Here is a 72,089-nt window from a genome sequence, read left to right as displayed (position 1 = left end):
TTTAACTTGGACAGTTAGAACTGTGCATGATTCTGATAAGCACTGTTTTTCACCAGGGCATTAACACTCCCATCTCTACCAGAAATATCTGATCCCAACCATCTTTGAATCATAGTAATCCTTCTCACAAATATTATACATTTTTAGGCCATACTGATTCTGTGGACTAATTCAACTCAAGTGCTATGGTGACACCAACACTAATGCTCATAAAATCAATCTGGAAATTAGATTAAATCATCTAGACAGACTGGTTCCAAAACAGCGTTCCAGATGGAGGAGAGCATGAGTGAAAAACACAGGTACTACTCATACTTTGAAATGAGGAACAACATGTGGTCTCCTGTGAAGTGATACGAGCAAAGGCAAAGCAGGGATCTGAAGTTTCTATTCCCATTCAGGGCTGAAAACATACCAAGGAGGATTGGAGAGTGAGAGAAACTGCAGTCAAAGGCCTTCTCTCCTGTAAAGGGATGGAAACCACATGGTTCAAAGGGGCAATTTCAGAGGTCAAGACATGACAGACAGGTAGGCTTGAAACCTGGTTCCTTACTTTCCATTAAAATTCCCCTTACTGTGTGAAATATGGAATTCTATGCTTTTATGAAGTTCTCTCCCATTTTATGGCAACAGATTTCCAGCACCTTTAGTAGCTGAACCCATGCTGTGCTCTGAGCTGGCACCTCTGCTGATGTTTCAGTGCCTGTCAAGAATATGCTAAATCTCAGTTCCCTGCTTTAGGATGAGATTAGTGACAGCTCAACTACAACATAATCCTCATACAAAGGAAGCATCACATAAAAGTATTTGAAAATATACCACAGGGAAAAAAAAAACACTCCAGGGATAAAAAAGTGTTTGATTTTCTTTTTATTTGTGTATTTGTCCACACTGCATTTTAAAATTATATTAACAATAAATCTGTAGTTCCATCTTTAAGGGCTTTTATTTTAATTCTCTGATTTTAAGTGCTACGTAAGTATTTGCTTGCCATTGGATTTTGAGACCTTCTGTCAACAAATTCCTTAAAATTTTCTCAGTTGCCTTTGATAGTATAAATACCCGTTTATTTATGCAAGAACATATATTTTGTATTGTTTGCAATACTTCACAAGGGCTTCTAGCACACTATGAATAAAAATTTTATGTACTACTTCAGTGCTATGTTCCATGATAGCTCAGTATATCAGAGGAAGATATATTTAATGTTTGCAGTGTCTCACTATGACATGCTATGCTATTACTGACAAATTGATGCTCTATTTAGCATTAATCAAAATATTCAGCTGAATGACAAAATGTGGGTATTTACAGTGGTTTTTGGGTTTTTTCAATTTTTTCTACAAACATTTAATTTTTAACTGGACATACAGCTGAAAACTGCAGGAATACATGCCTCTTCCCTTGAATTATGTTCACAGATCAGATCAAATAAATGGTTACTCTAAATTCTGCATATTATGTTTAACCATTCCTCAGAAAAGATCAAAGGCAGTTTTGTCAAACACAATGTGGGAATTTGCTCATTTGAACACTTCAGTACATTTAGTCTTCTAATCCAAACAGAGAGAACTACCTTTCCAAACAAGGATATAAACTGAACTTAGTACTTCAAAGCTTAGAAAAATTAATTAACTCTATACATACATTAACAGAAAGAACTACTAAAAATAGTAAAAAACCTCCACAGTACTTATATGAATATAATTTTATGAGTACATGTCTGAACCACATTAATAAAGTGTATGAATGAGGCAGCTGCTGATGCATTTAGTATCTTACTTGTGAGATTTTCCACATACACGTGTTGTTTAATACACTGTATGTCCAGAAATATTTTGCTCAGGGAAGATTTTATTATTGATATGAATATTCATTGCAAAGAAAGAACCAAATGACTACCAAATTTCCCCTACCTACTGTTAGGTAGATAATCACATTAATTAATTCAAAGTGTGTTGTTTCCTAACTGAACCAATTATGCAGAAAAGGCTGCCTGAGGTTGAGCTAAGCACCCTCCCATTAGCACAGCCACAGTGCAAATGACAGGAAAAGAGAAAAGGGTGCAGTGAAAAGCAAAACATTATGCTATTTATAACTGTGCATTAAAAAGGGACTGTGAAAAACAAAAAAAGCCAAAGCTACACATGGCACAAAGAGCCAGGGTGAAAACCCTCCTTCTAATGAAAGTCCAATAGCCAGTTACCATTTAAAAAAAGCTTGTGCTTTATCCTGCCAGCTCTCTCTGATAAAGGAAGGGATCATTAGACACCTGTTCTTCCATCAGAATAATCCTCATGAATCACCACATCAAAATTGTTACTAATATTTTATATCAGCACAATAAAAAACAAATGAGATGAGAAGTAACCCTTTTGATTGCAAAAATCAAAGTAAACACATTAACAAGCAAAACATGACAGCTAAACCTTTCACATTTACAAACACACCCGTTTGGGAGGAAAAGATGTCCAGCAAGTTAAGAAGATAATATCATTACATATGTGGAAGGAAAGAATTTTTAAAAATTCTAACTTATACTCCATTTCATTCAGTTTACACACCATTTTCAGACATCCTATTACACAATTGTTTATTGATTTCCACCTGCATAATTTCTATTTTTTCATGAAAAGAGTGGTTACACTGCTATTTACTGTCTTTGTCGTAAATTCCCTGTATCAAAACCACTAACTGCATACAGTTCCCCTGTAAATATTAGATAAGATTCCACTATGAGGTGTGACACTGCTCTTTTTGAGGGAAAGCAAAATATACTGTGCATATCAGAATTCCTCCAATTCATTTTTTATGCCAAGCAAAAACTTTTGTGATAAACCACACCTCTTAGAAACTTTGTTCTTCTCTATTTTGCACTACTCTTTCTATGTATTTTCTATATCCTCTTAAAAACACCTTATGTAGTGGAAAAAACCCACATACTATATACCTGTCATATTATTACATGAATACTAGGATACAAACCTTCATAACTTACTTTGTCATACAGACAGCATTGATTCCTTTTGACAGGAGTAAGAACCTCATCATTTGCTTTTATTGTCTCTGATTAAGAGAGGGTAATTGATATTCCTAGAGTGAATCAATGCAATAATGTGCATGGCTTTCATAATAAATTATTTGCTTTGTGTCAATGGAATATAGCCATCAATCCTTACTATAATAATTATGTAAAAGTTTATTTAAACTTTTGTTATCATTATAGCTACAAAAGCCTTCACACTTATTTTATATACCCTCAACAATGACACAAAAACACTTCTGCTACTGTGATAGCTCTGGAATCAGTGAACTCAGAAGAACTGCAGATAAATAAATTGTATCAACTTCATTTTTCAGCATCATACCCATGCATAAAATAGAACCTAATAATAATAGAGCTCAGTTAACTGCAAGAGCTTTGTGCAAGTAGAGTAAAATGAATCAGTTACTCTATTTTTAAAACATGATTTAACTTAAAAGCTGTCTAAAGAAAATTGATTTCTACAGAAAAAAAAAATCTGAATTGCTACTTGAATAGCAATTAGGTATAGAAAATATTAATGCACCTGTTGCGCATGTGTACATATATCAAAATAAAAGGGTCCTTATAAAGTTTCTTTAATTGAGGACTCAAAACAGAACCTGCAATTTGGAAATATCAAACACTTATAACTGTTGGGTATTTATGATTCATCAGTTCCTTCTTTGCATGCTGGTGGAACATAACTATAGGCTTATTTAAAAAAAAACAAACCAAACAAAAACTAACTAGTAAACAACAACAACAAAAAAATAACCCAGCTCTATTTACAGATGACTATTTCCAAAAATCTGCGAACTGTGTCTTGAACTCAGGTCATCCACAGGCAAGTGAAGGTCCCAGCCATTATACATCAATCACTTTGGGATCGTAACTACAATGCCCAGCTTGGCCAGTCCAGTGATTCAGATTTCAGCTGGAAGGGATTCCCTATTGCCTGGTAGAGTATACATATAATTAAAGGACTTCAAATCCTTTAAGATTAGGTTGGAGGAATACAGCTGGAAGTCCCTAGTTCTTTTTCCTGATTCAGCTTGCCCCCCGCTGCCTAATAGCGGCCCCGTTCAGTGGCGACACTCCTGACCCCATACCCAACTCATGCTCTAAGGATTTCATTTCAGGTTTCGGCAGTGGCGGCTCCCGGCGGGGCTCACGCTGAAAGCCGGGCTCACGGCCCAGGCCCCACCGCGGGCAGCACCGGAGAGCTGCTCCCGTGCCCGCCCCGCCGGGATCCGGCTGCTGGAGCCAGTCCCGGCTGCGGAAATCGTTTTTTGTTCCTCTGTCCGTGGTCAGCTTTTCTTTTTAGTGGCCGGGCCGGCGCAGGGGCGGCTCGGTGCCGCGGGGGGGCGCTGCGGGCGGAGGCCGGCCCCGCTCCCTGCCCGCCCGGCCGGGGCTGACGTGTCGCGGCGCGATGGCGGCGGCCTGGGACGAGATCCGGCGGCTGGCGGCCGATTTCCAGCGGGCGCAGTTCGCCGAGGTGGCCCACAGGTGAGCAGGGCCCGTCTGCCGCGCCCCTTCCCCCGGGCCCCGGTCCGGGCACGGCCGCTCTGCCTTCCCCGTGTCAGTGCCGGAGCCCCGGGGCCCTGCCGGAGCCGCAGCGCGGGCGGGCCCAGGGAGCCACCGAGGGTGTAGTCACAGCCAAGCTCGCTTTGCTTAGAATCGTCACGGCTCCGCTGATCGGTTTCTCCCTTCTGTCTGCTTGGCCAGTTGAGGTCGTTTCCCCGCACTTTTTTTTTTTTTTTTTTTTTTTTTTTTTTTTTTTTTGTTAAAGCAAAATGAATCCTAAATGCGCAAAAATGAGGGGGAAAAAAAGCGCACAGAAGTATCATAGACACGAATTCTTTAATTACAGGCGTTCCTAAATTGGCCAGCTGTGCATTCCCACAGCTGACAGGGCTGGTAGCTGTTGAGGAGGAGAGTAAAAGTTTTGGAGAGATGACCCGCCTAAGTGAAGCCATATGGATGCTTTGGTGGGTGATAAGCAGGATATAGAAACTAATTTCTTTGTCTGAAAAAGTATATTTGCAAACAACTGCAAGCAATCTTCATTGTACTCCCTGTGTTTAATATGTTTGAAACGTCAGTTTAAAGGTAATTTTAGCAAGTACTTCCTTAGAGTAACTGCTAACTCCTTCTGCTTTTGCTAGATTGTCAGAACGGAACTGTATAGAAATTGTCACAAAGCTGATCGCTGAGAAGCAGCTGGAAGTAGTGCACACACTCGATGGCAAGGAATATGTCACTCCAGCACAGATTAGTAAGGAGATCCGCGATGAGCTTCAGGTTTGTGGTGGTAAGTGTGGCTTTTTCCTTTGGATTTGGAAGTTATTTTTGAAAGCTACAGAAAGAATTTGAAAGTTTTCAGTACCCTTAATCTTTGAGAAAAAGTCAGTTTGCTTCATCTACACATTAATTCACCTGCTGCTCTTTTATTTTCACTTCAGATCTGTGTCAAGCTTTTAGATAAGCGTATCAAGACATGTTATTTGGTTTGTTTTCACCCATGTGGAATTTCTCACATAGAAGTTGTATAAAAATCCTTTTAAAGGAAATTCGGCCAAGTTTAGTACCTGGCCAAGATGTTTGGCCTTGTCTTGGATTTTCAAAGTCCTTCTCTTTTCACACCATTAGTGATAATAATATTTGTAAATTGTCACTGACAGGTCTTTTATTTTGCCATTGTGAAAGGCCACCTGTATTGGAGGATGTGACTTATATATATAAGGAAGCAAGTACTATTCAGACAGCATTTTGTCATTGACTTTAATGAGCAGTGTATTGTACTTTGAGCTATACTTAAGGGTGAATTTCACAGTGTCACATGTTGAGAAAAATTAACTTCTCATTATGTCCATACAGATTAGCCATTTTGTCACTTTTACCACAGGTTTACCTCAGTTTGTGTTTTGACATTGTGTATCATACCAGTGAGACAGCTTGGGCTGAATTAAAATTTGCTGGGTTTTTTGTTAGTAGCATCAGGCAAAGGTAGAAAGTTTTAACTATCTCTATATACTTGTGGACTAGTTTAATTGGTCTACAGAAAAAAGTAATAAAATATTGTGTGCACAATGAGCTGTACTATGTTCTAAATATGTTCAAATATGTTTCATATACTAAAAATGTGTTTTAACTTTTCTTGAAGGTCGAGTTAACATTGTCGACTTACAACAGGTAACTTCAGTAATAAAATCTTCATACTTCTTAATATTCTTTGCCATGCATAGTCTAAATATGGAACTCATTAGTTTTATTCCGGCTAAGTTATTTTTTTAAAACAGAACAAATTTTATGAAGAGCTGGTAGCTCGTGTCAGGGCACTGCAGATTACTTAATCTGGCCATTTTTTCCTTTTTGAAGCTTCTCTGCTTAGTGATAATCTAGGACTTCTGAAATCACTACTAATATATACAGTTTTTGTTTATGAACTCTTCCTTTGTAAACTAAGGAGGGCAGACAGAAAAGAAATACGTTATCATTTAAATTTAAAGCTGCAGGAGCATGCATAATTAACTTTGCATGCCTCTGTGAATCTTCCCTCTTCCGTCATTTTTCTCTTGTCTCCACTAATCTTTGTTCTGGAGTAGTCATCCTCTGTGTCTAATTTTCCCTTCAGGCTTGAGCAAAATTACTTGGAAACAGAAAACCTTTCTGAAAGCCAGTTTCCTATTTCCTCTTACTGCTTTCTGGTATTTTTTATTATAAAGGTTTCTCTTAACCTTGTAACAGTTGCAAAGAGAGGTTTTGTTTTTTTTTTCCCTAAAGCATTGCTGCTTTATTCCAAAACTCAGATTATGTGTGTTTATATGCAATAGTATAACAAAATAAAAGCAGGTTTTTTTCAAGATATTGGAATGTATAACTAATATCTCAATGTTTAAGAATGATTTTCAATGTAAAGTTCTGATCAGAGGTGTTGTTTTTAGGTAATAAATGTGGACCTTCTGCACATTGAAAACAGAGCTAATGACATTGTTAAATCTGAAAAAGGTATTCAGCTTGTACTGGGACAGCTTATAAATGAGTGAGTACCTTGAGGAGCAATATGTATAATTTATACTGTATTTATTTTTTAATAAACACGGGCTAAAAATAATGTCTAACCTGTGTTGCTTCTGCTGAATGTCTGTGTTCAGTGTCCTGCATTTAAGAGGCTTCATTTCTTACCCAGTGCCTTTGTGTACAGCAGCCAGATCTCATTTGCTCTCTGCCTCAGCTATTGACAAACCTTCTACCTCTTTTACCTCACAAGCCTAAGATGTTTGAACTAGTTATTTCATTGCTTCCACTGAAGTAATACTCTTATGGGGTTGTCCTTTTTATTGATTGAGCTTCAGGATCTGTTCTTGTCAAAGAATCTGAAGTTCTTGGCTGTCTTGAAATAGTTAAGACCTGTCTTGCTAACTAAAGCTGTCTTCCAATTTTCATTGATATAATGTTTTCCTCTTTATCTTGCTTGAATTTTCCATACAAGTGTATAAACCCCCTCTTAATACTAGCTACCTTCTTAGCAGGCTTTTTAAAACACACATTTTCATTTACACTGTTCTCCTTTATTCATTTAAAATAACTTTCAGTTTATTTTTGCAAAGATGTAACAGAAAGAGGTATATTAAAAAAGGTCAGTTATTCAGTATGTGATCTTGAGGTTGACTTTGCATGTCACACTTAATGTGTTGTCTTTCATTCTTCTCGTTTTTACTAAAGGAGTTATCTGGATCAATTAGCAGAAGAAATAAATGATAAACTACAGGAAACTGGCCAGGTGACAATATCGGAACTCTGCAAGGTCTACGACCTTCCAGGAGACTTCCTGATACAGGTGATGAAAGCCACCAACCCGGCAAATGCAGAATTGGTTGTAGCCTTCTTTCTTTATCTTTGCAATATCCATGGTTTTAAGTCATCATTTTGTACAAAATTAATATTAAGGTTAAATCTTAGTTTTCATGATGCATCTGCAAACCGTAATTCTGTTTTCTGCAAAGTTTTCTGTCATTAAATACCCATATATCTAATGGAGGAAGGCTTAGAAAAGCTCAATTCTTCTATTTACAGGCATTATCCAGGCGTTTGGGCAGAATTATTCATGGACAACTAGACCAGGAAAACCGTGGGGTGATTTTTACAGAAGCCTTTGTGTCCCGCCATCGAGCACGCATTCGTGGGCTCTTCACTGCCATTACTAGGTACATTGCAATACCTGCAACCACATATTAAAATATTTTGCCATAGATCTTTATGGGGCAGATTCACTAGTGACTGAAAAAGAAAAGAAAAAAAAGACCTATGATTAGATTCCCCTAAGTGTAGTTCAGTTCCTGGGACCAATTCTCGGTTATGTTAGACTCACTTGTTAGAAATGGAGACTCTCCTTTGAAAAAAAAAAAAGGAAATATAACAATATACACTATACAACAAACTTCAGTGTTTTGGCTGAAGAAAATGTTAATCTATAGTTCTTTTGTTATTTTGTATAATATCCTCTTGTCACTCCACCACTCTTTAGTTGGTTATGTATCGATGTGGTTGCTACAGGTGATTATAAATAAGTTTTTCTTATTAAATCAATAAATTTTTGTGTTACTTTCTGGGAAGAGGAAAACTTAACAAAGCAGAAGTTCCCTTAAAATAATTATTATTGCTTTTGTGTTATCACTTCACAGTAATTCAGAATTAAAACCCTGTAAGCTATTTTAAACATCAGTGTAGTACCCTGAGGCTAAGATATGACATAGTTCTGTTCATTTATAGTAACCTCTTTTATTTCTGGATTCTCCACATCAGTTTCATATAATCAATTTATATTGTTTTGTTTTTCTTTTTTTCCCAAGGCCTACACCTGTAAGTAACTTGATCACTCGGTATGGATTTCAAGAACATTTACTTTACTGTGAGTTTCTTTCAAAATACTTTGTGTGCTTGTTAGAAAATCCATTCTTCATTATTAAAAATGTGCTTTCAAAGAAGCTTTTTAGTATAGAGCCTTAGTTCTGAAATACAGAACAATGTGTTTCCCTTTAGTTTAGAAAGTATCAAATGCTTCCTGCTATCCATAACTAAAGGGATGTTCTCTGTATCCAAAGCAATGAAAACATTTATTGATGAGAGATGCCTCTGGGGGCAGAATGATGCAAGAAGTACAGTATTTATTTATTCATCTCTTTCATTGTTTGCCCTTAGCTACTCACAGTTTTATCAGTGAAGCTCACAAAAGGGGACAGACCTTATGTAGCCAAGTGGTATTAATTGCTCAGGATTTTATTTACTGACTTTTCTGTGATAATGGAGGCTAAGCTTTTGTTATACTCTTAGTTAAATGACTTTATATGCTGAGAGATAAAACAAATCCTTAAACCGTTTGCTTTTATTTTCTGCAGTTCCTTTTCTAAATAGAAGTGCATAAAGATTCCCTATTCAGCTGCTGAAATCTTCAGGCTCTGCTTGTTTGTCACTTTGTGTGCCCTCTGCTATCAAAGATGCTGCTTCAAGCATCATTAGTCTTCTATGCTGGCTGACCAAGTGCTGCTGGTCTTCTAAAATCCTTTAATGGTTTTCTGTCTCTTCTTCTATCCCTTGATGCTTCTCTTGATTGGGTCTTTTTGCCTTCAGGCAAAAAGCTTTAGCTCCACTGTAGCATCTCTCTGCTTATCCTGTTGTTCTCCACCACAAATTTATTCATTAAAAATTAAAATCCTTAAATAAAATCATGTAAACACTCTACTTTCACATCATCAGTTTAAAATTTCCACCTTTTTTTTTTCTTTATATGCCATCCACGTTTTCATAAATTAAAGGAAAAATCTGTGAAATTGCATTATAATAATGTGTCAATTCCCAGCAAATTTCAGTATTTGGTTACAGTCTATTTCAGATAAGTCCTTCAAGTACATCATCATGCTTTGATGATGTACAGTGTTAATGTGAATTGAAGTTCTGGTGTTTTCCTGACACCAGTGATCATCACAATACATACTTCTAGTACTTCCATGGGGTTTTTTTAGTGAATTTGTTCGTCTTTTTCTTTAGTTTTTCTTATTGTCTTTCATTACCTCTGCAGTTTATAAGTTTCAAAGAGCCTTTTATCTTTTTATTCACTGCCAGATTTTATTGTGCCAGATTTATTTGCTGAGATACCATTTCAATTTCACAAATGTTGGAAACTTGAAAAATAGTTTTTAGTGATGTTACTTTTTATGTCTGTAGCTGTTGGCGAAAGTGGTCTTTGTCAGTTTTCTGTGTCTTCCAGAAAAAAAATGGATGTTCAGTGTAATATTTGTATAGTTTACAAACAGCTAATTATTTAATAAATACTTGGGTTTAGACAGGATAAATATTATTTTTTGGTTCTTTCACATAGATATGCTGCTATTCAGCTTAAGCTCTCATGAAGTTACGATAAAAGGTAGTTTTAGAAATGAGAAACTCTTCAGGTTAAAACACAAATGACAAAGCATAAGGAAATCACAGATGTTATTAATTTCTGAGCATTATGTTACTAATGTAGGACTGACATAGAGGGGCACTTACCATCTTTGCTGGACTTTGACAGAGACCTAATAGGACACTACAAACTGCTTGGTCACCTTTAAAAATAAATGAGAATTTATGGTAGTTCTACAGGGATCCTGTTGTTTTGAATCAAAATACTGTCTAGATATAGTTGTAGCAATGGTCTGTAAAATCTCTGAGAGCACCTCCTCTGCCCTGGAGTTTTAGAACTGGCACTTGATAAAATAGAGAATTTAATTGATACCTTCTTTTCACTTCTTTTCTTCTGACATCTTCTTTCCATAAAAGACTCTGGCTCATTAATAGAATTTTCAGACAATTTTGTGGAGCTCTAGGAAAGTCTAATTCTTTTTTCTAAAAACTTTGAATGAAAAGAAGATGAAATTGCAAACAGAGAGCTAATCTGTATTTTCTGAGAATAGCTTAAGCGAAATAGGCACATTGACTCTATTTTCTAGGGCAACTAAAATATTAGGAAGTATGAAAAGCTAATTTTATTTCCAGAATTGGTCTTATAAGTTCCATCTTGTAAATTCCATTTTATTCAATGTAACTGAACCACGGCAGAACATGATTTCTGGCTCTTGTCTTAAATTACATAAAGCTATATCTTGTTTAAATCAGTTTCTCTTTCTGCTGCATTTTTTTTAGTGTAAGTATTGTTCAGCTTTGCTAGTGGCAGTTGTGTTCAATAGCTGCAAGCTTATAGAAGCTCATCTATACTATGGGCATATCTGACAAAAACTATCATGATTTACTGTGCACTGTTTCTTCTGGATCTGGGCTTTCAGGTAAACTTTCCTGCATAAGTGAGCTAAACCTCTGTGTGCTGTACTAAGCATGTTGTAGTGTTGACTGCTACTTCTGTTTAATGAGGAGGAAGCCTTGCCATGTGATACCATTTAATATTTTGTTCCAGAGCAAAACTTGTCTTTTAATGAAATAGAAATGAACATAAACGGAGTATAAAAAAAACCATCTGGCAAAGCTCTGGAAATTAGCAGAATTAGCAGTTATTGCCACTGATTTTTTTAAAATATATCTCTTGTATTACAGAAAGACAGAAGCAAAACATAGGAGACAAATCAGATACTCCTCTGCAACTTAAATAGATGGAAAAAAAATCTTATTTAGCATCAAGAATTGCTTAGTATTTTGGTACCACCAGTTACCAATATGTTCTGTATCAGCAGTATTTTTGTATTCTCCAGAGGTTATTATTGGTAACTGTTATGCAGTTTAGGTAATGACTTTTCATGTCATTTTCTGTATTCAGATTTTTTTTTTCCATTTTGGTTAACATGCAAGCAGGCGAATTCAAGGAGAAATTATTTATAAAACACTAGTATATTTTACTCTTCTGGCCTGAGAAGGATTCTTCTGTATCTGCATTTTTTAAATTAAAAGCTAGAACTGCCCACATATATGTTCAATAAAAAATCTTTTGATCCTGCCATCGTTGCTCACTCTTTGGAAACTTCGTCTGATTTCCAGAGCTTTTGTGAAGAAATTCTCATAAGTGTTAAAAATAATTGATAGAGCTTGGCAGTGTTTCACTAGAACAAGCACAAACTAATTGGTGGAAAAAAAAGAAGAAACAAACCAGGGAAAATAATTACTATCTTTTGATTAATGGATATACTAACTTAGGAAACATCTCTTCATTTATTTTCCTCTTGTAGCTTTGCTAGAAGAACTTGTTAATGCTGGTCGTCTAAAAGGCACCGTGGTTGGTGGGAGACAGGATAAGGCTGTGTTTGTTCCAGACATCTATTCCAGAACACAGAACAAATGGGTGGATTCCTTTTTCAAGCAGAATGGTTACTTAGGTAATTAATCTATATTCTTACAGATAAAATAGCATTCTAAAACTAGTGTAGGTAATTGGTCTTACCTTAATATAGCTAGTGCTTAGAGTGAAGCCTCACAAGTAGAGGTGGAAATCAATGCAGTGGCTGATACTCCTTTGCTAAAGGACAGTCTTGCTCATAATGATGTGTATTACTTCACCACAGTGAACTGTATTTCTGTGGGGGGGATCATACTGCTAAACAGCAACTATTTCTCACAAACAGTTAAAAATGCTGTTCCAGTGCTCTGGAAGATTTTTTTTTTCCAAAATGATATTTGTAGAACTGGAGAGTAGCACTAGTGTCCTGATTCAAATCCAGACAATTCTATCTAGCTTCAAGCTGAGTGGTGCTAGATGATGGTGTTTTGAAACACCATAAGATGTGGGAAAATGTGGATCTGAATAAAGAGAGGAATGTCCCCTTATGGTCCCAAAGAGTCAGGCCCTAAGTAGCAGTTGTTCTTGCAGATTGAAAAGGTTCACCATAACTTACAATGATAGTATTAAGTGTTTCTGTAATACTGCCTGACTGATGGAGTGTCTCTCAGTCTTTGAGTGTTTTCCCCACATCTTAAGTATAAACTGCTAAAGAGTTGAGAACAAAATACTTGAACACTGTATGTATTGTAAATACTGGGCTATATTAGAATCCTTTGGAAAGACATGACTGCAAATATAAACTTCATGGTATAAGAATCTGAAAAAAAAACTTTTCTAAACTCAGGTCAAAGTCACATCCACAATTTAATCTGCACACTTCTATTAACAACATTTAGATGTAGCTTGTCCTGAACTAAGTTTTAGGTCAGTATTAGCTTAAAGCTGCATTTACTTGTATAAAAAATATGTGTAACTCTTTCATTCCTGCTTTCAAAATAAAGTCATCCCATAAGATCTTGTATGTGTATGAGGGAACTAAATTTTAACAGACATCTAACTATTTTACAGAATTTGATGCATTGTATAGACTTGGCATCCCTGACCCAGCAGGCTACATTAAAAAAAGATACAAGTCCACACAGCTCTTGTTTCTGAGAGCAGCTTGTGTTGGTCAAGAAATCGTGGATCAAGTTGAAGCATCTGTGGAGGAAGCCATCAGCTCTGGAAACTGGATAGATGTAGCAGTAAGCAATCCTTTCAGTTGTTGTTGTTGTTTGATTTCTTTATTTTTTTCTTATTTTTGTGTCAAATGATACTTTATTGAAACCACACATATGTATAATAAAAATCTATGTTGTCAAAGAGGAAAATTCTCTTTAATTTAAATGACAAGTAAAAGGGCATTATTTGCCTTTGATCTGAACAAAAACAGGGGAAGGACATACTGGCAATCAGTTTATAGATATGTAAGACTAACTTTTATTTCAAAACTAGTGTGAAAGTACTCTGCTAGAGAGCAATATATTTCTGTTGAGCTTTTTTTTTTTTTTTTTTTTTTGAGAAAATGTCTAAACTAAATGCTTACAACACTTTTGGTGAACAGAGGGATCTTAGCCACTTTGTCCTGGCTAAGTAGCACTACCTTTGTTGCTCCTAAGTCCTGCTGTTGTTCTGTGTTTGGTGTTACTCTGTAGCTGTTGAGCTTCATTTTGAAGAAGTTGCCATGCATTTGCCCAGAGGTAGCACCTATTTATAGAGCAATGTGGATTTGTCATGTTAGAAGATTTAAAATAGTGTGTACTCTTAAATTACTAGCTTAATTTGAAAAGTGCAATGCTTTCTGAATAGTTAGCAGATGTCAAATGGCCTGTGTCTATTCTCTTTATCCACTTACAAGGCTATTGTATTTTAATTTTCTTTACCCTAGACTCTTCTGCCCAGCTCATTGTCCGAAGAAGATGTTGGGATTTTGCTCCAGCAAGTGATGAGATCTTTGAACAAAAGCTCTTCAGGTTTAGTCTTCAATGACACCATTGCAGTCAGTGAGAAATTTCTAAGCAGCTGTGCTGACCTTTTCTCTGATCTGATGCAACAGAAAGCAGAAAAGGTATGGTAGGTTCTTTATTGGTGAAGATGCAGTGCACGTTGAGTGTTGGAGTAAAGCTCATGGGACTTGCTAGTCACTGTTAAAATTTCTGTACATCTCATCTGGAATACAACTAGAGAAGAAGCAAAACTAATGAACAACAGGTTTCTGTATTTAATGGGTGTAATTTATATTCTGTCTCATGTTTTGCGTGAGAATCCAAGTCTCGTGTTGCACTTGGAAAACATGAAGTTTGATAAGTGTACTTGAAAATGGCCAAATGGCTTAAATATTTCTTCCATTGCTGTGTGTATCTTTTTGCTATGATGTGCATCTTCTTCATTTTAGGAAATTAAGAACAACCCTGTTAATTTAATCACTGAAGAAGATTTAAAACAGGCTTCTTGTTTAGAGAGCTCATATGCCAATAAAAAAGACAAAAAAGATGAAAGAAGAAAGAAAGCCACAGGTAAAACATCAATATTCAGCTTAAACAAAAAACCCCAAAACAAACTTGTTTTATCTTTGAAATACTCAAATATAAAGTTAGTGTATTTTGTTGTCCATTAAATGCTTCCAGTCCATTGCTAAGATATTTAAGAAATAATCCAACCGCTTACCATTATACTGTGGATGTGGATACATCTCAGCTATGCTCATGAGAACTAATTTCAGACTTAGAAATGCAGGGGAACTACTATAAAGGTCTCTCAAGTTAGTTAAATACAAGGTAACTGTTTTTAGAAACAAAGAATCCTGTTCATTTCTTATTTTATACAATATAATCTCATAAGACTGAATAAAACCAGTATTAGGTCAGGAACCTCTGTGCCATGTTTTATTACACAGTATAGATACAATTTTAGTCTCCATTTTTCAGAGATCCAGGAAAATTAATATGATTCTTATTATTTCTCTTGAGATATTAATTCCAAAATAACTTTTTCTGTTGTTTGCACATGTAACAGTTACTTGGAGATTAAAACAGTTTACTTTGAGTATGTTCTGGATTAAATTAATCCCAAACCTTACTCCATTTGTGTGGTGACTGTTTGGAATAGATTTCAGTTGAAGGAAGAATAAAAATACGGGTTTGACTCTTTAAAATCTTTTTGGTTTTCAAAACAGTATTCAGTCTGAAGAGTGTGAATCCCAAAAACTTCATGTAGCTCTTGTGCTGCTACAACACAGCTGAGCAATCTATGTTGAACTCACTTGTAGAGTGTTACTGTGCCACTGAAAGTAAGAGAATCAGAGCTCTGATGCATTTGGCTTGATTGAATATACTCATCTGAAAAACAGAACACTCTACTCTTAAAAGAAAAAGCTCAGTTGACATGGAAATTAAACTTTTTCTAGCCACAAGAGATGGCAGATTTTTCTAGGCCACATCTAAGGTAGAGAAGCTTGGAACCTTAATTGAATTGTCATAATAGAATGACGTTGGTTTCCGGCCCTCTGAGGAGTGAGACTCTACTGAGCCTGTCCTATGTGTCTGGACAAATTCATACCCACAGGTAACATGCTGCACCATCAGCAAGCACTACCCTCAAATGTTTTCTTATGGACTGTTATGTGCATTACCTAAAAACACCCCAACATTGCAGTTTTATGTAATTTAATTACTGTAATGCAGTCACATTTCAAATAAGCTTGTGAAAAGCGCTAATTTTGTTTGGCTGTTCCTTCAAAGTGGTGCTTAAAAATCCATCTATGGCGTGTAACAGATGCAGTTAGCTTTTTAAGTAATAGCATCTAGTCTTTGTGTTTCCTTTTCTTAAACAATGGTAGTTACATAATGTAGTTGCTTGAAAACTTGCACCATATTTAAACGGAAAAAGCACCTACTTTCTCAAGGCATAGTGTATATATGTATGGCATTATGGAGTTTAGATTTCTTCCAAATGAAAAATATTAGAAGAGGCTGTGAAAACAGGAACAAAGAACAGAAGAGCTTGCCTTGTGGAGAGGGGCTGTATAGCAAATTGAGATTCTGTCTGCCGTTGCATACATCGATTGCAGGACTTCGGAGCAAATTTGTTACTTGTATCAGAACTGGAGCATCCCATTGCTCTATAGTCATCTAGGAAAAGTCAAAAAAGATTGAGTACTCTAGTTAATTGAATGTGTGCTTCCAAGAATATTTTGGATAAATGCATAGGATTCTTTCTCTGAAAATTAACAAAGTTACATTAGCTAAAATATTTTTTACAAACTCAGTTATTTAGCATCATTGAATAAAAATGCTAAATGCTCACTAAGATGCTATTTCCAGCTGACAGAAGATCCCCTATTACGTTATGGACTCTAAAATCTCATCTATTTTTAGCTGAGGAAAGACACTACACTTTTTTTTTTTTCCTTAATATATGAATTTGATGTTAGAGTTTTTGTGTGTTGATGACATTAGCTTAAACAAAGCTTTGCCTCAGTTGCTTTTTTTTCTTAAGAATAAAACTTATGGCCCTAAGATTCTGAAATATGTGTTCTAGGTTGTGTTTAGAATCAAGTTGTGGTTTTCAATCCAGCATTAACAAGTAATACAGATAAATTACTGCGGTATTGTAAACTTTTTAAGTGCTACAACTTTCCTGTGTACTAAGCAAATGATTCCCCACCAGAGGGCAGTGGAAGCGTGAGAGGAGGAGGTGGTGGGAATGCCAGAGAGATAAAGATTAAGAAAACCAAGAAGAAAGGAAGAAAGGATGCTGACAGTGATGAAGAGTCACAAGGGACTGCCACAGGTTTGTCATTTTATTTTAGGCACTATCCATTCATATCTATTCAACACAGTTTTACTACTTGCTTTTTTTTCTACATCTGTTTTCCCCCCACTGTTTAGATAAGGTCAGCTAAAATGTCAAGATGAGAATATCTAGTTAAAATTGTATCAGTAGATCTGATGTTGCTATTTAAATGAAATGGACATTACATATTCAATGAATGGTATGAATTAGTCTTTAAAAAGGCAATTTAAGTCAAGGGAATAATACCATTTTATATTTATTCTTTTATGTAGGGAATGCTGTAGGTTTTGGGGTGAATGTTACACTCAATTTTGTAACCTGCTGCATAGTGTATGATAAACTAATGGCCTAAATTAACAAGTCATAGCAATCAAACAGGTTTTTTTTTTCTTCATAGGAATAAAATACACAGTCCAAACTAATGTTTTGATAGTTTTAATATCGCTCCTTATTGGTGCCTATTTCTCTTCCTTCACTATTACCAGAAGGAGCATCAATGCTTGCTATGTAAAGGCCAACATTGGTACGTTTATAGCAAACAGTGGTTGTAAATGAAGCAACTGTGTTCTACCTTTTGTTTGATGTAGAACCTGAAATATGTGCTTCCATTTTATATGTAGTGTCCAGACTTTTAATACTGACTGAAAAATACTTTTAAACATGATATTTGAAGTGTGAAATACAGTGCAGTGATTTTGTTTGATACTGCTCTCACCGAGTACTGTAGTTCATATATAAATGGAGTTGTTTTTCAGGACTACTCAGTTACTGAGTAAACAATGTTCAGTAGTCACTTTTGGGTTTCGGTGTAGGCTTTCTGTTTTGCCCTTATTGAAGCTTGTATTACTGTATTATAATAAATAGCTTGAACCATGATCTCAAGTTAAACTCAGATGAAACCATTCAAATGTAAAAAGATCCTTTATAAAACCTGATTTAACCTCCCTTTTCACTTGTTTATAAGCCTTGTATGTTCATTACTGCTGTGGCACAACAAGGGACATCACTGATCTCCAGACTTACATGCACAATAACCCTGTTTTAAGGTGCATCTGGATCATGCCCTTTTCTGGTTCTCTGTCATCATTCTGATCTCATTCTTATATGTAAAAATTCTACAGCACCCAGGAAAAGTTCATGTTTTGTGCAAAACCGAAATCCAGATGCACTAAATTGTATGCATATAAGTTGCTTTTATTACTGGAACACCGTGTCTGGTTTAATTTATCATGTCTCAGATTTTATACTGTAACCTCAAGATTAGGACACTGTGTTACATGATTGTGTACTTTACTAAATGGAGTTTTAAAAAGTAAAAAAAAAAAACAGGCTTGTGAAATCCTTCAAGTGGGAACACTCTCTTCAGTTTTGGCACTTTAAATTCTGTTTGGTCTTGGTGACATTATGGTTTCTAAACTAATGGGCCAAGGAGACTGAAGAAAATGTCACCAAAAATGCATATCCTCATACACCACTAAAGATGTCTATGAGAGAAACTTATAAGTGATCAAAAGAGAAATTTTGTCAGTTTTTCATACGTGTAAAATTGAACTGTCATGTATAATCATCCTTTTTTGTCCATTGTTGATAATGCATTTCTTCTGTGGTGTTTGGACTTCGAGGCTTTCCAGTGTCTCATGCCGCAGAGTGATTGCAGCAATGCTAAATGGAATGTTTTCTCAGTGAGTGTTGTTTATGGCCACTACAGGTAGGAATAAGAAGCTGGAATTCCCTTTCATGTCGCAAGAGGAAATTGAGGATGTTTTAAAGACCCGCATGCAGGATTGCCCTGAAGAGCTTATTACAGAAATTGCTGAACATCTAAAAAGGTAATTTCAATAATTCAGCTTGAATTAGAAAATACCTGATTCACTTCAGATAAATCTACACTTCAGTCTGTTTTCTTGCATAGAAAAGAGTGCTTTGGTGATGGATGTGAACCACAATATTCTTTTTCTGTACAGCTCCTTATTGCACATGTCTTATGTATTAGATAGCTGTGCTAACACAGTAACAGTAATGTGCTTCTGCTTAGCACTGCATGGTCCCATGAGCTCATTTTCAGCTTCATGTGTGTATTTTCTCCTCCTTACACTGATCCATGCTGGAGTTTCACCAGTCCCATGTTCTGGACAGCCTTTGGTATGTGTTCATGTTTCCTGGCATCTGTGTCTCCACTGGTACCTATGCAAACTGGGTAGTAAGTTATGTCAGCAAACTGAGCTATGCAAAGATGAATAACTTCTTTTAAAAGGTGTTCCATACCAGACAGGATCTGAATGTGTATGTTCAGAGCAAAAGAGACATAAGATAAGACTGTGATGGCCAAGCTTGAGTAAACTAGAGTGCTGCAGTAACTGCATCTTCAGAAATTTTTCCAGAGACCCCTGAAAGTTTGTGAATAGAATTGCTTCTGGAAATCCTTTTATCTTTCACCTTGTTCCCATTAATGAGTTGTTAAGAGTTAAAACCTTGGCATACACTTGGATAGCATAGTATAACATTAGAACACCTGCCTTTAAGTATATTTTAATTTCCTCATGGGGTATTTTTTTCTGATTTTCATCATTTGCTTTTTGTTTAACTCACCATTCTGTAACATTCACGTCCCTGTCATTCACTACATAATGAGGTAGTTTTCTCTATTGCTGATATTTGGGAAAACCTTGTAGACTTTCACACTTTGCTCAATGTCTTCCCCTTTCCTCTTTCCTGTTCTAAGACCTTTGACAAAAACATACCAGGAAGTTGTGCGTTCCGTTTTTACATCTTCAGCATCTTCCTCTGGAGCCAGCAGAAGACAGGCAATGAAGGACTTGCAGGAGGAATTCTCAAACTTGTACAACAACATTCGGTTATTTGAAAAGGGAGTAAAGCACTTCACAGGTACAAAATACATGCTTTGAAAAAGGAATATGCTCCTTCAAGGATGTTAAATTTGTTCCAGAATCTACATTAAAGGTCAGACAGGAGCAAAAGTTTAAAAAGGAAAATCTAAAAAGAAAAAGCTAGAGATGTGTTTAGTATGCCTAACACTGCCTTTATGCTGAAGTGCATTGCTTTGCACAGTAATTGAAATACAGTCTCTTTATTTCATATCCATATTCTGTTATATCTTATGTCAAGATAACTGTGTTCTTGTCTTTCCTTCCCAAGTGTTTGCATTCTTTCCAATTTTTCACTGTCTAGGTGAAAAAAGCAAAAAAAAAAAAAAAAAAAGGAAAAGATTCTTAAGCTCACTTTATTCTGTCAGCTGTGCCACTAATTTAAAAAATACCACCTGATTCTAATAAGCTGCTGTTTAAACCTCATAGGTTTGATACTGAAAGTAGCTGCTGCTTGAGGATAGTCTGTCAGATTCATTTTGCAGGGGGTTACTCTGTAAGGTGTGACAGAAAAGTTAGCATTAGAAAAATACTGTAGACATTTCCAAGATTCTCTGCTATATTCAGCTTTCTCCTACAATTTTCCCTGTGGAAATCTCCTAGCAGAAGGAAACACTAGCAAAACAACCCGATATTCCTGTGTTTTGGAATATTTGGAATTAATTCCCATTAGCTTTTGTTCTTGGACATGTATTCTGTAGCTTTTTTATTAATTTCAAATTCCAGTATTTCAGTCTTAAAGTCACGTGGCTGTCGTTCTGTTTAACTGCTTGTCCTACAGAATTTTTCTTTGCAGATTCTTGACTTGATCAGTAGCTGTGGTTCAGGAGGATTGTACAGAGACAAGTATACTGCTTATACAGTATACATCTTTGAAATACTAGCAATGCATTAAAGTGTTCTTGCAGACCTGAAAGCTCACATTTTTCACTGAACAATGTTCCATAAGAATGTCACAGCAAATGAGGGATGTTACCTTCATGTATCCAGATAACTTTCTCATACTAGTCACGGTTGATAGAGTTCACAGTTAGGAAGGCGCTGTCATAACATCATAGGAATCAGGTAACTATAGTAAGTTGCTTTAATCACTTATTTCTTTTAACAGATGATACTCAGACTAACCTTGCCAAACATCTGTTGAAGACTCTGTGTACAGACATCACAAATCTGGTTTTCAACTTCTTGGCATCTGAGTCAATGATGACAACAGAAAATTACTCTACAATCACAAGTGAGGTATGGAATGAAAAGGTCCTTTCTAACAGTCTCAAGTGATCAGTGATGTTTGTTCAGTAAGTAATTGCTTCACTTGAAATATGCCTACATCTAAAAGGATGATTAATATTACAGATTATTTCCATTCTTGTCCCATTCAGGGCAGAATCAAGATTTTAGGTAAACTGCCAGAAGATACCAAAGGTCCTTTAACTAAACTGCATACCTCTCTGAATGGCAAGGTAAAGTTAATCAAGTTCAGATTTTCTGTTTTGCTAATACAAAGCTCATAAATAGCTGACACACATAGAGTAGTACATAACCACTGCTGCTGTGAAGGTTGAAGGCAAAATAATCTTTTGTAATTGTGTAAGGCAGTGAGAGAAAGTGTGTTTTTGTATCTGTGAATTTTCAGAGATGAAAGATGATCTTACATTTTGATACTGATAGTCACCTTTGGCTCCTTGCTGCTGTCTGGAATCCAGTGTGCCTTTCATGGGCGGGTGACAAGAGTGAAAACTGAGCAAGAATCTCCAGTGTAAAGTGGTTAATGTTTCTTGTATTTTGTTAGCAGAGTTCTTGCTTGTTCTCCCGTGTATTTCTGAACTAATAAAATTACAGAAATTAAAAAAAGCCCTCAAACATTCAGATTACGGCAGTGTAGGCACAAAGAGAGTTATTTATTAATTCTTTTGTGCAAAAGGTGGTACTGAGGCATTTCCTAATAAAAAATGTATCTGTAAATAATTGTAGAACATGTATTCATTTTTAATTTTATTTCCAAGACTAATGAATTACAGTTTGGGTTAGTATTTAAGTATATGTTTAGTATTTAAGTATATATTTAACCATTGTAAGATGAACAAAGCCAACTTCTACTAAATACATGTTGCTTTCTCTTTTTTTTATAGTTTATATCAAGTGTATTCACAGTCATATTTTGTGTGATTAATTGTGAACAGTAGTTAAACTTTTTTATAATCTGCAAACACAGATTAAATATTTATATTATTTTTAATAGAGTATAGAAGATTTTCTTTCGTGCCTTGATTCTGCAGTGGATATATGTGGTATTATGGTGAAAAAAGGAGACAAAAAGAAGGAAAGGTACCTTAATTTTATTTATTCTATGAAATGTGGCTATATTGCTGCACAAATGCTGGATGGTTAGTATGGGAGCAGTCATACTTAATGTTTAAGAGGTAGTCCTTCTTTCCAAACTTCTTAACCAAAAAATAGAAAGTCAAGCAGTTCTAAATCCATGAAGAAGAGGAGAATTCACGTTTAGCTAATTTTGTTGGCTCACTAATTTTTGCAATATAGTATATAAATTCCCTAGGGGTCTTTCAAAATCTGAGCTGTGCCAGTGATAGCGGTTTTTTAATTAATGTTTTGGAATTCCACATAAATAAATGGTCAGAAGAGAAAATGGAAATTAATTGATGTTAAATAAGTTTTAGCATCTGTGATCAACTACTATATGATAGAATAATAGAATCATGTTTTTTGTTTCATATGTTCTTGTTCCTTAGGCAAGTCCTGTTTCAGCATAGACAAGCTCTGATTGAACAGCTCAAAGTCACAGAAGATCCAGCTCTCATTCTGCACCTGACATCAGTATTGTTATTTCAGTTTTCAACTCACTGCATGCTTCATGCACCAGGAAAATCGGTACCACAGATCATTAATTTCCTAAGTGGCAAGATCCCAGAGGTATTCTTTCCTAGCTTTTTAAGGGGAAATTACATTTTTTCTACTACAGAACATCAAAGTTGTGCTTTACACTACTTTTACTGCATAAACCTGACACCATTGGGTTTCATGTTTAAACATTATTTATGTACAGAATATACAATTCCTCTGATCTGTCAATTCCTCTGCCTTGCAAACCCATCTTTTCAGGGATCTGTCATCAAATTTTTTTTTTATAAAATTAAAAATCAATCTGTTACTAGTCCTTAGGCTATTAGACTTAACCATAGAGACATTTCTGTCTTGGGGGATTTTATATTTCTTACAACTGAACATTTTTACATCTTTCCTCTGAGCTAGAGCATAGTTGATTTTTAAACTTTTCTAACCCAGTTTTGGGGAAAGATGTACCTCTTCAAGAGCAAATACATTGAAATTCTGTATTTTATACAGCCAAAACTGGTGTGTGATGTTTACTAACTGCATTGCTTTCATGCTTCAGTGGTTAATTGTCCTGTTCTTGCAGCATGGATGCACTTCCAGTTTTCTGTCTCTTTGAATGTCTCTCAGAATTTAGGTTGTCAAATACTTCATTAGAAATACGTTTCTGTATCACTAATTCTTTGCCCAAGAATGGGACAATGCTTTCTAAAAAATTACATCTTTAATTATAGGTCCATCTACCTTCTCTGTAACATTGACATCCCGTGGGTTTGTTCTCATTTTTTGCCCTCAGGATCAGCATTCGTTGATAGTCAAATACCAAGGATTAGTGGTGAAACAATTGACCAGCCAGACTAAGAAAACTGAACATGAAGACAGTGACACAAAAGATAACATGGAAGAGGAGGAAGGAGCAGAAAGCATTCGAAAAGAGCTTCAGGAAATCACTACCTCTATCAAAGATCTTGTTCTCAGACCTAGGAAATCTTCTGTAACAGAGGAATAAAACTGTTGTTCAGCACATTCTTTTATGCTGAAAAAAGGGACAACACAAAATACCTGATAGACTTTAAATTTGGCCTCTAGTAGTTTGAAAATCACAACCAGGGAACACAGTTGCTGGATGATGGTGGCAGATGGAATTTTGTTACTTCTACAGGGTACTTTTAACACACATCAGTGTTAGATGTGGCAGAGCACAGTTGTGGACGCTTTGGATACAAAACCAGTGGGTTTTATTCGGCATTCTCATGTGAGACCTCAAGAAATTACTCTTCAAATAACAGTGTATTTTGTTCCATACACACACAGGCTCATAGTTTTACTTCTCTGATTTGGATTTGTAATGAGATAAAGATTGCATATAAGTGTCTATAAGCCTGTCTATCCTAATTTCAAATACTGGTTTTGAAAGATACTCTGAGCATGCCAACAAAGGCCAGCTTTACTCTGGTATCATTAGTGGATGTTTCCAGTTTCTGTTCACTGGACTGCAACAATAAAAACATTTTGAGTACAAGTGGATATTGATAAATTTAAGGGAAGTGCCCCACTACTACTGTGAGTTTCAAACTGTACTGAAAGTTCATGAATATCAGCACACTCATACTACTGATGTATTCTGCTAATGTCTAAAATAGCTGTTCATTTGAAACTTGTTTCCAGAGGAGGTGACACTCTTTTGCATTGGCATTTTGGGAGTAGATAATTCCTGTTACACTTGCCTTATTGTACAAACCAGATGTTCATTCAGCAGACTTGTTGAGTGCTTAGTCCAGTTCCCATAGTAGATAAAAGCATTTGTTTGCATTCTATCAGTTCTTGAGAGAACTTGTGGGGTTCTGTTTATTCTGAGTTTCTTGAAAATAATTCATGATATTGCTACATAAACTTCATACACAGAAATACTGCATCCCTCGAGTTTTTTGCCAGCCTTATTTTACATGAAGAGTAGTTTGTATTCATGAAAGTGCAAAAATGTGAAAAATTGAGTTCCATCACTATTAATACCATAATTCTTGTATGGCATATATGCTTCTAATTTCTTTCTAAGCAAAGATAATTTTCAAACGGGAAATATCTAAGTTCTATTACTTCAGTAATACCCATTGATTTTGTGTTTGTAATTTCAGGATGTTTGCATAACATCAAGGTTGAGTAATAAGAGATGAAAAACATTATTTTCACTAAAAATGTCATTCATCCATCCTTGCCAAAATTGATGCTCAAAGAGGGCAAATTTTGTGCAAATTCTACTCCATTCAAATTTTTCTGTTTTCCAACAATTCACATATTCTGTGAGCTTCATCATAAACATGTCCAAGCCTGAAATTGCAACAACTGAAAGTTGAAGAGGTCAGGTATGGAACCCCAGTAACAGAGTAGCAAATGTTAAGGTGATTTTGGTAATGTAAACAATAGAATTTTACACATATTTAAAAGGCAGTAATGTTTAACAATGTTCATGCCAATGCTGATCTTTTATCAGCCATAAGAAAAGTTTGGAATTGTAAGGCAGAAGCAGAGATAATTGTTTCTCTTTCCTTGGAGGGAGGTTGTAACAGGTGACAGTAAAAGACAGTGAGGAATTAAAGGTGGAAAATATTTGGGTTGTTGAACTTTTATTTAAAGATAGATTGTATACAGGGAATAGGTTTGATTTTGTGTTATTTAGTCAGAATAATTAATAAGTTCCTATAATGAATGTAAACAATTTTATATGATGTTGAGCTCTTTTGTAAATAATATGCCATATGAAATTCTGTATGCAAATAAGAAATTATTTTAATAACATTAAATGACAAAGTATTTAAAGAGCATTCTGTTGACTTCACCAGTGTTTGATCATTTTGTAACTTGCAGCTTTCAAACAGCAATAGGTAATATGTGCTTTTAGACTTAACAAACCATTCTGAGTGTCCCTGTATTTTTGTTTGATACAGTTTTATGCTGGTATAATAATGAATTTGCTACAGAACTTACTTCATCATGTGTTCAACTTGTTATATTCCAGCCTATTTTATAAGAAGGAATTAAAAAAAAAATAGATTCTTTGAAGTAGATACAATGGAAGCACCACAGTTCAGCGATGTCTTCTGACTACTAACAGAATTCAAGGAGACATAGTTGGAAAACTGTCCCAGGTATTTTTTCTTGATTTGGAAATTCAGTCTTTAGTTTATGATAAAGAAGTATATCTTCTGAAAGAGAAAGAATTTTGCTATTAGTGGGCTTTTTTCCTCTCCCTAGGAGAAATATGTGTGGGAGGAAGAGTAATCTTGTCTTCCAGCGCAGAGGTGCAGTTCACAAAACAAAAATGCCCTTTGGAATATCTAAGAAGATGAAAGGCATTAGAAAGTATACAAATTAACACTTTTGCTCTGGTTTCAGGCATAGGGTCAGTCTCTCACCTTCACTTAAGGTGTATAAACACCATAGTTATATTTTTAATCTCATAAACTGGCATTTATAAATGCATCTATGTGTCTATACAGAACCACTTGAAAGTGTTCTCAGCCTTGTTTGCTGCTACTCTCAGACTGGAGTGGATGCATTAGCCATAGGTAGAGTAATACTTGTCTCAGCAACAGCCTTGCCTTTTTAAGCGGCAAAAGATGACTTTTCTAGTTGGTTGCTTGCAGATCTTCTGTAAATAAGCAAATTGTTGCTCTGTTAGAAACTTTCAACTCTCACAGCTTCTTAAAAAAATTTGGCACATGTTTCTAAATAGTATCACTGGGTTTTGCTCTCTTCATGAATCTGAGGGTTTGTTCAGATAAAGCTACGGTAGTTCTGTTCTCTGTAGGCTCATGAGTAAGACTACTCAAGCAGTGGTTGTCCCTTGAATGTTTTTCCCAGTAAATAACAGTAGGCCAAGAAAATGTAAATTTCTACAAATCTGGGTAGATGGGGGTTTCTTGTTTAATAGGAAGTTTTGTACTTTTGCAGATGACAGAAGAGTGACTGTGGTGGGTCATACTGAAGGTCAGTGTAGCCCAGTGTTGTCTCCAGCAGAGGCCAAAAATGGGTGCTTAAAGAGGAGGGGAAGAACAAGACATGCAGTATTTCTCCTTTGAGTGCTTTCTGAGCCTCCAAATTCATCCTGCCCAAACTTTTTGAACAACAATTGTACTTTATTATAGATACTGTCTGCTAGCCCAAATAACAGAACATATTCAGTAAATGCCAAAGGTCTTTTGTCAGGATAACACCGTCTTACTTTAAGAATTGTTAAGAAATGCCATATCTTTGAGGTTTTGTTATTTAAAAAATGAATATTCTAAATTGGAATGAGTAACTTGAGTAGTTTAAGGAGAAACACCATTTGCTTGATGAATTTCCCAAACCCTCAACATGAAGAGGAAGGTAGGTCAAGACAGGTTGTGTTGAGAGACAAAATAAGCTGCTTTGTATTTCAGGAAGTTCAGGAGGTGTTGCAGGAGCTGGAAGAGGCACCATTGACCTGATAGTCTGAAGGAATAACAGGGTTTTGCTGACCTCCTCATTTGTACTTAATTTGTACCTGTTGGGAAAACCTCTGATTCTGTTTTAGATGTTTCTCTAGGCCTGTCTTTTATTAATGTATCTATCTACAGCTTAGACAATTTTGAGGGTAGTCTTTGAAACGTGACAAAAGTGATCTGCTCTAGGATGTGTCTGAACGTCTCATGCTTGATGGCAAGAACATATTGTGTTAGTATTTCTAAGTGTCATTAGCTCTCAACAGATCTGCTTGAGAAATACTTCTGTCTGTATCTGATTTATAAACTTGAAAAGGTACTTGGTTAAGAACTATACTATCAGGGTTTTTTTTCTTTCTGGAAGGAAAGACAAGAGAAAACTATTTATGATTCCCATTCTAGACTCAAAATCACACCTAAGTTGTCCCCTCCCTCTTCAATCTGCTAAAATCACAGGTTTGAAATTAAAAGTGCTTGGTATAAATAAAGATTATAGCACAAATTAAAATAGGAGGAAATAAATCAATCTTGTTTAAGTAATGACTGCATGTCTGGAGAGGTTTAACAAGACCACAAGCAGAGATCATCAGGTCTTGGCAATAATAGTCAGAGGATTAGTGTTAACTGTGAGACACTATCTGGACACAGATAACCTCCAGAACATGTCCAGATTTGGCAATTTTACCAAAGTACTCAGATAACGTAATACATATTTAAACCGTTCAGACATTTCCTTCTTTCTTCTGTCTGTGATGCTAAACAGCTCCCACCCACTTGACGTTATAGACCGAGTGATTCAGATCTATTGGCTCTTGGTTGTGGAAAAATCTGCCTCGAGGTCAGTTGTGGTTCATACCACAAGCAGCCATCCTTTCTTCACTCTTCCTAACTTCAGCCTGCTTTTTTAAATGGACACAATCCTTACTTTCAGCTGCATTTGATTGAGGGTCTGCATAGAGTCCTATGCAAAGTATGAGGACCTTTGAATGCTCTGTGCATGCAGGAACCTGTCTGTGACAGCAGGCCCCTGTTGGGTCCAAGCAGAAAGTAAAGGAGGTGGCTGATTCAAAAGCCAGAACTGGGAAATACTGAGAGAGCCCAGAGGAGCCCATTGCTGCCATGCTGATGGTAATCCTGTGTGAACACTTCCCCACCTGCTGGAAAGCATCAAATTGTTACAGCCCAGAAAATGCTTAAGACATGTCAGAACATCTGAGTTCTGCTGTGTCCCTGAACATCTTTCCTGAAACTGGAGGAGGTTTTTTCCTGCTCCCCCCCTCTCCCCCATATCCTGTACACAACAATCAGACTTTAGTAATTGAAACTTTTTCTTTTCTGATTTAAAAGCCCACATGAGGCCTTTTGAATTCATTATTCAGGAACTAGTGTGTATCTGGGGATGAATAATGTTCCATCTTTCTTTTTTCTCTTGCACTGAACAGTTTTGGTTTTTAACAGAAATGCCTTTTTCCTTTTGAGAATTCTCAGAAATATGTCTCTTTAAGAACCTCCTACATGGTATGTATTTGCAATTTGTAAACACAGCATGTCAAAGAATGATTTGATTCAGTGGTGAGGCAGCCAGATATTTGCATGTCATGAGGTCTAAGGGAAACAAACTGACCCTCAGCCTTCCCCCGTCCAGTCAAATTCTGATGGGACCCTCAAATAGCTCTGGCAAAGTGTTCTGTTTCTTTTGGACTTGATGAATGCTTGTTCCTGTGAAGACGTGTAATTATTTCTTCCTTTATTTTCTTGCTGGAGTTACCAAGAGAAGCAGCTTAAAACTAAATGTGAGTATTGAGGCTTTTTTCTGTTTTTCCTTTATCTGCTAATCTTTAAACATGTTAGAATAGAAGATAGTTAATTTAATGTTTTGCAGGAAGTTTTTCTTCACAAAACTGCGGAATAAATTAGATGCAGACTTCCACACCTATATTATGTTTTAAATTTTGTATACCTAAAGAGATGCCACAATTAATAATTAAAATTAATTTCTTAATAATTCTTTTCATTGCACTAATTGGCTCACCCACTAATTTGGGGAAATATTGATTGGGATTTCCTTTGTAAAGAGATGAGGATGAGTTTTGTTTACTCCAAAGAACCATCCAACAAAAAATGAGTATGCTGTTTCCCATAGCATTTGTATCTCCTAGCAAGCTTTCATAGATATTTGATTTTGCAAGAAAAACTTCTAGATATTATCTTTTCTATTAAGTCACTTGTTTCTGGCATAAGTAATTTAACACCTAATGTGGATTGTTCTTGATTTTGGAAGTAAAACAGTTTCCAAGCTGATTTTTATAATAAGTCAAAATATTGCTGTAAACAGCAAGTATCATCTCCAAATTCTCCCTCCATAAGACACTTTGTGTTACCTTTATTTTTCGGATCATAATTTTGTTTGGAATTACATTTAGAAATTCAGTTTTAGATGGCTTGTTTGTTTGTTTGTTTGTTAGTGTTAATATTTTCTTTCTCTTTATGTGACAAGTCGCTACTTGTACAGTAACAGAACAAACTGTAGTGGATTTGATATATTAACACTATAATTAATGTTAATTTCCAATGGTCATCCTGTGTAATTTTACTGCAGGATCAGGAAAGTCACTTTGACTCAAGTGTGTTTGCGTGGTAGAATTTTGAGATTATACTAACTAACTTTCAGGGTTAGAGAAAAATTAATTCAAAAGCTGCTTGAAAGAGAGTCTGATGTATGGTATCTCCAAATTATTTGCAGGCAGTCATGATTTATAAAGCATATATTTTTTGTTTGATATGGTAAGATACATGTTCCATCACCTCTGTACCAATAATCCCAGCTTTCTTCATTTATTTTCCCTACCAGAGTTTTATTTTCCGAAAGAGCAGTTAAGAACTTTTAGTATTGCCTAACCATGGACAGACAGAAAGAAATATTTTAACCAGCATGCTTCCAAACATCAAGCCCAAAATCAGACGACGAAATTTCAAACCTGTTGGAAGGAGCAGCCTTCCTGCCAACTTAATCTCTAGGTGCCGTCAAGGCTTTTAGATCGCCTGGAGAGTAAATCTGAGCTGAGGTTTCCTCCACATTTCCCTGGCAATTTAGGATAAATGATGTTCATAAATTAATCATTTCTAGTTCAACTGTTCTATTGAAATCTCAAGAGCCTTAGGTTTGGAAGCTGGCATGGTGAAATGCTGCTGATGCTCCGCTTGGACTGCTGGAGCTGAATTCATCCCTCTGGGAACGGGGTATGCAGCTCTTGTGAGAAAGGAAGCTGCAACCTCCTTGTTTCATACATTTTATGTTTTCCTGTAAAAAGTCAGAGGGATCAAGTAAGGACATTTTTGTGGAAATATGAAAACATGACTCCAAGAAAACAAGTTAATAAAACCCCATGACATAAATTCTGCAGCAGAGATAAAGGGAAGGGCAAGACTCACAAAGGGAAGAAGCTACACTGCCTTAGTTCCTTCATAATGATGGCTGAGTTTAATTTCTCCTAGAAATCACCCTGGAGAGGAATGAATCTGTCCTTTAGCTAAAAAAGTGCCTCACTCATTAACTGCAGCAGGTTTAAGCTAGTTTTTGAATATACCCATTCTGTGTTGCCATGTAGTACATCAGCTATCATCCCTACTTGTACCCCTTTCTTAGACTTAAGAGTTTTCTTTTATTCTACTCATTTCATGCTAGTATGCTACTTTTCTTCCCAGCTATGGTTGCCTTTGAATGTCTTCAAGGTCCATGTAAAAGGACTAGTTAATTCTTGCACATCTCAGCATAGTGTGTGTAATGGATCTGAACAGGCTGTCCTAGCTGGTCACTGGCCTCACACTCAAGAGACTTTATCAGTCAGAAAAATATTAATCCTCCTGTAATGTGTCTTCGTACATGGGTAGCAGAATTAATAGCAAGAATGGCCAGGTGCCAGAGGATGGTGTAGTTGTTGACAGAACATTTTGCATAAGAATATTCATCATAAGCTCAGAGTCATAAAGGACAATTTCAAAGTGCGCCACTGGAACATTTTATTACTTCCTCTAAATTTGGAAATGTTTTCTACCTCTAGCACTGAGAGCTGACCAGTTGGCAACCTTTATACACTAGTTTTAACTATCCCAGGCCAGTGCCATGGATACAGCCTGATGAGCAGACCCATCTAATGGCAAAGGTGCAGTGAATGGCTTCTTTTGTTCCCACTCCTGCAGGTTTGCCCTCTGACCTTGAGTAAGTCAATTACTTTCATTTGACAAGTATTATCCTTTTCTGTAGACAAGTAACTCACAAGTATGTTTTAGGATTACTTTATTACTGTTGTTAGAAAAGCATTCTGAAACCTTTGAAAAGAAGGCTGTAAAATACCTCAGAGGTTTAGGTTTTAATTTTATTAATCAGAAGCCCATAACATTATTAGGCGTAAACATGATTATCCAGCTGTCTTTCTCAAGTGAGCTCTTCAAGTTTCAAATTCAGCCACATCATGATTCATTTATGTACCAAAACATGCAAAACTGTGGCATAATTAGAGTTCAAAAATCTAACTTCCATTGGAAAAAATGTCTAGAGTAAAAACTATTTCATGCGGCTCTTCTAATTGGCAATCTTTGTTTAGTTTGGTGGTTGAAAATTGAAGAGCATGGATAAATATTTCAAATTAAAAGGACAAACAGTTTGAGTTTGTTGGGTTTTTTTAAAAACAGTAGCAGAATTCTTAATTTGTTTGATCACTTGCTTAGACTTTTTTACTGAAAACTTTTAATAAATTTTTCATAAATTAGCAAAAAGGCTTTGGATTGTATTTGTTCCTTGGTGCAGTTTCTGCCACTATGTTCCACTCTCCCTCTCCTCAGATCAACCTTTTTCACCACAGCTGATCAGAATTATGGTCTCTGAGCACCATCCTCTACCAAAACCAATCAAGTCCAATCTAGCTTTGCAAAGATGATTGTTGCTACATTCTTCACATCAGCACTAGAATAAGTCGACATCAACCAGACTCTACTAGTACCAGTGGGCTCACTGTTCCACAGTATCCCTGAGTTAAATTACACATTCTTAAAATGTTCCTTGATGTTAGGAAGGAAGGAATGCCCTTATTCTTACCAAATTTCCTACAACATTCTAATATTTAGTTGTGGATTTTATTTGTCTGATGCAAATGTTGACTGTCTTGGGTGTTCAGATAAACTTTAGCCTTAATTTTCCTTCAATCAGATAGGTCAATCCTACACTGGAACTGATTTTTAGATATTGTGTATTTATAATCATAAAAAGAAAATCACTCTGAAAGTCTTGGTGCCAAAAGCAAAGCAAAAACCACAAAAAAACTTTCTCATATATCATGACATTACAAAAATCCCAGCAGGGCAGTTACTGAAGGGTCGGTAACCTCACATCATAATAAAGAAAGACAGAATACCATGGTCTACTAATTTTAAATCATAGCCACTTTTAGACTACTTTAAATAGAAAGAAAATGTTTAATGTGTGGTGTAGAGATTTTAGGGCTTAAGGGAAATGTTAGGATACCCAGTCACATAATTGTTCTGCAGATTTTGTCTCCCAAGAAGGCAGAACAGGTAATGTAAGAGTCACAAAAGCTTCAAGTTGGCAAATGTCACTGGCAGGAACCCAGGGCTGAATCTCTGCAAGTACTGGTCGTTGTTGCTGCCACAGGATGTGAGGATTCAAGTTAAAACGAAGTCAATGCCATGTTGTCCCCTATCTTGTTTGACAGCACATTATCTACTCAAATGTTCAAGACTCCAGGGGTCTTTAATTAATATTTTTTTCCTGCTTAATCAATGATGCAGAAAGCCACATATTTTAAGAGAAAAAAAAAAAGAAAACCACCAATATTTTTTTTTCTATATTTGTCCTAGTGATGCTGTTCTTTTTCTTCCCTAGTAGAGGACAAACAAAAAGCCAAAGACCTCCACTCCCTGCTCTTTATCCTACCAGCCCTACTCCTAAAAGGGTTCTCCTAAAAGCTTCCAGTGTCTTCAAAATTCCTTTTGTGAGACCACTTCTAAAACTGTTTTTACATTGTGAGTCCCTTTGACTATTCTAGAATGAAATTTGTTGCATAACTATCAAGAGTGAATATAGGACATGAGGTAAAAAAGAACGTGAATATTTGATTTTTTTTTTTCCCCAGCCCAAAAGCCAGCAGCATGTCCTTGATATACCTATGCAGATAAACTAATAAGGTTTTCCTGTCCACACTGTATTTAAAGCACCCAGGGCAGGAAATAAAAGCAAGAAGCCACCCTGCTGTAATCCCTCATCATTGGTGATATGGACACACAGCTGAATTGCACTATTTTGTAACTGCAACCTTGGTGCAGATGCTGAGACTTCATAGCTGAATTGTGCATAGAACTACCCAATAGATAAGAGCATATCAACCCTAAACTGCAGAATTAAACCCTAATCGAGAAAATATTAAATCATCTAATTTGACACCCATGAATTGAGATAAATTATTCAGCTACATTAATTTGCAGTCAGTCACCAGTGTTCTAAGGGTTCCATTTTAAGAGAAGAAATAGCAGGTGGTCATGTAACACTTAGAGGGAAGCAGAAAGAAGGCAAATAAGTCTGTTGAAGAATACCCACATCATATTTTCATGTTGGTTGGTTGTTGTGAGCCTAGAAACCTTTCTCACCATCTGTCTCAGTTGTATCGCATAACCAGTTCATTACTGTAAAAATGGTAGAATACAAAGAGTGACACTTCTTTTAGATTTTCTTTACCAGATTTTTTTTTCTTTAGCAGATTACTTGTTCCATGGGCTGTCTGCCTAGCAGAGGCAATATGTGCATATGTATTTTAATATGCTTCTGCTGTTATTATTATCTCTGTATTCCAAAAACAGTGCAACTGCAGAGCATCATTAATGCTAAATATCATACCCATACCTACTGTGTTGTCATCAAAAATCCAGAGTCCATAGGTAGAGATCAGGCTGTTTCTATCTCTCTTCAATGTTTCTGCTTACTCTTCTCTCCTTGTTGCCCAGAGAAGTCGTGGATGTTTCATCCCAGACAGTGTTTAAGGCCAGGCTGGATGGGGCTCTGAGCAGCCTGGTCTACTGGGAGGAGTCCCTGTCCATGGCAGGGGGATTGCAAATAGGTGATCTTTAAGGTCCCTTCAAACCTGTACCATTCCATTATTACTTGATCTTGCCTCTTGAAATTGCCCCTCTTGAAGCCTGTTTTCCCTAGGGGGGGATTGGAGAGTGATACAGCAGTGGTCACCCCAAACATCTCGCATATAATGGGAAGACGTTTGCAGTGCTACATTTGCACTGGCCATAATTTCTTAGGCTGTAGAGCAGTGGCTTTATAAACAATGATTTCTGTTGGTGTTATAAGCAGCCTAGGGCTTGTCTGCAGAGCCACATCATCCCTGTTTTCAGAAATGAGCTTGATAAGGTGGTAGCCAAGCCTGATGGAACACTCCAAGCAGAAAAAATAGCCTATGGAATATTTGGCCTACAAGTCAAAACACCAAATCCCAATTATCATTGGGAACAATGGTAATTGAAGTAGTGATCTTACATACCAGTACTATTGACAGTAGCCTTTGCTTTTCCTAAGCTGTAATGCCGTCTAACTCATCACAATCTCTTAACAAGGCGGAGATTAGAAAATTTTAGATTTGGTTCATTTTGATAAGGTGTCATCCTTCTATTAAAAGAGTGCTGTGTCTTGGTTTGTATTTTTCCTCAGAAAATTAGGTCAGGTTGGCATAGCACAGCTGGAGATTAGAGGAAAAACCACTGCAGCAGATGCTTGATTATCACTTGGGGGATTTACATTTGGATTTGGGGGAAGCAAGTCTTTCTCTTTTTAAATAGAGTTATGAAAATCCTTTCTAATTTTAGCTTGTTGCTAACAATGCTGCTGCTTCTGATCATTATATTTTTGCTCATTTTATTTCTTAAAGCAGTTCTAAGTAGGTCACAGGCTTTTAAATAACCATTCTAGAAAAAGTTGTGCTGTGTAGTCAGTTGTAGTTATTTTTTATAAAAAAAGGATTGTAATTCATCTGATGCACCCCTTCTCACACAACAGTAATCTTCCACCTTGGTATTCCTGAAATAAAATGTAAGGGTAGGGAAACCTAGTCTCTACGGCTAAAACATCTGCAAAGACAAGAAATTACGTGTTTTTTTCTTTAAGACCTTAAAGATTACTATCAGAATCAGCATTCCCTATTGAAGTTCTGTTACTTCTTGTTAGTGGCAAGACTGTTTTGTTCGGTGACCTCTGGGCACTTCATTCATCCTCGTATCAGAGGTATCATTTCTTATTACTGCAGTTTTCCCCAGGAAATCTTTCAGTCCCAAAGGCAGGCTTGTGTCACTTCCAGGAAGGTGTGTCCCTGCCTGGTGGTGTCGGTATGGTAGAGATGCTGTTGTTTCCTTGGGGCACTTCTGCCCAACTGTGCGGGCATTTTGTGCAGATGTGTTCTAGCAAAGGTGGTTCCAAAGTTCTCCTCTGCTGCTGCTTTGTACCAGTATCCGAAGGGGGCCTAGTGGGAATCTGGAGAGGGACTCTTCATCAGGCAACTGTAGTGATAGGAAAAAGAGTAATGGGTACAAACTGAAAGGTGGGAAATTTATTACAGACATTAGGAAGAAATTCTTCATCATGAGGGTGATGAGGCACTAGAACAGGTTGCCCAGAGAAATTATGGATGCCCCAGCCCTGGAAGTTTTCACAGCCAGATTGGATGGGACATTGAGCAACATGGTCTAGTGGGAGGTGCCCCTGCCCATGGCACTGGAGTTGAAACCAGATGATCCTTAAGGTCCTTTCCAACCCTTAAAATTCTATGAGTCCATGATTTGCACAGTAGGGTTGAACTCACTCAGATCAGGACTTCAGTGCATGTCTTCATTTGTAACTTCCACTTTCTGTTTATTTAAACACTTTCGGAAGTATCATTCATGATTCCCTAATCGCGGATTGTAGGTGAGTGTCAAAGCAGGAAAGGGTACTTGAAATAAACAGGCATGTACAAGACCCCTGTTTTGTTGTTATGAGAATGCCCCCACTCCTGTTCTAACACCCACAGGAGAATATTGAGGGTTTGTGGAAATTTCTACCCTCCCTCTTTTGCCATTCAGCAGTGATAAATTTTCTGTGGTCCATCAGAGAATCAGCTTGCAACTGCCCCTGCTGAACCTCATGAGCCTCTTGTCACCCACTTCTCTGGTTATGGGGAGGTCCCTCTGGATTACAGCACATCCATGTGGTGTGTCAGCCTCTCCTCCCACTGTGGTGCCATCTGCCAGTTTGCTGTGGGTGCCACTCTGTCCCATCTAACTCACCAGTTAATTTGAGTATTCTTTATCAAATGACCCCTTTGTAATAGATGCAACCCTCAAACTTGTTTTATGGTTCAATGTGGGAAGTACAACTAAGAATACTGACAGGATTTTACATTAAAAATTACAACAGTGCACAGCTGAATTATTTCATCATTTTATTCCATACATTTGACATTAGTCAGAAAGTAATGAGTTCCATAATGGCCCAGGAGAAAACTCTTGCTCTACCAGACTATGTGAAAACCTGTAAAAAATGTTGGTTATATTTCAGAAAGAAAAAAAAAAAAAAAAAAAGGAAGAATTTAGATGACGACACCATTTGAGTTTGTATGGTGTAAACAAAGCATACAGCAATACCAATTAAGGAAAAAAATACAAAATTCCTGAGATGCTTGGTCCCCTAGTTAAGCCACAGCTCTTGCTCTTTTTGCCTGTAGTTATGGGGTGTGTAAAGACAGTACAATTCAGTACGGATTACCAGACCAACCTCTAAAATACCTGCTTTGCCTTGACACTCCACCAAAACAGTGTCATTTGTGGACCATGATGCAGGATATTTGGATTGTTACAGCTGCATCCCGTTTGGCATCTGTCCTGGCTGCTTAAAGGAGAATTTCATCAGCGAGAGGTCTGCACACACTTAGATGCTTCCAGGACCTGACACTGTAATACTGTCCTGTGCCACAGAGATAAGATAGTTCAGAGTTATTATCTGTGTCTTCTTTCCTGTAGGTTCTTGGTTTCACTTGATCTGTGATATATGCCCCTAGTTGCTATTGCTTCCCTAACCATTTTTAGAAAAGCAAATATTACAGAACCCTTAATTTATGCAAATACATGAGACAAAAATAGAAATAGGGAAAATGAAATTAGCAAATTCATGCAAATAAGGGAAATCACTTTAAAAGATAAAAACATGCACTTACCTGAAAATTAACAAGAGCCTAGGGCAGCTTTGTGTCCTCCTCATAAAAGACCAAATTGTTTTTCTTATCTTTCAGTGTTGTTCAAAGGATTTTTTTCCCATTTTTTTTTCTTTCTTTATGCCTCTCTAAGAAAGAGCTTTATTCCAACAATTGTATGCTCTTAAAGAAAAATATTATGAAGTTCAATGGCAGGTATATTTAGATTGGGAAATAGTCCATTATAATTGCCACAAAGTGAAAGATAGAATATTTTTACCTGTATGTACATATCTGCATCCAGATGTATATACTAATTCCTTCCTGAGTATTATGAATGTTTCTGGGCTTTTTATTCTTGTATGATGTGAGGGAGATTAACATATATTTATAGAAAACATCACAATAAATTATTGAGAGGTATATTAACCTTCTGGTTCAGCTTTTTTAGCTTCAGTGAGAAAACAAGCATTCTTTTCCTGATGATTCCATCTTTATCAGGATTCACAACTTCACAACCATGTTCTTACAGCTTTCTTCACTGGAAGTCTTTTAGTGCTCTGCATTTTATAGAAAATCATTTGGTTCTCCAGAAAGTCCCTATCCTAATTTGTTGTAGCTAAATTCTATTTTTATCTGCTTGAGCAGCAGGCTGACTAGCCACGTCTGGGTTTTTTATTTTCATCGCTTTTATCATTCAGTCCATGAAACTGCTGCATTCTCAAATCTGGCCCCAGGGACGCCAGTTACAATATCTTCATGTCCTTGGCAACACCTCTCTGCACCTCTTTGGAATATTCTTAACACTAAAAATGATACCACATATCCCTGCCTACCAGGTACATAAAAATCAACCATATTTAGCTTCCAGTTTAAAATGTTCCAATTTAAACAGTAAAATCATCTTTTCCCAAGGAATGGCAACATGGCAATCCTTCCCTGTGCCTAGGACTCAAGTTAGCAGCTGGAATGCTGGAGTCAGCATTTCATTCCATGAGAGTGAATAACATCAGATCTCCAGAGATTTCTTAACTGACCTTCAAAACACAAAGTCTAGCTTCCAGAAAACTTAAAGTAAACATGTTTCTCTAGAGATTAGGATCAAAGCACAAGGAAAACATTCTACTTAACTGCGTGGTGTTCATGTCATTACTTATGCATTGGAGCAAGGATAAGTGGTGCTGGGAGAGATGGGATTCGCCTTTTTTGTTGCATTTTCTAATAGTAAAGGTAGTTCCCAAAGGTTATCTATACCTCTGCCAAAAGGTTTGTAAAAATCTTAATTCTTTTGCATACCATTGCTGCTTCATTCCCAAACATGGCCTTTTATGATGATTCATGGTCAAATTCTGAAAACTTTCTGAAAAAAATCTTGGGTGACTTGAGCATTTTACTAAAGGAGCAGCCCAAGGACACCCTGAGGCTTTGAGTCTGTTCTTGGGGGTACTTTTTTAAAGTTCTCAAGCAACAGCTCCCATCTGTAGAACAGGATTAATAGGACTTTACTCCCATATCCATATAGGGGATTAGGAGGATAATTACATTAAAAATTCAGTAGATCTGAAGTACTACAGTAGTGGGTCTTGTTTGTGCAAACAGCCTGAGCTTCCTGGAACAGACAGACTTCCTGGGGGGAAAAAAGGAATAATCACAAGAACTGCTTTTTAAAGAATATTACTTGGTATGAAGAGTTTTTGATAACTTAAAAACCTGATTGGCATCCATTAGAACGAAAAAACAGATATTTCTACAGATATGGGAAGCTATTTGTTGGTGAGTTTTGTGCAACAAAGTGTGCTATAAGTAACAAAACTTTTCATGAATTCCCTGTTTGGATTTTGCTGTTGCCACTTTTAGGCTGAGATGAAACTCTGTCAGGAAGCAGGAGTACTGATCCTGCAAGCAGCAGATCAGAAAGGTGGTTCACTCAGGCTTATCCTCCAAGGCAGTTCATAACTTTAATTCCCACTAAAAAAAAAGAAATTAAAATCTTCTGAAACCCAGTTTCAAGCATGTCCTGTGACCTTGACTATGAGGCACAGCTAATCACAAACACTCCTTGATTGTGTCCTCAGACACCAGTTTCTATTTCTTCCCTGATACAAAGCAAAATGCGCAAAACTTAACCTTGACTTTCCTCATGACTGTGATTGTGCATTAAATGCACTGAGCTCTGCCTGTTTTTTATGTCATGTTCTGTAAATGTACAAGTTGATGGATATAATTTTCTCATATAAATGGGTTTATTTGTTACACATTCAATTCTCTGTTTGATCTTAAGGAAATGGAGGTTCACATTCAAGCCCTGTTATATTATTTTTCCAAGGATAGCACATAAAACACATCAGAAATATTTTTAAGAAAGCATGTTTCCCACTGATCTGAGTTCAAGATTATTTTATTTCTTTACTACACCCTGTTTTGGCTGACACAAATATTAAGGGTAGTAAGAAATACCATGCATGAATTCAACTCTAAAGAGTTTCAATTTACAGGAGCAACAAATTTTCCAGTCATTACTTTTGGTCTGAAATATATATGACAGCCTCTCTCCTGCCCCTTTTCCACTGTTTTACTACTACACCTCCCAGAGCAGATTAATAAATGCCTGCCCTTCTGAACTGGTGACAGTGGAAACTTGCAGTAATTGGTTTTTTCTCACGGCTCAAACAACAATTTTGGTTTAGGGCTTACCGAAGCAGAAACCCAGAAAAAGATTTTATGCCTTTTTAAAACCAAACCATAGGTATAAGACAGTCAGTGAGTGTATAAAAGTATGAGGGTGTAACTCTAAGTGGATCAGATGTAGATTTTGTCATGGATGAGAACTCCCTTGAATCTTGTCTTTTGTATGTTCTTCCTTATTCTCAGGCTCTGCATCTGGCTAAGATAAACTAATTTGCCCTGTTATTCAAAGCGCAAAAATTTCAGCTGCCCAAAGTCACTGACATGTAAATATTTTAGAGGACCTTCCTAGTTGTTTCCAGCTCCTCTAAAATTCGTGGTGGTGCTGGCTCCAGCTACACCCATTGAGTTTAATGAAGAGTGCAATCCGACAAGCCCAGCAGATATTTTTGGGGTTGCTTCACTGTGGACTTTCTGATTTTTCTTCCTTCATTTCCAAGAATCAAGACCCAATTTTAGCAAAGCGATAATGATCCAACTAGTAATAAGAAGACTGAAATAAGTCTTCATCTCCACAATCCTTAAAACATTCACTATTGCAGATCTATAAGCAGCTGAGGTTTGGATGCTTGTCCAAGCCTTTTTAGCCTGAAATACTGAAGGATGGGAAACTCATATAACTGACTCTCAATAGAGTTGTGGTATTTCCTGCATTTGTCTGGCGCTGAAATATAAAATATCTCACATTATTTTGGTACTGCCAACATGGAATCTGGCAATAAAAAAAATATGTAAGAAAAAACAATCTTTTCCAATAATGACAAGGGAAACTTTTTTTGAGATCTGATTTTGACTTATGATTTAGTTTATTTTTCTTTATATTTTACTCTTTTGTTCTCCAGGGGTATTTGTGTGACCTTACAATGCCACCAAATATTAGCAGCACAGTTGGGATAATGCAACAAAACAGTCATATATCCTGGAGTCTCTTGTCTCCCTTCTGTTGGGTCAGGTAGATATGGGGGTGTTTTGAAAAGAAAGGAATGACCAGAAAGACAGAAGTATCAAGAGAAAGTCAGAAACACACTACAAAGTGCCTGCCTCTTCTCTTTGGCCTTTTAACTCCGCAGTTGGTTTCATTTCTGAATTATTGCTTCTATCTCCATTACCTGATTTCTGGATGAACCATATCTCAGAATCCAGTACATAATGCCCATAATGCCAGTAGTTGTACATAGAGAATGTGAAGATTGGCTTCATTTTCAGGTGTCTGACCTGAAACAGTGTTACAATAAGCTGAAGCAGCCCTCTTGCTCCCCATCATATAGATAATACAATTCACAGTATGTGTTGTTAAAGGCTACCATTTTATTGTAGAACAACCCAGCATTAAGAAATCCGGGATACTGCAAATGACCAGGAAATGCCTGTCTAGCTTTCACAGGTAATGCAGCATTACCTGTGCAGCATTAGTTTTTGAGCAAGCAAATGGTCATGCATGGACTACGTGATTTTCCCATCTTTTGCAGAGCACGTGGAGGGCCCCAGCAGGATGACCAGTCACACAGACTGCCATTTCTGCCTGCAGTCTCTCCGTGGCAGGAAATACGCACTGAGAGAAGAAAATGCTTACTGTGTCCCGTGCTATGACAGCCTCTATGCCAACCCCTGTGAAGAGTGCAAGCAACCCATTGAGTGCAGCTCCAAGGTAAAGATTCAGCTTGCACTTTTTGTTCCTTGTTCAATCATACACAAATACAATTTCTTTAATGGCAGATATTCACCCCTATATCCACCCCAGATATCCACCCCTTTGCACATCCCTGTAGTGCTGAAGAGGCCTAAACATAGCTGCTGTACATCCACACACAGCAGAGTGAAACAGTGCTATTTTCATGAATGAGAAAGCTCTGGGATCAAAGATGAGGAAATCTGCACATGCATATCCCCCAAGCATACAGCGAGGCTGTAATGTATGGACCTCAGCTAGGCTCCATCCTTCACCTCCAGTCACTCACTGGCTGCACAGTGCTGGAGGGGTGATAGGGTGGGTGGTGTAATTCAGTGTGTCAGGTTGATTGACACATTGGAACTTCTGAGAGATGTTAATTGAAAAAATATTTTGAGCATTGAATAAATTACTTTGACTCTAGGTGTTGACAAGCAGATGCCAAGCTGACAAGATAACATTTATAATTTGCATATTCTCTCTCTCTCTTTTGGAAATTAAGTACTTTTTAATTTCTGCTTAATTCCATGCTTACCTTGCTCATCTCACAGATGGGGTATTAGTGTTTCTGACCTTGTCTTTCCTTTTATCTCTCCATTTTTTTACAGTATTTATTAATAATTCAAGTTCCTCTGTGGTTTTTTACAGAGTTTCTAGTACCCCATACTTCAATTTAGAGCATGTATATTTGACTTTGAATTTTAAGGTCAAATGAAACCTATCAAAAAGCATTTGTTTTGCCAAGTTCAGTGTGTACTGGTCACCTTCTCCCCATGCTCTCTTTGCCTATGTTCCTTAGAAAAAAAGGACAGAGAGTTATTAAAATAAACCTCTTGGAAGGCTTTCCCAGCCCAAGCATTTCAAAGCACATTGTCTGAGTACAGGAATCAAGCAAGGAAAATGCTGTTTTGGATGAAGGCACTCCTCAAACTCTCCTCAGCATTTCACTCACAGCAATGTTGAACACGTAGCACCAGCCAAGTTCACCAGGAGAACACATGCTTTGAGTTCACCTAATTTCACCTTTAAAATCAAAAGTTAAATAAGTGACAAGTTTACTGTTGCTGAAGATCATAAACAAAAAGCCATGTCCTTGGACTGAGTGGAAGGAAAAAATAGGAGAAAAAAGCAGACATGGTAAGAAAGGAGTGCACCTGGCTAGAGACATCTCGAAAAGTGGCACACAGAGATCTACAGCTGATTGTCTCACCTCTGCCAAGGGGCTAGAGCTTGGTTTTCTTCCTCTCCTCCTCACCTAGTCTTTACCTCAGGCTGCTCAGGGCTGACAGCCTAGTTCCTGAAAGGTTCAGGGTGCTAACTAAAGCAAATGAAAGTGGTAAGTGCTCAGCACCTCCTGAAACAAGGCATGGTATTTCTTTCATTTTTAGCTTTTTAAAAGGCAGGAACATGATAAAGGAGAACAATGAGATTGGATCTGTGCCCCTTTATGTTTTTTACTTATAAAGGAGCCCTGGAAGGGTTTCTTTTTTAAGCTGGGGGTGTTTTTTGGAGGTGCACTTTTCCCTTGCTTTTCTAACTTCGGAAAAATTAAATCTGGTGTTTGTTTTTTTTTAGTTTTAGAATTATTAGTCAGGCTCTCATCCATATACTGTTAGCTCTTTCATCCCTTAAGCCCATTGAGTCTTAAACAAACATCATTTTTTCTGCCAAGTTTCAAGTTTCAAGATTTATATTAGATGTAAACAAAAGCAATTCTTTTTTTTCTTAATCTTACTAATAATCATTTTGTTCTTAATGAGATTATAATCGCTTGTTTTCTGACACCATTCAAAGGTTTTCTCCCAAATTTGCCCTAAACCAGGACACATAACATTATGTCATGTCAGCTAGAAAAGAGTAGTCGCATTGAAAATACATAAGGTTCATTTCGAATTCTATAGAATATGGGCTTCCTCTCCAGTGTTCCTTGCACATTAAAAATGTTGATCACTTGTTTCCACTTGAAAGGCAATTGTAATGCATAATGTGATTCTTCCAATGAAAACATACCTCTATGTTACATAAGGAAAGCAGCTCCTAATGGCCTCTGCAAGGGATATACACAACAGTGTGACACTGGGTACCTTCATCTTTCCTGAGCACAATTCTGCTTGGATCCACCACTGCAATGCTATTCATTTTTTGTTTTAGTTCTAGAAGGAACTGAAGGATAAAAACACAGTAAATAAATGTTTTCATTACATGAACTTACTTTCTTCAAGGATCTGGCCTACAAAGGTCGTCACTGGCATGAGGGATGCTTCAGGTGTGCCAAGTGCAGTCGCTCACTTGTGGAGAAACCATTTGCTGCCAAGGATGAGGTCTTGCTCTGTACCGAGTGCTACTCTGATGAGTATTCATCCAAGTGTTTTCACTGCCAGAAGACCATTATGCCTGGTAAGACAACAAGGGGCCCTTTGCTGAGAAATGGAACCACATTTTCAATAATCACCTCCTGGAATAACCGAGCTACAAGGTCCTTGACTTCCAGAGCAGCTTTGAGATGACTACTCTTCCTTTGTGTGTAGCACTCTCCCAGCAGTGGGGAGAAGGCAGGCAGACACTTCTGAACGATCGCTAGCAGGTCTTACGAATCCTTATAAAAATATTAATAGTTCAATGCAGGGTAAAATGTGTTCATGTGTTGTCCTTGATTCTGTTGCAGTTCTTAGGAAGCATATCCCTCTGAGAGCAAAGGTAGACAAACTGAACTATTGTGAGCAGGAGTGCCAGATCAGAGAAGTCATCTGCATGTTTCCCGCCTTGACCAGACCCTGTGCTTGTGCTCTTTATACTAGTGCTTTCACTCAGAAATATTTTTTGTTTAAATTGTCAAAGCATGAAAATTTGCCTTCAGATCATTAGCAGCATTTTTACTAAACTAAATACAAGTCCATTTTACAATATTGTCCATGTTTACAATAGGCTTACCTCCTGCCATTAGCAGCCTTGAAAATTCTGCACTTTCCACTAAACTGTTTCTCAGCTTTTGATTGTATTCAGGACACGCTCTAGACTTTTCATTGCTACCACATCAGTAAAGCTCATACAGCAGAGTGATTATCCAAAAGCTGCCTTTTCACAGGCAATTGAGAGAAGCCTCAACATCATTTGTTGCAAAAGGAAGCTGCTTGCTTAAGAAAGTGTGTTGCTAACTTTTGGAACAGAGAATATCAGTAAATTTGGCACTGATGTTGGAATTTTATTTTTCAGTATATCTTAATGCTGAACAGTAAGATCCAGGCTGTGCAAAATTACAGACTTACTATTGATACTAGATTACTCATGCAGTATTCAACCTGTAACACTAGTTTGTATTTTTACAGTTGGTTTCCTTTTCATTACAAGTAAAATCTGCATTACTGGAAAACAACATTGTAACAATATAGTTCTGTTCGTTTTAAGGATTATAAACTGCTTAAATTTAAACTTTTACAAGATTATACTGAAACATTTCAGGAATTTTAAACTGCTTAGATAGCTTACAAAAATGTTGTCAAATAGGCGCACCTCACTAGATGTGATCAAAAAAGTGCCAGAATACACTCAGGTTTGCATAATTATCTTCTGGTGTATATCCACGCTGCTTGTTTTGTCACAGAGTCTAAATCGTTGCAGCAAGTGCCTGAAGGTGTGAGAAACAGTGCAACAGTGGCATGGGAATGCCAGCCAGTCTCTGTATCATTAAATTCCTTCTCATCAGCTTGCTAGCTCTGTGTTGTAAAGACCTAGCTGTGAAAGACTGTGAAATTAGCCTTCTGATCCCTGAAGGATGATGAAGCTGCAAACCTCATGTCTAAACATAACCAGTAGTTTCTCCACTGGCCCCACAGTTCAGGGAACGGGTACAGTGGGATTAATCAGTTATAGCAGCAATCTTCTTCTTCATGTGGAAAAGATGGTAAAGCACCTTGCACCTCTGTGCAGTCTGATGCTACCTACAGGTAGGAAGCTATGGATGGAGATCCACTGAAAAAATTGCTCCCAGGTATATGTGCATATCTTAGACTTATGTTTCTACATCAAGATAGGACACCTGTACACAGAGATAAAAGCTCTGAAACTCCTTTGACAAACATTTAACTGAGCAACTTTCTACCCTTGTGCTGTATCAAAAGCATCTAGTTAAACATGATAAAAAGGATTGCTGGTCTAGGACAGAAATGGTGAGCTAGGAGAAAGCAGTTTAATGAGCTGTATGACAGAAACAATTTTTGCTTTTAGAAAGTTGCCAGTTTAGGCTGATCAAGATAAATAATGCATGTATAAGTGAAGGAGCCTTAGTTTAAGAAAGACAGAAGACAGGACAATAATAAATGTACTAAACATCCAACAAATTAATCTCTAATTTATAAAAGTGCTGTGTGCCTGAACATTATCACTGAGTTGGATGGTTTGAGAGAAACTGAGCAATTCAAGCATAATCACAAAGAAGAAACCCCAAAAGATTCATATAGGAACAGATTCTAAAAATCACAGCTTAGGCAATTCAGCACGTCTAAATAAGATTATTATATGGCACTGAATGTGTTCTTAAAATTTCAAGTGCATTCTTAGAAGTTCTATTAAATTGAAGATAACTGTTTTCTTGGGTAATCCAATGCTGAGATAGAAGGCTCAAAAAAAGAGCATTCCCAACATTTAAAACTTATATTATAAGGCTATATCTGAGAGGATTGTCTGCTTTGGTTTTTTTTTCAGGTTCACGTAAAATGGAATTTAAGGGAAGTTCCTGGCATGAATCCTGTTTTGTTTGCCAGTATTGTCAGCAACCATTGGGAACAAAACCATTAATCACCAAAGACAATGAGAATTACTGTGTGCCCTGTTTTGAGAAGCAATTTGCTCACCATTGTTACGCTTGCAAAAAGGTAATTAAACACACAATGCAAAAATTGTCCTAATGAGACAATATTGCCCATGGGAGAAAGGGCTGGATCATGTGAAATGTGTGGTGAAGTAAGAGTAAGATCAGAGTCTTCCCTTGACAGTGGATGCTGAAAGCCAACTGCAACAGTGTCCACTCTTCTTAATCTAAGACTGATTATATCTGACATAAACTTATTTTTCAAAACAAATGCTTTGGACTTCTTTAATATTGAGTATGATTTTTATCAAAGGTTAAATAAAAAGTTATTTAAAAGTTCTAAGTTATATAAAACCTTTCTTTCCTGAAAATCTCTGATTTTGTCTTGGTAAACATGCTTCTCTTTCCATCCTTTTTCAGATGTATTCATATGCATAATTAGCCACCTGTACTGAGAAAATCATCCACAATCTTGACTATTTTTTCTTGAAATGTATCAGGCAATTAGCAGATCAAGTAACATTCAGTTGTGATAAGACTCGTCAGGAGTCCCATTGATGCAATACATGATGATACCTTTATGGGTACCAGAAAGCTTGATTTGATTTCTTTTTTTCCCCCAAGTAAAGATAAATAAATTCTTCCCTCCCTCAATTTCTCATTTTTAAGATTGTCACTTGTTGATGGAAATACTTAAAGCATGATACTATTCTAGTGTGATACTTTTCTCTAGGGAAATGTTTTAAACTGCTCTTTATGGCAGAATTTCACTTATTCTTTAGTACCTACATCACTCTGGAAGCATTTGTTTTTTTCACTTCATCAAATAACTTATAATTTCCTGTAGTTATGTAATGATTATGTAAACCCCTACCTCTAACAAAAGCTTTTAATTTCAGGAAAATATGCTGTCTATTTCTTTCTTCAGTAGTTAAACTTTAGAAAGTACTTTTATATATTCCCATGTCTCTACATCTAGCCTTTAATTTGCATTAAACGAACACTCCTACATGAAATAATCAGGATTTACTTCTTTAAAATTCTAGGGATGCAAATAGTCCCCCTACATAATAGCTAAAACCATTTTACTTCTGAAACTTGCATCAATTCCCATACATGAGAATTGAGCCCAAAGTGATTAAATTGCCAAACCAAATCTTGAATTTTTGTCAGCAATTTTTAGATATTAATGGAAATGCAAATGCAACCACAAAGTAGCCCAAAACTGAAATGTTAAAGGGATCAGAAACTATTTAAATCTCTTTATTGCTTGACATGACCCAAAATTATACTTTTTTTCCCCAAAACTGTATATCTCCAGGGAAATTTGATTATAGCACCATTTTTATTTAAATTTCTTCAACTTTTTCTCCTCCTGTTCCAACAATATTCATTCATTCATTCTTTTATTCATTCATTCTCTTTCATGTGACTTGATAGTAGAAACACTATCTTACAGGTCATCTTTATCTTTATAAAAATTTCTCTGTAAGTTTCTCACAAATTCTGTGAAACCAGCTCTTTACCACACATATGGGAGCCAAAGAACAATTGGAAATTTCCCTCTTCAGAAATAACCAGTGCAGAGCTGTGAGTGAATTGTTGGCAAAGAGAAGTGGATGACACTGATAAACATTTCTTTTCTTCTTCTGACTGTGTAGATCTCCTTTCTCTTTTACTTCTGTTTCTTTACTATTAATAGGAAGTTATTTACTTTAAATAGAAAGTCTTTCTATTTAAAATACTGTTACAGTTGAAAGACAGCAAAATACTGGTTGGAGATTAACTATTATCTCAGCATCAGTTCTCGCACCCACTGCCTATCACTGAGAATTTCTCTTCTGAGAGCATGCCTGATTCTAAACACTTACCTACAGTATAATAGAAAAAAATTCCTTTAAAGATAACATATTTATTACAAATTATGAGGTTATACTGTGATAGAAAATTGAGAATGACAAACCAGTAGCATGTGGAGTTCAACTGCAGATTAGTTAAATGGATAATCCAGATGAAAAAAAGTTGATTTGACCACCCTCTCTTCTCCTGTGCATATTGGAAGAGAGAAAACAAGTGGAAGTACTTACAAAGGATTGGACAATCCTTCATGATTCACACCTTTGTTTCTTTGTTCTGTCTTGTTTGTCAACACATTAGGTTATAACTTCTGGAGGAGTGACTTACGATGACCAGCCTTGGCATAAAGAATGCTTTGTGTGTGCTGTGTGTAAAACTCAGCTGTCTAGACAAAGATTCATTTCCAAAGATGAGTGCCCATACTGTGTAGACTGTTTCAGCAAATTTTATGCTGAGAAGTGTGCTGCTTGCAAGAAACCTATTACAGGTGAGTCTCATCTTCTAGAGGGGACCAGACAGAAATGAATCATCAGTCTCCTCTCAAAGAAGACTTTCACTTTAGAAAAAAAAATTAAAAATACGCCAATGATAATGAAAAACTGAAGGAGTTAGCTATCAGAGAGACTTTCTCTGTGTCACATGTATCTTGCTAGGACATACTGATCACACGTGTTCCCTAACTGATGAGGAGTTGTTTTATGTGCCCAAAGGAGCTCCTCCATTGTTTGAGGTAGTGTTTTCTGTAGTAAAATTCCTCCTTAAGAATATTTAAAATGGCGGGTTTTTTGCTCTTCCCAGGACAGTACACACAAACCCCTCTGTAATTTCTTCAATTTAGTTTTTAAATGCCAATGTGATCAAAATTAATGCAGACTAACTGCCTGCTGGTAAGACATACCTGTCAAATTAAAAAGCTTGCCAAATGCAGCAGGGCTCTATTTCATGTAGCCTTGTATACTTATATATGATTTCTAATTAGACATGTATGTCACTGATCCACGATAGCTGAAGTTTTCTGAGAGCAGTTGCTGGTGTTCTGCATTTTAATCCTATCATGTGTGGAGTCAGCTGTTGAAAAGTACTGCCTGATTCTTACAGATGCATGCTGCATGTGTCATTGGACAAAGAAATCAATGAATACCCAATCATATGTGCATGACTTAAAAAAAACAACTACAAAACAACAACAACAAAAGCTATTCAAATTCCCTCAATCCTCAACATTTTATTTCAGATAATTCTGCTAGGAATCCCATCATCTGGTAATTTCCAAAAGAATGCATCTTGAAGAAATTTAATTATTAAATTTCATTTAGAGTTGTATAGAAACTATATGTTTTAACATATTGCAAATAAATTTCATGAGAGTTTGTTGGGAAGATCAGCAAACCTGGATGGACATTCTGATAAACCCATTGTGCTCAGATCTCATAATGGGATACACAAGCAAGAGACTGGTGGCTTTGCTTGAGTATTTCCCACTGTTTAAATTTTAGTTATTTTTCAATTCAGTCAATAAAGAATATTTCACACTATGGATTTTTGTTACTTTTTCCATTTGCTGTATGAATGACAACCTGATCACACATCAGAAAATCATCTGTTGCATTACTGAACCATGTCCAGAAGTACTGGATTCAGATCTTCTTTCTTGTGACTCTCTCTTTCAGCTCTCGGAGGTGCCAAATACATCTCATTTGAGGAGCGTCAGTGGCACAGGGAATGCTTCAACTGCATGAGATGCTCAGCCTCCCTGGTGGGCCAGGAATTCCTCACTCGGCAGGATGACATCCTTTGCCACAAATGCGGCTCTGCTTCATAGCTCTGTGGAAAGCTCTACAGCTGCATTATTCTCACACTGTAATAATGTAGTTCGTTGGTCTGCTGAAAGAAAACCAGATAATAGGTACTACAGTTATTTAGTCATTCAAGTAACTTTCCAAGAGCATTTAACTCTGCCATAGTTCTCAACTGCTTATAAACAAAAATTAAACAACTGTCCTACAATGGTTAATAAAATAATGCAGAAAAGATTTGTATATATTTTAAGCCTAACTCCATATGTTTTCCTTGTAACACACTGCACTCTGCTGTTAGAAGCTTAAAAATTTATCTTTTATCACCTCTGAACAAGCAGGATTGTGTAAAGTCTGTTTAGCATATGAATAATGATGAGGCATTAGCAGTGATTCACAGATGCAGATCTTGGCCTGGAAAGCTGGGCACAAGCAGTTTTCTGTTGGATCATAACATTGAAGAGAACACCTTGTAAATATATTCTTCCATACTTTGAGCAAAAAAGATGCTGACAAAGCAGGAAGAAATTGTGAGTAGGAGATGCTTTCACATTGAGGACCGCAGAGACAGAGGCATATTCCAAGGGAAAAAAGGTCACTTTCCTCCCCTGACTGGGATTGCTACCCAAAGAAGTCAGGCAAAACACTACAGCACGGGACCTTTCCTAAAACTGGATACTGTACTTAATTTTTTAGGCATAGCTGCTCTAGAACATAAGTAAACTCATATTTTCAGCTACTGCAGGAGATAAAGACTGCCCAAGATTGAATAGTGCTGAAGTACATTTTCCAATAACTAATATGCCTTAAGACTCTATTACCACTGTCTTTGCTATACCTTCAAATACATGCCTAAAATATTATTTTTTATTAGTTGACACAAGAGCCAACTCATACTGGTCCATTTAACCTTGTACTTTCCATGATTCAAAACCGTTTTGCCAGCAATTGAAGCCCTGTTAAAGACCTTACCTGCTTGGTCTTTGATTCACAGTTCATTCCTCTGCTTGTAAATTCCTGCTTGTGGACAGCAGGCTATAAACTCTCCAGAACCAACTCCTGATTCATTTCACCATTAGCCATATGTTTTTTAACAGTATGTCAAGAATTAGTGATTGTCATTGAAAGCCAGGTAGCTCTTGCTTGCAGTACAGGGCTTTAGTTTCTAGATAGCCAGCCTTTAAATCTGCTTGCTGAGCTCCAGCACTCAAATGTCTACTATTAAAGGTCTTCTGGAGCTGAGTTACAAACATACATCTTCTTCCATAGTGTGTGTTACAGTGGCCTGGTTCATGCACAGGGCCATTGTGGATAGAGCAGTGATGTTAGGAATGGCAGGCTCTGCACTGTCCAGCAGAGTTTGAGTTCTCATCTTGCATGTCTTTAAGCCATTTTTCGTTAGACTCCAACCTTGAGTGCAAATAACAGAGTTATTTGGCTCACTTAAATGTCTTTTATTCATATTGAAGACAGCCATTACTTTAGGTAGAAAAGTGAAAAAAAAAAAAAAAAAAAAAGAATATGTTTGCATGGCTAAGCCAGTGCCGAAGTGCAGTGGCATAAAATCAGTATGGAAAATGACTGACCAATGAGTACATAGCAGTCTGTTGTCAGTCAATAAAATATTGATCTTTTGCTCTGTGTGGTGTTGATTTTTGGTTTTCATTTTCTTCTTCCATGGTAGCTTTTATTGCAGTCTAGAGTTTGATTAGTTTATGTTTTTCATTTTATCCCAGCTGATTTCTTTTCTATTTACACATCTCCCGTGGCTGACACAGGTTCTTGGTAAGGCTTAGATACCCATAAATAGAAATATGTTTTATTGCCTTATATGTATAACTATATATATACATACAAACACACATAGTTCACAGTTCACGGTTATGTATGATGTTCTAAAAATTTGCACTGAGCTATCAGAAATTAGTAAATGTTAATGTTCCTTTATTTTTTAATTAAAATTATGAATCACCATATTCAGGCTTGTCTGTGAGGTCTACCTTTTGTTTGTTTGTGTGTAATAACATTCAGCACATCTCAACAATGTGGTTTTTGAGCCCTTTATTCAGTCTCCTCTGAAGAATTGTACATCTTAATTACAAGCTGATGCAGGAATTACCAGGCAGCCTCCTAAGACATGACAGAATCACAGGTCAGACACACTGATCATGATAATCCCTGTCTTCCAGCCTTAACATTTATGAAAATGAAATTCTTCTCTGACTCATCAACTAATTATATTTTTAGAAATACCAACTGAATTATTTATTTCTTTTGCAGTAAATACCGTATAGTCAAATCTGACTCTGAGCATTTTCATTTCAGAATAATAGTAAGAAATAAATGTGATTGCTATAAATAGTCTGAATAAAAGTTATATTAGAGAGCAAATTGCTATTTCCTAGTCTCTATCACCAGCTACCAATATCTGAATATAAGTACAGTGATACTTTGATGGTGGGCTGACCTTGGCTGGATACCAGGTGCCCACAAAAGCCCCTGCATCACTCCCCTCTGCAGCCAGACAGGGGAGAAGAAACACTACTCAAGGCTTGTGGGTGTAGATCAGGAGAGAGAGACATCTCTCAGCAATTACTGTGATGGGAAAACAGTCCTGACTTGGGGAAAAATAATTTATTACTAATCAAATCAGAGTGAATAATGAGAAATAAAGCATTTTAAAAACACCTTTTCCTCTCCCCTCCTTTCTTTTCGGGCTTAATTTTACTCCTGAATTCTCTACCTGCTTCTCCCACAGTGATGCAGGGGTACAGGAAATGTGGACTGTGGTCAGTTCATCACACATTGTCCCTCTTGTTCCTTCCTCCTCAGTGGGAGAACTCCTCACACTCTTTCCCTGCTGCAGCATGGGGTCCCTCCCAAGGGAGACAGTTCTCCATCTTCACTGACCTTGGTGTCTGCAGATCTGTTTCTCTTCCATGTTCTCACTCTTCTCTTTGGCTGCTGTTTCCACAGCCATTCTCCTTCCTTCTCTCCCCACCCTTTTCCAATCTGTCACGTCAGAGGCTCTACCACCATCCCTAAAGGGCTCAGCTGTGGCCAGGAGTGGGTCCAGCCTGCAGCCAGCTGGAATTGGTGCTGTCAGACATGGGAGAAGCTTCTGGCAGCTTCTCACAGCAGGCCCTCCTGGAGCCCCTTGCTACCAAAACCTGGTCACACAAACCCAAGGGAGCTCTGCACGGTTTGGGTCTTTCATACTTTTTGTAGAGGAAACCAACTGGAATAGGTGCAGAGAAGGGCAGCAGGAGGAGCAGTGTGTCTCTGCACAGGACTGTAGATCATAAAGGGGATAGGTGGCTACTACAAGCAAGGAGACTACATTTGGTTCAAGAACAAGGGCTCAGCACTGGAAACTGGAAAGTAGAAGGTGATGTCTGCTGCTGAACAGTGATGATGCAGGAGAACCTCTTTCCAGAACAAAGAGAGAAACAGCCATGTGGGCAGTTTTAAATGATGCCTGATCTGTGTCATAGTAAAACATGATTGTCTGGTATAGAAAAACAATGAGAAAAAAAATCAACCTGATGATCAGCTTCAGTCTGTGTTGCTAACATTGGATTTACTGCAGGATGACCAGAATACAGACTCCAGCACAATTCAATTTTCTTCAATAAACTTCAGAGGATGGAAAATTTGTGAGATTTATTTTTAAGTACATTTTTAATGTCATATGTTCTTCTTAAACATTATACTCCTTAATTTTAAAATATGTCTAGTTCTTCCCTGTGTATGTAGCAGCTCAGCTCTAAGATAATCACATTGCTTTTGTTACAATCAAGCAAAAATGCCCTGAGGTGAAGTGATGTCTCTAATGCCCTGGTCACATCTCTGCTGTACTCATAGTTATCCAGGAGACCAGGAGGGAGGCTGCCCTTAGGGACTAACTAAGAGTGAATAGGTGCCCTATTACGTCCCTCAACATTTCAGGCTAAAGTTTGAGTTCCTCAACCATCACCTAATTGTCAGAGAGCTCCCCGAGACAAATGAGCTTAAAATACAGAGACAAGCCCATTGGCATTGTTATCTAGTGACCCTTCTCTATCCATATTTCTGAATGTCACATTTTTCACTCTGAGGCAAGGTCACATTATGAGAGCAAGGTATCAGCTTTTTCCTGGACAATTACTTTTAAAATCCAGGCAAGTTTTTGTAGATGTTGTAGCAGGCAACACAGAGCAGTATTAATGTTGGAACCCAGGACCACTTCTGCATTTCCCAAACAAAGGCATGAACTCCAAAGTCATGGCTTATGTCTGTGATGAAACACAGATATTTTTCATTCTCTATCCTTGTGCCCCAATTCTCCAGAGAGAAAATCTGTGAGCCTAGACTGGGGAAGAGCTAGAACATAGCCTGGCCATGTCAGTGAAGTGGATGTCACACATGCAAGTTCAGGTGGTTCTTGTACTCTACCTGTCCACAGTGGACAGGTACCAGGTTTTCTCCATGCTGATCATGGCTCCGTGCTACCAAAGGAGCTTTATTAAGGGGATTGTAAGGTTTTGCAAGAAATTCTAGACTTGTGGTTTCAAACACTTCCTGGGCCCAGGCCTGTCACAAGAAGGGCTGATGGGAGGTGTCTGTGGGTGTGTACATGTTCAACCCAAATGAATTGACCAGCAATTTCAGCACGTGCTCCAAGGTAAATTTTTATGAATCTCACTTGATTCCATAAAATGGGTGCAAAGCAGTGTATTGTATTTTAGGAAGTAAAATCAATGACTTTTATACTATGACAGATAACAATAGGTAAAGGAAAGTAATGTTAAATGACTGCCTAAGTGAAAACTGAGATCATTTCTGTAAACCAAGTTGAATGGGATCCAAATGTATAGCCAGAACAAACTTGTTTACCAATCAAGCAGGAAAGCTGCAATAAATCTTCTGCATTCTTGTTAATAATATCTCAAATAAAACATGTGTATGTGTATGAATGTTCATTCACCCTGGAACTGCCAAAGCTTGGATGAAATGAGTCATGGGAAACTTGGCAATTTAAACCAAAGTACAAAATACCTAGCATGGTTATAGACTACTATAACCACAAAGTTTCAGTTCATCATATTCAAAAGTACCATTATCTTGATCAGAAGTATCAGGTACAATTTGTTCAATACAAGACACAAAAGTACCAGGTACAAGTAGTTCAACACAAGAGATAAGTGGTTTGGAGGACAGACTAGTTTGAATTCAGGGACATAACACAGGTATGTTATCCAAATGGCAATACACAGCTCAGTGGAGGATCTAGAGATATCAGCTTTGGTCTAGATCATAAGGCTTCTCTCAGTTTGTTAGCAAAAACATTTGTCCAGTAGCATCCACTTATACATTTCTGTAGGCTTTCATCTGCATTTTTCACCCAAATCCTTCCTTACTGGAGTTTCTTGAAGATGAGGCCAGACATAAGCACAATCACAAAAACCTGCTCAAAGCCCATAAGAACCTAGATTTTCTCACTGTGAACTAATGCCATGTCAGAAGAACCACTGCACAATATTATATCTGAACTAATAAACCTTATCTCTGTCTTGAACACAATTCAATATCTGGTTTTATTACCTTCAGCCTCTGCTGTACATCTTTTACTGTCCTCTCCAGTAAGATATTCAAGACTGTAGGCACTCACCTGATTCACTGCAGATTTTTCATACCACCAACTGAATTGTGAGTTATCAAATAAAAGAAGCTGCACTATCACCACATCCCTGAAAAACAGGAGCCACGAATCCCTTTCATGCATAGTGTGTGTGAGGCTTTGAGAACAAATCACATTAAAGGAAAAAAAAAAACCAAAAATGCCAAAAAAACCCCACTCAGCTTCTTTCTGTAGCCTAGGCACAGATACAAAGGCATGAAAATACTCAGATAAGGTCACTCATTGGGCAAGCAAAGGAGCATGGCCTCAGATGTTTCAGGAACTGTCAGGCAGAAGATTATCTAGAAAAAATCAGGAAACAACTGATCAAGTTTTTGGTGGTTGAGATGGTTCACTCCAGTACCTCAGCACTCTCTCAAGTCACTTCTTAGCTCACACCCAGCACCTCATGTCCTAACTGTCCTCAAGGGCACTCTCATCATTTCCACTTGTGACCAGGAGAACAGACCCCTGGAAAGGGTCTCAGTCTGGCACAATGACTCAGCCTCAGGAATCTCATGAGTGGCTTATTCAATAGAGGATAGACCCAGCTGGAGGTAACAGAAGTCCCATCAGCCTTAGATAATTGCTCACATTTAAACACCACTGCTCATCTTAAGAGTACTTTCACAGCAAAGACATACTTCAGGTAGGTAGGTATATCCACATTGTTCCTGGATGAAAGTCCTCATTTAACATCTCTGTTTCCATCTTGGATTTTGGAATAGCTTTTGCTAGACTAAGTACCAAATAAATAAATAAAATCTCTTCCATCCAAGACAAACTTACCTGGATTAAAAAAAATAAAAATACAGTGTAAAGTAATGCAAACAGTTTATCCAGTTCTGCTGAGTTAAATTTTTTGTTGTCTTTTCCCAAAGGAAAAAAAAAAAAAAAAAAAAAAAAAAAAAAAAAAAAAAGACTACTTATTTCTTGAGAACAAGATCCTTAATTATAAAAAAAGCAAACCAAGCTCTTAGTCAAACATTTTCATTGGCAGGACAGCAATCTGAGTAGAAATTTATGGCTATGAATGCAGATGACTGTAAAAGGCTACTAACATGAAGAATTTCTCACAATAGCCATCTTATTCCCTGTAAGCCTGATCTTTTTTTAATTGCTACAGAATTCTTATTGTAATCTTAACTCTCAACCCACTGGAAAGTAAACCTCCCCTGATTGACTGGGGGGGCAATGTCCATTACTGGTTACCAAGATCTTGGATTCAGGGTATGTTTCCACTTGCTCATAAAACACTGTCAAAGATAAATGCTTTGTGCTGAGCTCTGTGCCAGACTTTCTCAGGCCAGTTCCTGCTTTCTTCTTCACATTTTTGCTTTTCATCCTCAGAAGATTTCAGTCGAAATCATTTTACCTTTCAAAAAATAAAACACAGAATAAATGCAACGTTTTCCTTATACTAAAGAAGCCTGAACCTTTTCTTTAAAGAGTTCAGGTGCTTCACTTGATTTTGGCTCAGGAACCTAATTGACAACATAAAAGAAAAATTTCTTTCATGGAGATGTCTCCTGCCAAAAAATCCAGTTGTGCCAATTGCATCTTTTCTGCATTAAGGAACTGCATTTGACCATTTTCCAGGGCAAATATGTGGTCCAGTTATTATGTGCTCAGTGACAGTCACTCGTAAACATTTGAGGTTGGGACCTCTTAGTTCCTATCTTGAAGAAATCTAACTAGACAACTGTGAGAAGTGATCCATCTGAAGCACTGCCACAGCAGGCTGCTGGTGACCAATCTGATGAGGTCAATCTCTAGGCTGAGCTCCCGGTTCTGTCATTAAAATAGTGCTCAGCATGGAGCCACATAGGAAGCAGTGCTGAGAGTCCCAGCAAGCATGACCACCATGAATGTGATAAACTCTCTTCTTTGTCCAGTTTGAATTAAGGATTTGAGCTTCCTTAAGAAACTGTCCTGTCCTGAGCACTGGTCATTTGTGCTTTCTGGAATCAAGACAAGTACCACATTTCTTGATGAAGAAAATTTCCTATTACCTCCCTACCACACACAATGTAAGAAGACCTCTACCATACATAATCATGTTGCTTAGCTGGGAAATCTGGAGTATCCAATTCCAGCTGCAGCAGATGACAATTCTCTATGTGACTGTGTCTACCAGCCCCAAGGATCAGACATTGATTAGTTGGGATGCAGTTTTCCAGAGGAAAGGCTGCTTCTGCAGCCATTCATGCACTAAGGTGAGGGCATGTTTAGTTTCCCTCCTCTCAAGGTTGTACTATGGACATCTCGGTACAGATTTAGCTGAGAAATCCTCTCCAAAAAGAACAAGGAAGAAGTTTCAGCATAGTGGTATACAGCCATGGTTATCCAGTATAATTTGCTGTAACACTCTGAGCAATTTATTTTCTCAGAATAATAAACATGGAAATCAAGAAATTTAGCTATTTCATAGATACTATCAGTGACACCATGATTTCAAACACTGGTCCTGATGGGAACTGTCTCCTCTCTGATCAGCAGGAGAGAAGAGGGTTTGCAGAGATGCTGTTGGACTCCCAGAGGCTGGGACAATGACAAGACATGGGGTGGTGGGTCCTTTGAAAGGGGTAGAAGGTTGTCATGATTTACATGTGACAAAAGGACCTGAGATCTCCTTTTAGACCAAGTTCCCATGTGCACTCTGGAAGTGGAGAATCATACTTTTTATCGGGCAACTGGGAAACCTTTCAAACATATGTACTTTCTGCTTCACATTCTATGCTGCCAGATGGGAATTTTAAAATTGTATAGAATGGAAACTCTCAAGAATAACTCTCAATTGGTCTATTCCAGAAGGAATTGATGGGTTAAAAGGGACTATTTTTACTCTGTTGAATGACTGTCTTTACTAAAGCCCCTGATGGATACTAAAGGGGGTAGAACTAGTGATTTCTGGATGAAAACTTCCCAAATACAAGAGTGTGGTGTAAGCAACAAAAGAAGGGTGTATTAATGAAAAAAGAAATTCAGAAATAGCTATCAGAATGAGACAGAGGTCTGTTGCAGCTAGCTACAGGTTTATTTATGAGAATAATGCTTTTTAAGTACTGAACCAAAAGCATATGTGCAATTCCTTGAATATCAAATATTAAATATGCAGAACACACTCTAAGAGTGACAAGCATAGTAACAGAAAAGTGAAAGGAAGCAAATTAAATATAGGAAAATAATAGTAATGCATCAATCAGTATTGACAGCAGAACGTTCTTATTTTAAAATTATGTAGCAATTTAGTCATGGAAAGATGATGTCAAACAAAAAGACTCTCCACATGAATCAGTAATCTTTAGCAAAAAACCCAAACAAGAAAAAAAAACCACAACAAACCAAAAACAAACAAACAAACAAAACAAAAAAAAACCCCCACCCACAACAAACAAAAAAAAATCTCAAGGAAAGTCTATCGTATTGTCACAGTAGTCTCCACCTGGGCAAAAAGTTAATAAAGCGCCATTACAATTTTAAATGCATTTCTTCTTATAAATAATTTATATTTTTTCAGCATACTTCGTATTTTGTGCCAGCTAGGCCGCATATAGTTGAGTCTGTGTAAAAGCCTATTATTATAATCCATGCTAGCTGAGATTATTTTCACTTGATGAAAACATTTTGTGTTACCACACAGATTTCCTTATCTTGTTAGCTAGAGAAACAGTAAATGTGTACTCATATTTATTTTTCACTTGTCCCATAGCCTCCATAAACAAGAAAAGGAGTTTTCTTTGTCCAAGTGAGTCTATGAAAAGCAAATTCTTCAATTTTTTTTAGTCCTGTCCAGCACAAATAGGCCAACATTTTAAAGACAATTTGGCTACCCTATCTTATGGCCACTCTCACAGTTACAAACTCAGTCCTATGTGACATGGAAAACAGCAGAAAAGTTGGTTTTACTCTCACACAATTTAGAAGAGCTGTTTTCTTCATTCTCATATGGAAGATCTCAGCCAGATAGCAATAAGCCTGCCTTACCTCACTTCACATAAGAAAGGCTGGTCAGGACACAAGTAGCTTGAACAGCTTCTCTGCTGTTACACAGCACCCAGAGAAGCGTGAAAGTTAGTAGGACAGCTACTTTTAATCTGCCTTTGCAATCCATCCTCTGCTGTGCTCAAAAGAGTCTGTGATAAATTATTTACCACTGCAGTGACAGATGTAGTCTGTCACACAGCATGTGCCAGCCACATGAGATGGCTCAGAGATAAGAACACCCACCCCGACCTGCTCAGATGAAGCTCACACAGCAGCAGCAGGCCCCACTGTCCTGCACATCAGACTGGTGCTGAACAAGCCTTCCAGAGAGCATTCTCCACTGAACTCAAACCCCTGAGCTTTCAGGTCATGAAAGAGAGGTGGCAGTTCTGACAGGTTTAATGAGAAACCGGAGCAAGTGTGTTTTACGCTCAGCCCTCTGGAATGACCGGAAACTCAACTTTCAGCATGAAGAAGCAGAAATGCAGCTCATTTGCCACTATCCTTTACAAATGCAAAACTTTCTAAAGAAAGCTGTTGAAAGGATGGTCTATCAGAATTGGTTAAACATCACCTGCAGTGCAGAACTCTTCTTTCCCACCACAGGAATCTATCATTCATGTGTCAGGCAGGTCAGCTATGGTACTTCTCACAAAGGGCTCTGCATAGAGCCCATCATTAAAACCCAGACAGCTGCAAGAAACTCTCACTAAGTTCATCATTAAGTTCATCATAAAACACACTCCACTTCCTTGGAAACAAGAAGTTCAGTGCTTCTGCCATTTCTACATTTGGTTGAAAGTCATCCCTCGTGAAACGTAGTTGCTTAGTGTTGATACACGTTCCTTGGCAAAAGCCTGTCAGAGCAAGTCCGTCATCCCAAGAGCATCTGTAATTAGCTGGTCCAATGCCATTACAGGTTTACTGCATGACATTGTGGGAAGGAGAAAAACTACAGTATTTCTCACTTCCTGACTGTGATCCTGTCAGTCAAGCCAGTGGTTCATCATAGACATCAATAATACTTGGTGAGTAACATTCACCATCTCTAGTGACAAAATCAAAGATAAATCTATCCTGAGTCAGGAGCTCTGGCTTTGCCTGGAAATAAGGCCTTGCTAATACTTACTAGGAGTACATCTCCTCTTCAAGGATGAACCCTCACTGACTGTCAGCACACCCAAGATCTAGTTGTGTGTTCTGCATGTAAAGGAAAAAATACAGTTGGAGACTGTCTTCAAAAGCTGCGGATTTGTGGCCATGTGATGAGAACTACTCAAGATGAAGAGAATTTCTGCATTAGGCCTGTCTAATGATCTGGGGTTGTTTCTGAAGATCAGAAGCAGCAAATGCTCATGAATCAGTTTAAAATGCAGGATAGGAGAGCAAATGCTTTATTAGGACCTTCATAAGAGAGAAGATGAGGCTTTTCTGACACTGATGGATTTAGAATTGGAGTTATACTCATCAAATTATTAACTCTGATTTTTCTTTTTTTCTTTTTTTTTTTTTCATATTGGAAGTACTAGGCTTTTTATTTTTAAATTCCAGAAGCACAAATCTTTATTTAATGATATCTGGCGGTTTTTCACCACAGCACTTTACAGTGCTTTAGAAACATTAATCACATTTTAAAGGTACAGAATAGCAGTTAAATAAAATGATTGATGTATTTATAGTCATCGGCAGTTGGGAAGCAAGGGGAAATGGGCACATAACTGCAGTTCTTTATTCTGTGATGAAACAGAAATTTCACCTTCATAAAAAACCCCAGTGAGCAAGATAAACAAAACCAAAAGCTTTAGAAGCACAGTTTTAAAGCAAAAGCTTTAAAAGCAACGTGTAAAAAAATATAGTTATTTAACCATGTAGACACATTTTGAGACACTTGCTAGAACTGGTATGGATTAACTTTGTTAATGACCCAAGTAACAAGAGAGAAACTACTACCCCAGGAATCTCTGCACCACATGAAATTGGAGGGAGTAATTTGCATGCTAAAGGGCTGGATTGCCATTCAGAGAGCCCATAGGAGCTGGGGATGTGGGCCAACAGGAACCTGATGAAATCAAACAATTGGAATGCAAAATAGACCAGAACAATCCCGTGCACCAGTACAGGCTGGACTCCAAACTGTGGAAATAGAATACAAATCTATCTGTAGAAATAGATCTGAGAACCTGGCACACATCAAGCTGAACACAAGCCATCAATATACACTTGGAAAATAGGAGGCCAAACACATCTTGGCCTGCATTAGGAAGACTACTGCTAGCAGGTCATGGGAGGTGTGATGCTTGCCCTCGTTTCAGCACTGGTGATGCTGCATCCACAGCCCTGTGCCCAGTTTTAGGCTTCCCAGTCCAAGAGAGACCATGCTAAGGTGGAATGAATGGGTCTCTATCCCATCCTTATTTCTGAAATAGACACTAGAAATTAAGACACTTGAAACAGCATTGAAAAATTCCTTCAACTTCTCCCCTCTGCATTAAAAAAATAAAAATTACTATGCCACATAATGGAATTAATAGTCTAAGGGAGAAACATAGAAGAAAATATAATTTTAACTGGTGTTCTCCCGAACCTTCTCTTTCTGTCTTCTGCTGTTTCTCAAACTCAAGTTGCTATAGGAAAGCTTTGACAAACCAATGGCTGTCACACAACATTCTGCTTACAGACAGGATTAATAATTTCCTCCAGTACCTCATTCCAGCTACATCTCAGAGGCAGCAGCCTCCCACCACTGACATTTAATTAGGTCAGCCTGGGGCTGATTCTTTCATGAGAATGCACTGAGAGAGGCAGGAGCAGTACATAGTCCTCAACAAGCTGAGAACAAGGCCCAAGTTTAGAGAAATGGCTTCAGTATTGCAGCCCTGCTGCATTCAGTTTGCTGCCAGACAGCCTGACTCTGACCCAGATTAATCATTGTCCATGTGCATGTGGTCATACACAGCAAGTGTGAATATGCAGCAGCTGTCTGATGACCCTCTTTGGCAGATGGAATTAGCTCTCACACGCTGATGCATTACATTCCCATATTTTTTGAAATTGCTGCCATAGATGTTGGCAAAGTTTGTCAGGTGCCATTCAGTACAGATATACATTGAAATTCACATGGTTGAAACTTCTTGTATATCTATGACTTCTAAATTAGACCATGAAACTGCTTCTGAGCTGAACATAATTTACAGTCTCTCATTACAAAATACTTCAATATGGACAATGTAGAGTTCCTGTGTTTTCAAGAGCCATTGCTACAATGCTAAACCAGTCAACATCATCTAACACTGTATTTGTGCTTTTTTATAATAAAAATTTCCTTAACACCATTGATAAAGATGAAGTTATGCCATTTGGTGCCCATTAATATGGATATTCCTTTATTTCATGATTTAACTTTTCTAGTTAATTTCTACTGATGTATAAGGCCTTGCTATTCATCCATACAGTGAAAACCTTACCCTGAATGGGACCTCAAGCTTGTGTTCCAACATCTTTAAAATAACCTTTCAGACAGTGATTCAGCAAGGCAATGTAACTTTCCAGATTTATTTGATCTGTATCTTTGGAGCAAACAGTTAAGCTGCCTGTCTCAGAAAGAAAATAAAGCACTTGAACTCTTGCCTTGGTCCTATTTTAGAGTTCTGTTTGCATGTTTGTTTTAGCATCTTCTGGGAACATTCTGTCTCCTTGAGGGCTATTCTACCAACATAGAAACACAATTTGATTGAGTTTTTTTCCATCAGCTTTGTCAACTTGATTTTGTCTTAAATACGCAAAATGCAAGGATATAAATTATGCTTGGCATGATAAATATATATGGCCATAAATAGAAAATCTCAGCAACAGTTATACTGCCACTATTTGTGAATACAGTATTTGGCTGTGAAATATCAGTTAGAGATTTTTTAGAAAAGCTGAATGATGACTAGTTTTTGCCTCACAAATAATTTTCTCTCCAAACTACCCAAATACTGTGAGACATAATAACTAAGTGCAAGATCACATTTTTATGGACTTCTCACTTCTGTGTGTTTGAGTGTTAATCATGCCTCATTGAACTTAATGGTATTTTGCCTTCTTAAATTACTGCTACAGGAAAGCAAAGAGAGCAGTTCTTTGGATTTTGATAATTTAATCGATAGGCTAGAAGTCAATTTAAAGGAATTTCAGTGAGCTATTGCATTATCAGAGTACTTTATAGCATGAAAGAAATTTGTCATTATTGACGTGAGCACAGCAAATGTCTGCCAGAATTAGAATCATTGTTCTGCATACATTAACATATTTGTCACATTTCAGAATAATGTAAAACCTCACTGCAGAGTGAGTCAGTTGCACAAACATGTGGGAGAAATTAATTTATTACCAAAGGTTTCAACTTCAGTCAAGAGGCTGCTTGTGACAATCAAAATGGGACAGAAGTACAATAGGATTGACTGAAGAATGGGCAAAGCCATAATTTGGAGCACTGTATCATGTTTACATTGGATGTTCTCAGCTGCCACCCTTGGAATAACCTCAGTCATAGCCAGTCTGTCAATACGTGACATTTGCTTTGCAGCTATGCCAGCCTTGGAGGCTGATCTTCTGTATCAGCCCAGAAAGTCAATACTGCACTGACACCACTGCACAAGAAATTACGGAGTTTTAAACACTTGTTTTCTCATTGCTGAACAGCACTTATTAATGCTAATTTTGGAGTAATAATAATAATAATAATAAGGAGGAGGAAACAGTTCGTAGAATCATAGAATCACAGAATATCCTGAATTGGAAGGGACTCACAGGGATTATCAAAGTCCAGCTCTTGGCCCTGCAAAGGACAGCCACAAGAATCACACCATGTGCCTGAGAGCATTGTCCAGATGCTTCTTGAACTCACACAGGCCTGTGCTGTAACCACTTCCCTAGGGAGCCTGTTCCAGTGGTGAAGAAGATTTTCCTAGAATCCAACCTAAACCTCCCCTATCACAGCTTCAGGCCATTCCCTCGTGTCCTGTCACTGGTAACCACAGAGAGGAGATCATTGCCTTCCCCTCCTCTTCCCAATATGAGGATTTCGAAAACTGCAGTGAAGTCTTCCCTCAGTCTCCTCCAGGCTGAACAGACCAACTGACCTCAGCTGCTCTCCATACAACTTTTCCCCAGTTTAGCCATTCCCTTTCTACTGTGGTGAAGGAACTGGCTGAAGCAAGCTTGGCATAAAATCTCTTCCTTTGGGTGACAAAGAATACTCATGTGTGAGGTAATGGTAAATTAGGATGGGACAGAAAGCTGTAGTATTTCACAGGTGACAAATTGCCTTTGAGACAAAGCCCAGCTGGCTCTCAGCTGGTGATCCTCTGGCTCACACAACATCACAAACCTGATCAGTAAGACATAGCAAGAGCCAAATGACAGCTATCCATGGCAGTAACAATGGGTGGAGTGGCAGTAAAAATGTGTACCCGCCCATGCAAAAAACAAGTCAGAGTAGCAGCTGCCATTGTAAGTTTTGGGGAAGAAGAGGAAAGGGAGGTTTGAAACATAAACAGCTCTTTTAAATAGTCATCAAGCTCTAAATACAAAAAAAATGTAGAGTAGAAGTAGCAAAAAATGAGCACCCCAGAATACAATGCATCTTAAGCCTGTATGAACAACAACAACACCCCAAATAATAAAAACCCATTTAGTAAATATATTTGTGTTAATACATTTTACTTTAAACATAAATGTCCTAGACATACGAGAAATTCTGTGGTAAGAAATCTGTTGATATAATTACATTGCAAGGGATTTAGATCCAGCATATGAGCTTCAATTTGGCTTACCAGCAAATAGGCTTGTCTTCCCTCCTGTTTTACTAGATAAGATAACATGAGTGAAAGACCCATGCTTGTTCACCTACTTACTCTCTTGGTGGAAATAAGCCAGTCACACTTCTCTTACCTTTGAAGGTCTGAGGACTGAAGCAGATGACAAAAACAGCTGTTCTCCATTCCTCTCTTCTCAGAGCTTTTTTCTGGCAGAACATCTAATTAAGTTTTGCTTGGATGCAGTTATGTGGTATTGAGTAAACAAACCCCTGTATTTACTAAAGCAAAAGAAATTTCCCATTGTCTGGCTGGATCCTACTTAAACCACAGCCTGGAGCCACTGCTATATCCCATGTAAAACTGCAGGGAAATAAACATCTGAGGCCTGGTGGATGATGGAACCAACACTAAGAAGTACCTATACTTAGGCAAAGCCCCCACAATATACTGGAAACGTAGATAAGAAAAAAGGACTCTTTTGGAGTCCTTTTGGAGTCAAAAAAATTGGACCCAAGTACTCACTAAAGGGAAGGTGACTACATCATCACCAAAATAAGTGTCCTGTGATTAATCCTGTATTTAGGACAGTTAAGTCCAGTGTCTCTCTCATTAAACCAATAGCCCAGATGTTTTGAAAAAAAAGCAGAAAAGTTCTAAAGCAGGCAATAGAACATGCTCTAGCTGAAAGCTGTGAGTTTATTATTAATACAGTGGAAAAGGCCTTTTCTAGAGCCAATATGACCATCCCACAATTTGGTGTCTAGCAATATGGCATTCTCATCAAGAAGAAAGATTAACTAAAGAAAAAAAACCTGTTGCAGTATAATGGTATATTTATCTTAAAATACGAGGTCTATGCTTTCTCCCTTCAAAGTCTCATGTAATTAAGTTTTTTCCAGCATGCAGAGAAACAACAACAACAACAAAACCCAAAATATCAAAAAATTGTTACAATAAGATAATAACAATTGGGGAATGGTGACTAATTTCTGAAAATTGTAAAGTCTAATACAATCAAGGAGAAAATATGTAAGACAAGAATAACCAAGCTCCAGGCAAGACTCACAGCAGCAAATGATGTTCAGTTCACACTAAAATCAATTAAAACCATTTTAAAGCCACTTAATCAAAGAATTTTACCTTTTAACTTACAATGATATTTCCCTTAATTTAATAAAGGATTTCTATTAGAAAGTTCCTAATAAAAGATGCAACAAAATGCCATGATAAAAATTTATTTGAAATACACCTAAAACAAAATGAAAAATAATTCTTCAGGTTCTTCTCTATATGAGAACATTTGCTCCTATGAGTGTTTCCAAGTTTCTTAACTGGATTCTAATTCTGGAGTGGGAAAAATATCATTACAACCCATTTCCAAACACTATTAGTTTGAGACAAAAAAATGAGGCTTTTGCTGTCACCACTTTTCTAGGGAGATGTCTAAATAGAACATAAAACCTTATTTCAGTCAAACAAGATATTCTGTACCTTATTCAGCTCTACTGAACAAATGCACATCCTTCCAGAATGTATGGGCTTCCTAAGGCATTCAGACAAATTGAAGAGCAATACAGCTGAATTATACCAAATGCAGCAGACTACACTGAATACTTTAATCCTAAAGCCTTGGCAGCTCTGATTATCCACCAAAGTTCTCTGTCTCTCCTCCTACATCTTCCTCCAGCCTCAACTGAATTGCTCCCAGGTGTTCTTAAGCTTCCTATATCTTTCCATATCTAACCATCCATCGTTCCTCCTGCATCTTCTTGATTGCTCTCCAAGCCATGTAGAACCTGGCTTCCAAATGGGTGTTAAGAATATTCAGAGTTAGCTGAATCCAACACAGGTGAAGCATTCAGTTGCCAAATGGGTTTCTCTTTTAAACAGGCTGTGCAACAAGAAATCACATTTTGGAAGTTGGTTTGTAAAGGTGCATTGGTTTTCAAGTTCAGTGTTGTGAGTGACTGAATAATAACTTATTATTAATAAGTTATTATTCAGTCACTTAATAACTTAATAACTTTGCTTAATAACTGTGTCTGATTATGGACTTCTACTTCCCCACAGTTCAGTTTTTCTCAAGAAATTTACTAGGACTCCAGGCAGGTTTGTGTACACACAAGTAATTTTAAAAGTAGATGAAAGTTTTTGGGGAAAGTAGTGAACTGCAGCCAGCTCTGAGAGCAGGGGTTTCAAAATGCCTTTCTCCTCACTTATCTTCCTGTCAATTTGCCAAGGAACTTAAAAAAATATAAATCTTAGAAGTATGGTCAATCTCAGAGAGTCCAAAATTGTAAGACCTCAGTCATGAGATTAAAAAGAGTTAAAAACAACAGGAAGAACTAAAAGATTTTTTTTTTTGTTACTACTGTAGCTTTTGTTAGTATTCAGCTTTTAAAGTCTCCAGTAGTTTGATTCCAGTTGGAAGGATACTTGTCTATAGCACAGAGAAACCAAAATGTGTCTTATCTTTTGTAAAATATCTGATATTCTCACTGAATCAAGAAAAAAAAAATGGTTAATAAGGAAAAAATATACACCACAAGCCAGGTAGGAAAATGGATAATTGTGGCCGTACTGATGCCACTTCTCTCATCTTTCCCAGAAAGGCATGGAAACACTCAGTTTGGTTGATAGTGAACAGACAAAGGAAAGGATAAACAGTTGCAAAGAGCTGCTCCTTTTTAATTCCTCTACAAGTTACACTCACCAGAGCACAAACGTCCCAAAGACTTGATTCGGTACCAAGGTGCAACTATTTGGTACTTATATTTTTTGTTGTCCTCTGAGTATCAAAGCAACCTCCCTTGAGTTCTAGAAGGCTTTGAGCTGGTTGATCTGGACTTATAAATGAACAGCTATTATTAGGGGGGCAGCTTCAGCATAGTCACCCACCAGCCTTATAATCACCTGTCCTTGGAGTGCCGAGAGCAATCCAATATCCAGGCTGGGTGGTCTTGTTAAAAGCATCCTGGGATCCCTCTCTATGTTTGTGTGCCAACATTAGGTATTGTGTCTAATCCTCAAAACTAATGAGGTCTATCTCCAGATCCAAGGCAGGCTCATTATTCTCAGTCTTCCTGAACTGACAAATCTCCCGGGGACATAGCATGCTGGAATAGCTAACTAAGGTGCTAAACATTACTATAGCAACTGGGGAAAAACAGAGGCTCAGAATATAGCTCAGCTATATTTTCTACTTCTTTTATCATTCATACTCAATCTTTACACAACTGTAACCCAGTCCTTTGGCATTATAAACCTTCCTATTTATTACAAATAAAGTAAACCAGCATTACTCAGCATGATTGCATTTCTTCCCTGGAGATTCACCCTGCACATTCATTGACAGGCTAGCTCCCTTTCTGTGTCAACAGAGAAAATTAAACCTTTCTGGCCTAAACTGAACTGAAGAAGAGTAGGAAGCAGCATGACAGAACATATAATGAAAAGATTCTTTCTATATAAATCACATAGCTTCTTTTTTTAATGAAGTGTTTTTTACTGTAACTCTCATCACATTGTAAGAGGCATGAGGGAGATCTGAATGCCGATTTTTTGTGGTTTTCCAGCTTTAGTATTTCCCTGGTAAGTATTTGAAGGAGCACAGGATATGGAGTTTTACTTGACAGCATGACAGTTTTTGAATGTTGAAGTCCCAATAATTTTTGCTTCTTTCATTCTTTTATCCATTTAAATGTACAATGTTCAATGAAGAGAATTTAGTTTCTCAAAGAGTGTACTAAAGGGTACTCCAATACCTGGATTCCAAAACTGCCTGGGACTAGGGACCAGACTCTAGATTTCCCCTTTATGTGACAAAGATTATACCAAAAGAATAGCACTATCTATCTGAAGAAAAACATCTCCCTTTTCTCCATTACTGCTGTGTGGGTTTCCAGACTGGGTTCCACTCACTGTTCTGGCAATTCCCTCTAGCATCATAACACTCTGCTGAACTTGGCCATAAAGAAGCCAGAATGAAAATTCATTTGCTTTCCAGAAATATGAGTTACATTCTTTATTTTTTCTGTTGGCCTTCAACTCTCAGTAGAAGATGGTGATGTAAGTTCCACATGTGTGCCCTGCAATGACTTCTTCTTGTGTAAAAAATCCCCTTTTAAGGTTGTTGTTATTAACTCTATATATAGAGAATGTTCATGGAGGTGGGTGTATTTATCTCAGATGGTCTTTGAGGGAATAACTCCCTTTTTTCATCCATTATATGTGAGTTTTGGGATGGCTCTATTCATTTTTGGACACCTCAGGTTAGGTGCATATCCTAAGGAGATTTTGAAAATTTATCTTTAAAATTAGCAATCTTGTACTCTTATATTTGGAGTAATCATCATTTGCTCCACTACACAGATTTATTTTTTTTACTTTTGTTTAAGGTAGTCCTTTAAATATTAATCCTAATAATGTCCTACCCCACATATTTGAGTAACTGATTCATTAAGCTGAGTCAAATGCAATGAAGGCTTTGATTTGCATAAATATTGATTATTTTTAATTAATGGCTGGCAAGATATGACTAATTTAATAAAAACAATGCTATAATTCATATTCATTGGCTACAGTATAAATCTGGAAAAAGAACATAATGGGTTCAGGAAAATTTTGAAAATATCTTCGCAACTAGAAATGGGTCATAAAAACTAATATTCCTTGTCTATTTGTAAAAAGCTTCTGAATGTTTCTATTTTAAAGGCATGTGTGCTGTATATGCCAGGCAAAACTAATTCATATAGCGCTAAGGATAACTGTGGTATTAGAAAAATTCTGAGCCTGCCTTCATAATCAAGTAGTTGCTTCATCCTCTGCATTTTTGAGAGTAAATTTACATTTTAAATCATTGAAAACATTCACTGTTTATAAGCAAATACAGTATAATCAGCAAGAGTGAAAAATTATGAGAGTAATTGCTGAAGCAAAATGACAAAAGAAAATGCTACATGAACAGAGAGACACAAGAGGTCTGGAAACATCAGTCTGTATTGTGTCTCTTCCCCCCTGCCCCCCCGTCCTTCTTCTCATCCCAGCTCATCCACATGCTCTGGGAAACAGATATCAGTTAATATGACTCATCTGGAGCAGGGTCCATGTGGATAGGTCAACCTGTTACGTGCATGCCTTATTAGCCAGGAGGTTGCTATGAAATAGGAATACAATGACTGAGCTGTGCCTTCCTCAGAGGAGTCATAAATTTCTCTTTTATTCTGATATTTGTTTCCATTAGACTAGTAGGAAAAAAATCTTTGAGAACTCCACTATTTTTCAAAACCAGTTAAAACTATCCAACATCAAAAATAATGGGGGAGGACAGACTTGGCAAAAGGAGCAATGTGAAAATTATAGAAAAGTCCTTCTTTTTTTGGAATTCATGTCTAAAAGGATTATAAATTGAAGCATACATCCTCAGCTTTATTATTATTGGTTTTTACCCATCCCAAATGCAGAAAAAAGAGATGTTGATTAATTGCTAAAGTAAACAAGTTTTTCAGAGCTCATAACTTGAACCCTGACTTGCAGTGAGTGCTGAGTCTGTTGGAAGCCCCACAGGACTCAGTGGGGTTGAAACATCTTGGATAGAAATGTGGAGCTGCCTACCTAGGTTGTTTCAATGACAATATTTACTCAGCCAATATTTCTTTGGTAGTTCAGCACCTCATAAACTGCAAGTTCTTTATTTCCATCTCTGTGAAGCACAGAGACTCCCAGTTTACACAGAAGATACTTGTTGAAGTTACTTCCACCAAGGGAGATGACTGAAAAATCTTTTAGCACTGTTGCAGTAAATTTCCAGATGCCAGGTGCCTAAAGAGACATGATTCTTCAGCAAGTACTTGATTTCTTTGTTCTGCAAAGCTGAGCAATTTAGGTGCCCGTACCAGGGCAGACTGTGTGCATTTAAATGTGTTAGGGTAGCCCACCTTGTCTCCAGATGCCACTCCAGGAAAGCACACACCTTCAAACCTACTGTACTGTATCTGTCTGCCCCACATTGACATTTTGGCAAGCAAAGCCATCTCCACTGGCACTTGGCATCTATGTTTATGTATCTATGTCTCACTATGGATGGGGGAATTCACAAGAACCAGGAATTTCTGCATATATGAAATTCAAACATCTTTTTGAAAAAATAAGTCCAGAATAGACAGAGGCATTAGAAAAAGTACTGAAGGACTCCAAAATTGTGACATTTTTAGGATCTGGGCATGAAATGGTCATGTTTCACCTAGCATTCACCAGGAAAATACTGCCTACACTGA

General features: G+C 37.3%; 2 protein-coding genes across 5 annotated transcripts; both read left to right on the top strand.

Annotated features, from left to right (window-relative positions):
* The first annotated feature begins 4,408 nt into the window (after positions 1 to 4,408).
* UFL1 (UFM1 specific ligase 1) lies at positions 4,409 to 25,694 on the top strand. The gene is made up of 19 exons (XM_083857591.1): positions 4,409 to 4,531; positions 5,191 to 5,336; positions 6,189 to 6,217; positions 6,970 to 7,067; positions 7,751 to 7,865; positions 8,102 to 8,232; positions 8,878 to 8,936; positions 12,238 to 12,384; positions 13,356 to 13,531; positions 14,215 to 14,394; positions 14,722 to 14,842; positions 16,995 to 17,117; positions 18,829 to 18,949; positions 19,843 to 20,006; positions 21,114 to 21,244; positions 21,385 to 21,465; positions 22,245 to 22,330; positions 22,756 to 22,936; positions 23,652 to 25,694. The coding sequence occupies exons 1-19, from the start codon at positions 4,455 to 4,457 to the stop codon at positions 23,862 to 23,864; spliced, it is 2,379 nt and encodes a 792-aa protein (XP_083713717.1). The 5' UTR covers positions 4,409 to 4,454; the 3' UTR covers positions 23,865 to 25,694.
* Positions 25,695 to 28,428: 2,734 nt separating this feature from the next.
* Positions 28,429 to 53,049, top strand: FHL5 (four and a half LIM domains 5). Of its 4 annotated transcripts, none has more exons than XM_083856457.1 (7): positions 28,429 to 28,446; positions 29,083 to 29,111; positions 41,708 to 41,886; positions 44,130 to 44,304; positions 46,609 to 46,778; positions 48,872 to 49,058; positions 50,242 to 53,049. In XM_083856457.1, the coding sequence occupies exons 3-7, from the start codon at positions 41,731 to 41,733 to the stop codon at positions 50,391 to 50,393; spliced, it is 840 nt and encodes a 279-aa protein (XP_083712583.1). In that variant the 5' UTR covers positions 28,429 to 28,446; positions 29,083 to 29,111; positions 41,708 to 41,730; the 3' UTR covers positions 50,394 to 53,049. The 4 variants fall into 4 exon arrangements, with proteins under 4 accessions (XP_083712583.1, XP_083712582.1, XP_083712581.1 ...); XM_083856456.1 differs by lacking the exon at positions 28,429 to 28,446 and adding an exon at positions 28,641 to 28,836; XM_083856455.1 differs by lacking the exon at positions 28,429 to 28,446 and having other exon boundaries at positions 28,860 to 29,111; positions 50,242 to 53,048.
* Positions 53,050 to 72,089: the final 19,040 nt, after the last annotated feature.

This window comes from Zosterops lateralis (genome assembly GCF_965231275.1).
Source record: "Zosterops lateralis genome assembly, chromosome: 3".
NCBI lineage: Eukaryota > Metazoa > Chordata > Aves > Passeriformes > Zosteropidae > Zosterops > Zosterops lateralis.
Note: the sequence above shows the minus strand (reverse complement) of the source record. Positions and strands in the feature narration are given on the sequence as shown.

Excerpts from the sequence above, each read along its gene's own strand:
- UFL1 (XM_083857591.1), top strand. The coding sequence starts at position 4,455 with ATGGCGGCGGCCTGGGACGAGATCCGGCGGCTGGCGGCCGATTTCCAG. Across the intron at positions 14,395-14,721 it reads TGCAACAGAAAGCAGAAAAG|GAAATTAAGAACAACCCTGT; the intron begins GTATGGTAGGTT and ends TCTTCATTTTAG. Across the intron at positions 22,331-22,755 it reads GGAGACAAAAAGAAGGAAAG|GCAAGTCCTGTTTCAGCATA; the intron begins GTACCTTAATTT and ends CTTGTTCCTTAG.
- FHL5 (XM_083856457.1), top strand. The coding sequence starts at position 41,731 with ATGACCAGTCACACAGACTGCCATTTCTGCCTGCAGTCTCTCCGTGGC. Across the intron at positions 41,887-44,129 it reads CCATTGAGTGCAGCTCCAAG|GATCTGGCCTACAAAGGTCG; the intron begins GTAAAGATTCAG and ends ACTTTCTTCAAG. Across the intron at positions 49,059-50,241 it reads TTGCAAGAAACCTATTACAG|CTCTCGGAGGTGCCAAATAC; the intron begins GTGAGTCTCATC and ends TCTCTCTTTCAG.